This window comes from Silurus aristotelis (genome assembly GCF_946808225.1).
Source record: "Silurus aristotelis genome assembly, chromosome: 23".
In the NCBI taxonomy this organism is placed as follows: domain Eukaryota; kingdom Metazoa; phylum Chordata; class Actinopteri; order Siluriformes; family Siluridae; genus Silurus; species Silurus aristotelis.
The window spans coordinates 4762407-4834495 of NC_139596.1; the positions used below are offsets into that span (position 1 = coordinate 4762407).

General features: G+C 36.6%; 1 long non-coding RNA gene and 1 pseudogene across 2 annotated transcripts; both read left to right on the forward strand.

Moving 5' to 3' along the window:
- Positions 1–5974: 5974 nt before the first annotated feature.
- On the forward strand, positions 5975–8550 carry LOC310718322. Its single transcript, XR_014531099.1, has 3 exons — positions 5975–6047; positions 6892–7044; positions 8138–8550. It is a non-coding gene; the product is annotated as an uncharacterized lncRNA (long non-coding RNA).
- Positions 8551–15293: 6743 nt separating this feature from the next.
- LOC310718244 lies at positions 15294–51294 on the forward strand (annotated as a pseudogene). Its single transcript, XR_014538265.1, has 2 exons — positions 15294–17075; positions 51201–51294. The product of XR_014538265.1 is annotated as an uncharacterized misc_RNA (transcript).
- Positions 51295–72089: the final 20795 nt, after the last annotated feature.

A 72089-nucleotide genomic window follows, 5' to 3' on the forward strand; every position in this document is an offset into this window, starting at 1 on the left:
ATTTTCTAACCAGGATGCAATCACTTTCGCCAGCACTTTTACATTGGCATTCAGCAAATGCGAGGCCTGACTGAAAGTGGGTGTTAGCACGCCCTGATCCAGAAATTCATTGAACACACAAAGGAGCAGCGGTGCCAATTTATCGATAAACATTTTTAAAAACTCACCTGGAAAGCCATCTGGGCCTGGGGCTTTATTAGACTGCATCGCCTTTAATGAAGCTAAGTAAGGCATTTATAAAGAGCAGAGTAATATGACTTAAATGCTGCATTGATCTCTTTGGGATCGGTAACGGTAACATTTAAGTCATTATTAATCTGCGGTATTAGGCGTGATGCAGCCTGCCGTTTTAGCTGATGAGCTGACAATCTGCTCGGTTTGTGACCGTATTCATAATACGATGTTGGCTGATAGCCGATGTAATTTCCCTGAGTTTAGCTCTGTGCTCCCGATATATGAAAGCAGAGTACGAAACGATTTGCCCCCTGAGATAGGCTTTCAGAGTCTCTAATAATAATTAGCATGGAGTAGAGTCAAGATGATTAAACAACAAGAATTCCTCAATAGCTTTAGAAATAGACGCACAGAAATCCTTGTCTGCCAGGAGATGCGAATTAAACTGCCAAAGAGATTGTGTGGGTCTATGGGTTAAGAATTGGATATCCAATGCTAGAGGAGCATGATCAGAGTTCACAATGCCCAAATAATCTGTAGATACAACGGAGCGTTTAAGACGGCTATTAATAAAAAAAAAGGAATCAACTCTGTAATATGAATGATGCACCGGGGAGAAAAATGAGAATTTTTTTATCCCGGGATTGCGACATCGCCATGGGTCTACCAAGCCGTCTCGCAGATTGAGACACAGCACGAGAACTAGAACGATCCAAAACAGGGTTTAAAACACAATTCAAATCTCCACCAAAAATGATCAGATGGGTATTTATAAAGGGAAGACTGCTCAGTAACCTATTCGCAAAATCAGGACCATCAAAGTTTGGAGCGTAAATATTAACCAGCAGAACCTTGGTCTGTATCAGCGTACCAGCCACAATTACATATCTGCCACTCCTATCTGCAATTATATGGGTAGGTGAAAACCGTATGGTGGTGACCTTTCCACTCCAATTTCAATTCTAAGGCATGAGGGGTGGCCATCCAAGGACGGTGAAGCCTATGATGATCTCTGACTCAGAGGTGTGTTTCCTGTAAAAAATACTATGTCGGCGCGTAAGCGTTTCAGTTGTGTAAAAACCCTAGAACATTTAATACGATTACCCATACCCCTATTATTTCTATATAAGGAACCGGACAGGTGCACCACTGCCAGCTAAATGTGAGTCTGTATTAGTGTCAGCCATTCATCCAAAAACAAAGATTAAAACAGGACCTGTGAAGCCAGGGGGAACCCCACCCCCCCACTACTCTGCGCGCGCATCCGACACACAAACACATTTCCCAACACACAAGTAGAGTCCCCATTCTAACAGTTACCCCAGGGGACAGCAACATGAACTAACAAAAAAGAAACCTACCGCCCACACAAATAAATGTGCTAACGACACGGAGAACAAGCCTATCCTAAACAAATAGAAGGCTCCAGCAGATTCATTACAACATAAATCATGCGCAACTATATCTAGTTCACGGCTACTCACCCCCGGTCTACATAAACATATAAACAATGTTTCTAGAGGAAAATTAATTCCCAACATATATCGACCAAGCGCTTATGAAACAAACTCTAAGTTTTCCGGATCACTTACACTTTGATTCCTGTAAAAAAATAACACTTGAAGAAAAATAAATAAATAAATAAACAAAAAAACCCGAACACAACAACACAAAGTGCGTAAAGTTAAAGAAGCTGCCGCTGCACCTCGTTAAATGCAGCCCGTGCTTTTGCGGTTTTTACCGTATGGTGGGGAAAAAATTGTTTAGGCCCTTAAACTGAATTTGCTGTAATTCTCTGGTGTGCCGTCCCAGCCAACATGTCCATGTGGGCCCCACATGGGTTTTATCTGGGTTATATGGGCATCACGTGGGCATGGGGTCAGAGTGGGCACTTTGATGGGCTGAATGTGGGCCCAAGTTAGGTTGCCCATTTTGTTTATTCGATGGCCCTGTATTGCCCACATTTGGGCTATATTTAGCTATATTTGTCAAAAGAAATCTATCATTCAATTATTTAATTGATGATAAATTTAATTGATATGTTTTTTGCGTATTTTATAAGTTTAATAGATTAACAAAAATATTATCTATTAACAAATAACATAGTATGACCTTTAGTTAAAAAAAAATTAAGAATCGGTAGTGCAGCTCACAGAGGCTCCTGTGTTCCCGCCTTCTGATTCTGAAGAAACGGTCATCACTCACTACCACTGGAGCACCTGACCTGACCTGGATAACCTGACATCTCTGTCACGGTAAGAAATTAGGTTTTGTTTTAAATTAATCACATTTTACTGTTGTTTTTATTTAATGTATACTTCTGAAATATTTGTGGTAAATAAAGTTACAGGCACGAAATAACGAAGGTAAGATTGAACTGGTTTACCTCAGAGATAAACACCTGTGGAAAACTGAACATAAAAAATGTGGAAATAACGACTTTTTAAACCATTTTCACCCGTGTTTTCTCCATATAGTGTCCTCGTGATAACAGGAGGGTGAAACAGTAAAAGCACTGTGGAGTAATCTTTCTCTTTACCAGCTTTTATAACATGTGTTATAACCACCAGCTAACCCAGCCATTAGGGGGGCACAAGCCAGTGTACTCTTAGTGCCGGTCCCAAGCCCCGGTAAATGGGGAGGGTTGCGTTAGGAAGGGCATCCAGCGTAAAACATGTGCCAAATCAAATATGCGGATCACAAATGAGAATTTCATACCGGATCGGTCGAGGCCCGGGTTAACAACGACCGCCACAGGTATCGTTAGCCGACAGGGTACCGGTGGAAATTGGGCTACTGTTGGCCGAAGGAGGAGAAGGAGAGGAGGAAGGCGTCTACAGAGACGGCAGGAAAAGGAGCAGTGTAGGAGAGTAGAGGTTCGGGTTGGTACTTTAAATGTTGGTACTATGACGGGTAAAGGGAGAGAGATAGCTGATATGATGGAGAGGAGAAAGGTAGATGTGTTGTGTGTTCAGGAGACCAAGTGGAAAGGAAGTAAGGCCAGGAACATTGGAGGTGGGTTTAAACTGTTTTATCATGGTGTGGATGGGAAGAGAAATGGTGTAGGGGTGATTCTGAAGGAAGCGTACAGTAAGAGTGTAGTGGAGGTGAAGAGAGTTTCTGATAGGGTGATGATCGTGAAGGTGGAAGTTGAAGGGATGATGATAAATGTCATCAGTGCCTATGCTCCACAAGTTGGCTGTGAGATGGAGGAGAAAGAAAGATTCTGGAGTGAATTAGATGAAGTGGTAGATGGTGTACCTAGGAAAGAACGATTGGTGATTGGGGCAGACTTTAATGGGCATGTAGGTGAAGGGAACAGAGGTGATGAGGAGGTGATGGGTAGGTATGGTATTAAGGAGAGGAATGTGGAAGGGCAGATGGTGGTAGATTTTGCTAAAAGGATGGAAATGGCAGTGGTGAACACGTATTTTAAGAAGAAGGAGGATCATAGGGTGACGTATAAGAGTGGAGGAAGGTGCACACAGGTGGATTATCTTCTGTGTAGGAGATGCAACCTGAAGGAGATTGGAGACTGTAAGGTGTTGGCAGGGGACAGTGTAGCTAGACAGCATCGGATGGTGGTCTGTAGGATGGTTTTGGAGGCGAAGAAGAAGAGGAGGAAAGTAAGGTTTGAAAGAAGAATAAGATGGTGGAAACTGAAGGAGGAAGAGTGTAGTGTGAGGTTCAGGGAAGAAATCAGACAGGGACTTGGTGGTGGTGAAGAGGTGCCGGATGATTGGGCAACTACTGCAGGAGTGATGAGGGAGGCAGCTAGAAAAGTACTTGGTGTGACATCTGGAAATAGAAAGCAAGACAAGGAGACGTGGTGGTGGAATGAGGAAGTGCAGAAGAGCATTAGGGGAAAGAGGTTGGCAAAACAGAAGTGGGATCGACAGAGTGATGAGAAAAGTAGGCAGGAGTACAAGGAGATGCGGCAGCAGGTTAAAAGGGATGTGGCGAAAGCCAAGGAAAAGGCATATGAGGAACTGTATAAGAGGTTGGACACTAAGGAAGGAGAAAAGGATTTATACCGATTGGCCAAGCAGAGGGACCGAGCTGGGAAGGATGTACTGCAAGTTAGAGCAATAAAGGATGGAGAGGGAAATGTGTTGACTAGTGAGGAGAGTGTGTTGAGAAGATGGAGGGAGTATTTTGAGCAGCTGATGAATGAGGAAAATCAGAGAGAGAGAAGGTTGGAGGATGTGGAGTTGGTGAAGCAGGATGTAGATAGGATTAGTAAGGAGGAAGTGAGAGCAGCGATTAAGAGGATGAAGAATGGAAAGTCGGTTGGACCAGATGACATACCGGTAGAAGCGTGGAGATGTTTAGGAGAGATGGCAGTGGAGTTTTTAACCAGATTGTTTAACAGGATTCTGGAAGGGGAGAGGATGCCTGAGGAATGGAGAAGGAGTGTGCTGGTACCGATCTTTAAGCATAAGGGAGATGTGCAGACCTGCAGTAACTTCAGGGGAATTAAGTTGATCAGTCACACCATGAAGTTATGGGAAAGAGTAGTGGAAGCCAGGCTGAGAGAAGAGGTGACCATCTGTAAGCAACAGTATGGTTTCATGCCGAGGAAGAGCACCACAGATGCCTTATTTGCTTTGAGGATGTTGATGGAGAAGTATAGAGAAGGACAGAAGGACCTGCATTGTGTATTTGTGGATTTAGAGAAAGCGTACGACAGGGTGCCGAGAGAGGAGTTGTGGTATTGTATGAGGAAGTCAGGTGTGTCAGAGAAGTATGTGAGGGTGGTGCAGGACATGTATGAGGACAGTGTGATGGCAGTAAAGTGTGCAGTAGGTACGACAGACTGGTTCAGGGTGAAGGTTGGACTGCATCAAGGATCGGCCCTGAGCCCTTTCCTGTTTGCAGTGGTGATGGACAGGTTGACGGACGAGGTCAGACAGGAGTCTCCCTGGACTATGATGTTTGCAGATGATATTGTGATTTGTGGTGAGAGTAGAGAGCAGGTTGAGAAGAGCCTGGAGAGGTGGAGATATGCGCTGGAGAGAAGGGGAATGAAAGTCAGTAGGAGTAAGACAGAGTACATGTGTGTGAATGAGAGGGAGGGCAGTGGAGTGATGCGGTTGCAGGGAGAAGAGGTGGAGAAGGTGGAGGAGTTCAGGTACCTGGGGTCAACAGTGCAAAGTAATGGAGAGTGTGTTAGGGAAGTAAAGAAAAGAGTGCAGGCAGGGTGGAGTGGGTGGAGAAGAGTGACAGGAGTGATTTGTGATAGAAGAGTATCTGCAAGAATGAAAGGGAAAGTTTATAAGACTGTGGTGAGACCTGCGATGTTGTATGGATTAGAGACAGTGGCATTGAGTAAAAGACAGGAGGTGGAGCTGGAGGTAGCAGAGCTGAAGATGTTGAGGTTTTCGTTGGGAGTGACGAGGATGGACAAGATTAGAAATGAGTTTATTAGAGGGACAGCACATGTAGGATGTTTTGGTGACAAGGTGAGGGAGGCGAGATTGAGATGGTTTGGACATGTGCAGAGAAGGGACATGAATTTTATTGGTAGAAAAATGCTGAAGATGGAGCCACCAGGTAGGAGGAAAAGAGGAAGGCCAAGGAGGAGGTTCATGGATGTGGTGAGGGAAGACATGCAGGTAGTTGGTGTAAAAGAGGCAGATATAGAGGACAGGGTGGTATGGAGACGGATGATCCGCTGTGGCGACCCCTAATGGGAGCAGCCGAAAGAAGAAGAAGAAGAAGAAGAAGAAGTTATAACCACCAGCTCTCGGCTCCGAGACTTCACGCATGCGCATAGACACCACAAACTGAGATGAGTTTGACTTGAAGCTGTGCAGTGCAGACCGACAAATTCGAGAGCAGACAACTCCGTGTTCTTCCGAATCGCTTTCAGGGTATTTTTATGTCAAATAAAAATTGCTTCGGGTTTGTGCAGTCAAGTCGAACACTTGCTGTGTTAGCTCCAATAAGGCTTTTTAAAGACAAAACATCGTTATAAGTAAGTAACTTAAACTAATGTTACAGTGGTCAGTTCAAATTCACGGTCTAAAGCAGGGGTCACCAACATGGTGCCCGCAAGGACCACATGAGTAGCCCGCGGGCCTTTTCTAAAAAAATAGCTGTTTCCTACTTTGTTAAATCATTGTTGATAATTATTATGAGAAATCATTAACATGATCAGTGTCTTCACATAGATGAGTATAATTAATTATGAATAATAACATATAATTAAAGGTAAATTGAGCAAATGTGATATTTCAGATCAAACTGAAAACGGTGTGTATCAAACTGGTAGCCCTTCACATTAATCGGTACCCAAGAAGTAGCTCTCAGTTTCAAAAAGGTTGGTGACCCCTGGTCTAAAGTGTACCAGTATACCAGGTGTACCAGTACGAATTTAATAATCGATCTGTGTTCAAGGCCCCACTAATTATTCTAGACATTAATCACAAACAAAGCCTGAAATTCACCATATTAATGCATTTAACTTTTTGCATGGTATTGTGTAATTTTAACATCATTTACTCAAATCATTTAACAGTTTGGGCAAATGGTGGATTAGAAGGTGATTACAACCTTGTGATTTGTAGTCTTTTTTTTTTTTTTTTTTTTTTTTTTTTTTAGTTCTGATAGTCTTATGCTTATGTAACTTGCATGCTTTATACATACAAATAATGGGGTGTGCCCTGCTTGATACAGTAGCATGCTCTACTTTATATAAATTGTTTTGCTTTACAGGTAGCCTGAAGCATAACCTTTGCTGAAAACTGTAAGTAAGAAAGAGCTGGAGAAAGCGCTTGGTAAATGGTTCACAAATGCAAGAGACAGAGAAAACAACCGTTCTTTGAGAGCCCAGCAGGACCATGATCGGACGGCAGTACAGCCAGAAGTGTAAGTCATATAACCTATAGCTAGGGCTGCACAATTAATAATATTTTATCCCAATCACTGTTTTTGCCTCTGTTTAATTAAGGAGAATACTCCACCCTGAAATGAAAAAATATCTTAGAAATTTCTTATCCTCAAGGCATCCTATACGGTGGCTGAGAGAGCTCAAAATGCTGCAACTTAAGAAAACACCAGCAAATAAAAAAAACAAAAAAACTTTATCAGTTTGACAACACGTGCTGCAAACCCCCACAATGCAACCAAACACAGAAACATGCTGCAAATCCTCACAACACAACCAAATAGCACCGATCACAAAATAAATGTTTTTAGGGCATCACAACAAGTGACAAACCCGTCTGGGACTGCTTATTGTTTGTCAGTGGTGTTGTCGAAGACCTGAAATGTGAGTTGTTTGTTTATTTTATCATTGTTTATTTATGATTCCTTGGCTTTTGGAACAAAAAGCCATAAACAAAAAACTCACCTTTCAGATCATCGACAACACGACTGATGAATAGACATTGAACAAGCAATCCCGGGTTCGTCACTTGTTGGGGTCCCCATAAAACATTTATTTTGTGGTCTGTGCTATTTGCAGTGCAAATTAATTAGTTGTGTTGTAAGGATTTGCAGCATGTGTTGTTTAACTGATGATGTTTTTTCAATTTGCTGGTGTTTTTTCTAATTGCACATGTTTTCTTCAGTTACAGTGCATTAACCTTTCTGGGCCACCGTGATCCTAGGTGTGACAACTTTCAGCTGATCAGAATAAATATGAACAATGGTTCTAATCACTGGCTTTTGGCAATGGCCAAATATCCGTTTAAGAGTCAAGTTCAGACGAAAGGTTGATATTTTTATTGTTTCATTCATAAGTTTTGGATTCCATGACTGGTTTCCATGACTGGATTCCATGACTTAATAACATAAGTTATTAATGTGCGAGGCAGAGGTGGGAACAATTCACTGATGAGATTCTAGGATATGTCTTAATTATATTGATGCATGTTTTTTTAGATGCTTCTGTGAATGGTAGTATTTTAAAATGTACTAAATTGCCTTTTTTGTCTTTTCTTTCTTTACTGTTTTGTAGGTGTGCAGCTGAGGAATCTGCATAGACCCACCAGTGAACTATTTTACTCAATAATTCTGTTATTCCTGTTTCTGTTTTTAATTTAAATTAATTTAAATTAAATGTGATTTACACATTCTGAGTTAAAGTCATTTATTTTTCACAGTTCAAATACTCAACCATGTAATTTTAAACATAGAGCAGCACATAAAATCAACTAATATTAGTTTTATGTTTGATCAGGCACAGTTTTACATTGTAACTGAGGTTTAAAATGGTTTGACAGTGGATTTTCCATAGTAGCACATTAAGTTCACCCACAGAAATCAATGATAAAATTAACAAATGGGACTCAAATCTCACCCACTGTGGTCCCACAACAACCCTATAAAGGGGCCATTTGTGGGTTGACCCATGATTAAGTCATGTGGGCCCCATAAGGGTCCTTTTTGTAGCCCACTGTTTTTCTCCATTTTTAACACCTATTTGGGACCCAAATAGGCCCATATAAAGAACACCTATACGGGTCCCACTTAGAGCCCACCATGGACCCATCAATGGCCCCTCTGGGCAAACACACATGGGGCCCATGTGGAGCCGATGGACAAAGTTCTCTGAGCCCTATTTCGGTTGCCAATGCAGGGCCCAATTGACAGCCTTACAAAAACCCGCATGGGGCCCACATGAAAATGTTGTCTGGTGTAAAACATCCAGACATTCGCTGTGATAGTGAAATTTGGCCACAATGGCTCATGGTCGTTCACCGGGCTTTGGTATAGGCTGTAGAGTGCGATGTGACCTGTCCAGAACTGGCTTCTACTCCAGGCTCAGTGCCTCCTTCAACAGCATGGCAACACTCGCGACAGTGGAGCTATTGGGACCCTCAGGAACACCAATGATCCGGACATTATTGCGTCGTGATCTAGCTTCCAGATCATCGTATTTGGTCTCCAGCTTATTGAACTCAGCAGTAAGACGGTGTCTGTCTCGTTTCATTACAGCGATATCATCAGTGCAAACAGAAAGTGAGCGCTCTATCTCAACTACGGTGCCCTTTCGTTCCCGCACCGCAGCCTCATTCGCAGCTCTATCGCTGGACAGCTGCGCCTTCACCGCCTGCAGCTCCGACTTTATTGTCAGTAAATCGTTTCCCAAAGTGCGTTCCAATGCACGTAGCTGGGCCCTGAATACCTCGATGATTTCGGACTTCAGAGAGGACAGCAGCTCCGACTTTAATGAGTCAATATCCTCCTTAGAAGCTGCCTGTGAAACGATGGGCCCTTCACACGGAGGTGAATCACGAGAAGGCGAGGCCGCAACTGTTGCACCAGGCCGCAGCTGTGACTGAGTTGTGCTACGGGTCTTAGAAGTTTTACCAGACCATACCTACCTCTAGATTTAACTATACAAACAACGAGGGTAAACCGAGGGATTGAGAGCAAAAATAAAAGTGAAAAGCTCGAAATAATAACAATTATAACAATAATCCACCGGAGCCCTCTAACAACCACGTCCTACTCCATGACAAGATCGATTACGCCCTCAAACCATGGTTATAATGTACGTTTGTTGCTTACAAATTGCACTTTTTTACTGTTTTCCATTAAATGATGCTTATGAATATGACAATTCATATCTTGTCATACTATCTCTTTTTTTATGAAAATGTCATCTTTTTGTTAAAAACATGATTTGCATGGTCACTTTTTTGTTTTTGATTCAGTTATGGCTCTTTTTTAAAGGTTTTCCATGATCATATGATTTAAATTTTCACAATTACTTATAATTTTATGGTTAGGGTTAACGTTTTTATGAAATTATGATTATGAATAGGAAATTATATATTTTAATAAAAACAATCCATCTTTTATTAAAAAAAGGTAATTAATTTCAAACCATTGTTTTTCATATCACCTTTTGCGTAGAAATGTTGCACTTGTAATAGTGTTTAGTTAAATTATGCTAATGAATATGAAAAGTAATATTTTTCACAATACATTTCAAAAACTTGATTTGTCATATCACATTTCTTTATTAAATTATTCCTATGTATATCAAAACTTCATACTTCTTATTTTTGCCAAACATGACTATCATGAATTCTTTTCCAATCACTTATTGCACTTTTTTTTTACTGTTTTTCATGAAAATATGCTTCTGTATATGAAAATTAAAATTTTATTAATTAATTGCATATTTATGTAAAATGTCATAATTTTGTCAAACCATGGTTTGTCATGTGAAAGTTTTTAGTTTATGTTTTGCACTTTTTATTGGTTTTTAATTACATTATGCTTATGAATATAAAAATTTATATTTTCACAATAACATATTTTTATGAAAAAGTTAATATTTTTTATGAAATTATAGTTTTGAATATGAAATGTAATATTATTATTATTTTTTTTTTTTTAAAGAAAGTCAGATTTGTTTCAATTCATTGTTTGTCACAACAGTTGTTGTGATGAACATTTGCATATTTGTTAGATTTTTATCATGCCCAAACGAAACTTAATTATCTAAAGCTGTTTCCTGTTTGGTAAATAAATTCCTAATCTTCTCAAAAAACTTTGTCAGCAGTTATTTCATGTTCTCTAAGACATCATGAGACAATTGTTTCTCAGTGCTTTTCAATATGTCTATAAGCAGTATTATCAGGTGTACATAGCAGTTTCTTCTCTCTGAATGATGTGTTCAAAGAGAATAAGGAAAATTCAAAATGTAATTACAACTATGCACATATTGTTGTAGAATTATAAAAGCTATTGTTATAATTGTTATAGAAGCTAAACATAGCAGTCGAGTGAGTCAGATCACTGACTCACTCAGTGGCCCCCTTTCTACTTTAAAGAAAGGATCTATTTATGGGCTCTCAACTATTTCAGTCCTGAATACTCACTTAGGTAGGTTTCATAGGCCAACAGACCAATTAGTGCACAGATTAAGGGGGTGCTGTTTTGATCCTGCTTGCGTGTATCCACTGTGGGTGATAATCAGTTAGATAATTACAGCTAGAACAGTTTCTGTGGGCGGAGGAAGAGTTAGTGAGACATCAGCAATAATAGAATTCAAATTTTCAACTAGGGCAGAAACGTAGTCGTCCACAATCACTTCCAGGTTACCTAAGACAGAAATGCCTGTGCGTCCCCTGACCCATGGGGTTGGGAAAGGCCGGCCAATTAGAATTTTAAAAGGTGACAGTTTAGTAGTTGAAGATGGGGTCATTCTCATTTCTGTGAGTACTGCCAGGAGAACAACAGTCTAATTTCAGCCTGTTTCAATGCAGGCTTCACCAACACTATTAAAGCTAGTTTAGGCAGAGCAGTCATATACATCTCTAATGATACCAGCAGAATCTGATTTACATTGTTTTTATTATTATAAATTATATTATTATAAATATATTTATTATTATTTTATGCCCATTACTTTATGTCCTTATGGCTGACTCTGAAGTATTTTTTAGGTCAATATCTGGTATATTGGAGATATGTGTCATCATTGGGATCTCAGGATTTGTATGTACTGTGTCCAAATTTACTGGTTGTTTGCTGCTTCACCCAAATGAGGATGGGTTCCCCTTTTGAGTCTGGTTCCTCTCAAGGTTTCTTACTCATAACATCTATGGGAGTTTTTCCTTGCCACAGTCTCAATCAGGAAAAAATGCACACCATTCACCTTGACTGTTGATTTCTGTAAAGCTGCTTTGAGACAATGTCTGTTGTGAAAAGCGCTATACAAATAAACTTGACTTGACTTGACTTCCTTGGCTACTTTATCCGCTAACAAATTTCCTCCGAATCACCTGCGGCATGTCCTTTAAACTTAACTATGGCCACTTTGGCAGGGAGTTGAACAGCATTTAAGAGGTCGCCTATGAGATTAAAATGTGCTATAGGCTTTCCATCAGCTCTTTTAAAGTGTCTTTGCTTCCGTGTTTAGGCAAAATCATGCACAACACCATAAGCATACTTAGAATCAGTGTATATAGTCACTACTTTACCTTCAGACATCTGACATGCACTTGTAAGGGCCACCAACTCTGCAGCTTGTGCAGATGTGTATGGTAATGATTTAGCTTTTACTATTTCATCAGGTAATCTTACAACCGCATATCCACATAAATACACATCAGAGGGTTTAAACATGATCTATCTACATATAGGAAATTCCCCTCTTCCAGGGCCGTATCTAAAAGATCAGGCCTACAAGAGGTCTCTTGTTCAATGTGTTTAAGGCAACCGTGTGTGTCAACAAAACCATCTAAGTCAATAAAGTCTAGCAGATCACGCAGCGCTACTACAGCTGAATACAGCTGAGAAGAAGGCTTAATGGTTTAGTTTTCTGTCACCAAGAGCGCAATTTCATAACCAGATCTACGTCGTGCTGTCATATCTAGTGTGTTGAGGTTATGTAAAATAGCTGTTACCTGATGTGAGGTGTACAGTATTAAAGGATGTGACAGCACCATTTTCTCAGCATCGCAGTCAGGTCCATCAGAGCCGCAGACACTGTATTCGGTCCTGCGATATCTTACGTTGGCCTTCTGAGATCACATAGCCCAGATATAAGACCTTTCGCATCACCCACTGTTCGCTTCACCCAAAAGCCGTTAAAAAGTGCAAAAGTTCAATGCAAAACGTGATGACAAAGAATGGTTTAAAAAAAATATTTATTTTAATTTAAATGTGATTGTTTTTATTAAAATATTACATTTCATGTTCATAATCATAATTTCATGAAAATATATTAAAGTATTGTAAGACTTTAGCTTGATCCTGACCAAAAGGTCGGCCCTCCCCGAGAACACAGCATGGATGCCCGAGAGTGCAGGGTCTGTGCCGTGTAGGTGCCCGAGGCAACAAGAACATCAAAGGAACTCTTTACGACACAACACGTTTCCTCCAGGACTCACGGCAGGGGACCAAGACCCCACAACACCCCTCTCGAGAACCAGAACTTTATCTGGAATACAGTAGGCTCCCCGGAGAGCTACCCTTGGTCTTCAAACACCACATCTCCATACAAATGGTAGATTTGAGAGAGCGGCCGCTTAAGCGTATAGTCCAACCTCTGGCAGCGACCAATACTGATTCACTTATGACCGTTGACCAGTATATTAATTATAGGGCCCATACTAGGATCATGTGCGACTATGAGAACCGAATGAACGAGTGTAATGCCAGAGTTTAATCAGAATAACTAAACAAACATCCATCAAAATTATACTATTAGTAAAATAACAACCTATGCAAATATTTATTATGTTTTATCTAATTGGAGTCAGATAAGAGGTCAATAACCAAAATGAAGAAATACATTAATCCAAATCTTATTATCTAATGTGAAAGGAAAGACTAGAACGCACGAGAATCCTTTGCCACGCTTCTGGAAACCTCAGTTGGACCAGTGGGTGGTTCCCCACCTTACAAAGTTGGTGACCCCGACGTGATCTCTCTACCTGCACAGGCGAGTGACGTCTTTTCGACGCAACTATTCAGTTTGAATTCCCACAGAAGATATGAGGTTTGATCTTCTCCTTCCCTGTTTACAGCTGCTGTGGTAAGTTCGTTCCTTTTTGCCTATTAGAAGTGTTGAGAGAAAGTTTTGCACACCCAATATAGACACATAAATTAGAACGGGCCGGTACGCCCATTGTTAGACCGGAGACCGTAGAAATCCGGTGGGGCATAAGAATTTAGAGGAAACATGGATTCTTAGGGACATTATAGAAGCAGTATAGAGGCGGAAATCATGAAAACAGCCACGTTAAAGCTAAAAAAGACCCTTGGTCTGTTAAAAGAGAAGGGACTAAATCTCACATGGAGCAATAATGAAATCGTATCCTAGTATTCTGCCAAGGGCCGTAAACTGGAAATGAAATACATCATTCCAGAGGCCCTCCAGAAACCAGTGATTAAATTATACCATGATTATGCACATGTATCAGCTCTCAAAACACAACAGCTGAAACAAAAAAACTTCTGGTGGCCAAAAATGGCATCAGACATTGAGAGATGGTGCGACACGTCTCGTATGTGCCACCATCAACCAGGGTAGAACTGGACGTACAAACTTGTGTCGCCCAGAACCACCCAAAGGACCATGGGAATTCTTACAGCTAGATTTAATTGGTCCATTACCCACTGCCAAGGGGGGATATCGCTATTGTCTCGTCATAATTGATAAATTCTGTAAATGGGTAGACGCAATTCCAACTCGCCCAGAAATCACCCCAGCAGATCTGGGACCCCTTGTGCTTGCAAAACAACAGACTGTGCTAACACAATTACAACAAAGACTGGCAGTGTTACAAACACAAACCACCTTAAAACTGCGACAGTCGGACCTAATGAATGATGCACAATTTATCCCAACCTCTGAGATCAAATTTACCGAGGGTGATATGATCATGATACGGGTGTTTATAAAACAGGGTCCATTCACACCCAGATGGCATGGACCACATGAGATAAAAGCTTTATGCAATAGCTGTGTGGCCATAATTGTCAAGGGGAAGTTGAAATGGTACCACATGTCCCAGTGCAAAATCTTCAAAGGTTCTGCTAATCAATAATTATTAAAGTTTCTCTCTGTTTCATCTCCTAGGTTGACTGCAGCAATTCCATGGAGACCAGACAAGAGGAAAGTTTCTGGACCCACTTGCATCAAGCTGGGTCAAAGGGTTTCACTCACACACACACACTGGAATGTGGGAGATGGGTATGGAAATACACTAAGAGGTCATCCACATTTTTCAGTACACTTTCAACCAGAGAACTAGTCACGTGGCCTCCCGGAGTAGTACCGGAACCAAATTGCGCAACTAAAATTTGCTGTAAAGTAGGCTCCAACCATCTCCCTATAGAAAACATTTCAGGTGACACACCGGCACGCACATCTTTTCACAACATAACGGCCTGGTATTAACTTAAAGCAGAACCAGGAGCAAAAATTGGGAGCATGCGCACTCTCTACGAAAAAATCAACAATGGATTAGATCCAAAAATCTGTTATTTAATCAAAGATTTAGAGCCCGCAATATATAGGTGTACACACACTGAGACAATCAACACTACGCATATGAGTTATACCGAAAATAAATTCGATTCGAACTTCATATGTACTTGATAACAATCACCCTGAAGTCTTTGTCTGGACTAGCTGGAGAGAAGGCATGTATTGCGTGGGAAAATGTGTCAATGACCCAGATAATTACACCGGGCCACAGAATTGCTCATGGATAATGAAACATTGTTTTAATTTAACACCTTGTGGATATAGCAAACCAAAGGAATGTCCAAAACTATATCCTATTCCTCCTGGTGGACTGATTAAAGGGAATATCAACAAGACATTATTTCATGATGTGAATCTAGTGATGACACATGTATCATACAATATTTCCAACATCCTATCTGCTTATATTAATCACTGTAATAACAATGATAAGACCTATGCATGGCTACAGTCACGAATCAATGATTTAATTTATGACTACAAAAACAGACTTGCCGTGCAAATCTCACCTGCACGCTCAAAACGAGACCTGTTCGGAAACATAGCAGGTCTCTTCGGCTCAGTTAATTCCATTGCTAACAACTACAAAATAACCAAACAATCACAATTCTCAACATGGTTTGCGAACCAGGTGGCCACTGGTTTTCAGCATATCACAAATAGCAATGAAAATATTATAAAAGCGGTTCGATCCGAAGCGCAGGCGCTTCTTGCGATCAGCCACACATTATTCAATCAAACCCATACCATTGAACGTGACTTAGCCTGTAGGACAACTGCACAAGATCTATACACTGCTGCTAGACAAGAAATCCTAGATCTTCGCCTGTACAAAACGCCTAGACATGTTTTGAATGACTTCATAGACATCTTAGATCTACATAGGTGGTATTAATCAGAAAAAATTAAAAATTTAAGATATTCTGAGTTACTATCCACCATAATGATGTGTACAGGAAATGAATGTAATGGATGTATTGGGTTTTTCCTCAGTTTTCCTTTGATACACCCAGATCAGGTTTTTCCAAATTCCACTACCATACGCTAGATGGGCATGGTAGTGAAGGATCAGGTAATTAAATGGGATCACCTCACTGGATACATGACACAAAAGGGTACTGAGACCTTGTTTACCAGTCACACATGTTGCCATGAAACACACAATTATGTTATCTGTACATGTAACACTTTGCAACCTTTCTCTCCCAACAACACCAAACTTATTAACGTTCAGTCACTGCATGGTTATTCTAACGTTGTCCAGGTGTCTCACACACAGTGGTGCATTGCCAGTGAAATGAATTCCTTTACCTATGGAGAACTGACCTGCTCTGCTAATCACTCATTCTGCTTGAAAGTGACAGAGGACTTTTCAATGGGCCAAGTCAACATTTTAGGAAAAATGCCACTGGACACAGAGACCTCACCATGGTGGGATGACACTTTCTATGAGCAAGGTACCCAAGCTGTGGTTGACGCGATGGACCTGACACAAAGGCTGATCCTGCAAACTGAGTACCACCTCAACCAACCAGGTTGAAACCAACCTGGCACGAAAGACTGCACAACTCTTATCCAGTTCATCCACTCGGTCAGCACAGTACACCTACACCTGGTGGGACTGGATGTTCTGGGGGTGTGCCATTGGCAGTGCCCTGATCTTCACCTTCACCATGTTCCAGTGCTGTTACTTCAGGCACCTCATCCGATCTACACAAGAATTGCTGCCCTTGCCCTCAGCCCACTGCAGAAACCCGTGTTCCAAAGACTCTAAAAACAAAAAATAAATAAAAAATTGCTTTGTCTGACCCGCAGGTACCCTATTCAAATTTGCCCATGGGGCCAAGTGGGGAAATAACTGTAAGACTTTTGCTTGATCCTGACCAAAAGGTCGGCCCTCCCCGAGAACACAGCATGGATGCCCGACAGTGCAGGGTGTGTGCCGTGTAGGTGCCCAAAGCAACAAAAACATCAAAGGAACTCTTTACGACACAACACGTTTCCTCCAGGACTCACGGCAGGGGACCAAGACCCCACAACACCCCTCTCGAGAACCAGAACTTTATCTGGAATACAGTAGGCTCCCCGGAGAGCTACCCTTGGTCTTCAAACACCACATCTCCATACAAATGGTAGATCTGCAGACAAATGTCTGACCCCTCTACCCCTCCTTTTCTTTTTACATTCTCAAACACAGGACATTCTATAGCACACCAGATGATTATGTGTAAGAAAGGTCATATCACATGTAAATAACGCCGGAAAATTTTCATGTTTTATTTCTTTACAAAGGTTTATCGCGACTGGTACACAGGTCCCATTCCCACAGCAATAAAACAAATAATAAAAAAAGGTTTAAAAGATTTAAGAAAACATAACTCTATGCAAGGGGCGTGTGCTCCACTACAAATGTATACAGGCGAGGTGCCTCCCACAGGTCTGTAAGAACCAATCAAGGCAAACTTCCATTGCTAAATAATGTTTACATAATGCTTACTCTATCTGGGTATTTAAGGAGAACTGACCAACAATTCAGGAAATCTGTAAACAGATCAATTACTGTGTCGTCTTTTACCAGGTATGAAAGGTTTTATATTTCCTGTTTAAATGTAAATACTATTGGTTTGTATTTGTGTTATATTTTAATTGAACTATGAATTGGCTTTGAATTGTGATTTTCTTACCTGGTTAATAAATTGTTTTGTTTGATTTTATTCTGTGTTGCTCGGTAAATGTTGACACTGCAAGTAATAACGTTGCATCCGTAGTTACCGTAAGGAATAAAATCAGGCTAGGTTCGGCCTAAATCCCAGTTAGATAGTGAATAATACATCAGCTGAGGATTTGAGAGATACTACTAGCACTTAGCGTTAGTTTAGGTGTACTTAGAAGCATGGATGCTAACAATATGTATTTCTGTTTAGAGTAACATTTCTGATCACTCTAAATAGGGTCAGCCTCAACCTCTGATTATTTCAATATTATTCTTTTCATTACCTGTGGTTAGAAATAATTATGGTAATAATTAAGTGTCACCTCTAAGGGGACTAAATAAAGTATGTTTAAAGTTGAGCACGCAGAGAGCGGCTGCTTAAGCGTATAGTCCAACCTCTGGCAGCGACCAATACTGATTCACTTATGACCGTTGACCAGTATATTAATTATAGGGCCCATACTAGGATCATGTGCGACTATGAGAACCGAATGAACGAGTGTAATGCCAGAGTTTAATCAGAATAACTAAACAAACATCCATCAAAATTATACTATTAGTAAAATAACAACCTATGCAAATATTTGTTATGTTTTATCTAATTGGAGTTAGATAAGAGGTCAATAACCAAAATTAAGAAATACATTAATCCAATCTTATCTAATGTGAAAGGAAAGACTAGAACCACGAGAATCCTTTGCCACGCCTCTGGAAACCGTCGTTGGACCAGTGGGTGGTTTCCCACCTTACAGTATCATTAAAATGTTATTGTTAAAATATGAATTTTTATATACATTAGCATCATTTCATTAAAAACTATTTTTAAAAGTGCAATAAGTGCATGAAAAGGTGACATGACAAAATAAATTTAGACAGAAATAATACATTTTTCATAAAAAATAGTTATTGTAAAATATGAATATTTATATTCATTAGTGCAAAATTTCAATGAAAAACATGAAATGACAAATCAAGTTTTTACAAGTAAATGTGAAAATATAAATGGTCATATTCATAAGCATTATTTCACTAAAAAGTCTTTCACAGCCATTAGGGAGGCACAAGCACATCCAGAGTAAAACATGTGCCAAATCGAAAATGCGGGTCACGATTAAGAATTTCATGCCGGATCCGTCGAGGCCCGGGTTAACAACGACCGCCACAGGCATCGTTAGCCAACAAGGTACCAGTGGAAATTGGGCTACTGTTGGCCAAAGGAGGAGAAGCAAAGGAGAAAGACGTCTACAGAGATGACAGGAAAAGGAGAAGTGTAGGAGAGTGGAGATTCGGGTTGGTGCTTTAAATGTTGGTACTATAACTGGTAAAGGGAGAGAGGTAGCTGATATGATGGCGAGGAGAAAGGTAGATATGTTGTGTGTTCAGAAGACCAAGTGGAATGGGAGTAATGCCAGGAACATGGGAGTTGGGTTTAAACTGTTCTGTTATGGCATGGATGGAAAGAGAAATGGTGTAGGGGTGATTCTGAAAGAAGAGTACAGTAAGAGTGTAGTGGAGGTGTGGAGGAGAGTGAGGACTGAAAGAAGAGTAAGATGGTGGAAACTGAATAAGGAAGAGTGTAGAGTGAGGTTCAGGGAAGAGGTCAGACAGAGGCTCGGTGGTGGTGAAGAGGTGCTGGATGATTGGGAAACTACCGCAGGAGTGATAAGAGAGGCAGCTAGAAACAAACTTGGTGTGACATCTGGAAATAGAAAGGAAGACAAAGAGACGTGGTGGTGAAATAAGGAATTGCAGGAGAGCATTAGGGGAATGAGGTTAACAAAACAGAAGTGGGATCGACAGGGTGATGAGAAAAGTAGTCAGGAGTACAAGGAGATGCAGCAGCAGGTGAAGAGGGATGTGGTGAAAGCCAAGGAAAAGGCATATGAGGAGTTGTATGAGAGGTTTTACACTAACGAAGGAGAAAAGGATTTGTTGATTGGCCAGGCAAAGGGACCGAGGTGGGAAGGATGTGTTGCAAGTTAGAGCATTAAAGGATGTAGATGGAAATGTGTTGACTAGTGAGGAAAGTGTGTTGAGAAGGTGGAGGGAGTATTTTGAGCAGCTGATAAACGAGGAAAATGAGAGAGAGAGAGAGAGAGAGAGAGAGAGAGAGAGAGAGAGAGAGAGAGAGAGAGAGAGAGAGAGAGAGGTTGGATGATGTGGAGTTAGTGAAGCAGGAAGTGGATAGGATTAGTAGAGAGGAAGTGAGAGCAGCGTTTAAGATAATGAAGAATGGAAAGTCGGTTGGACCAGATGACACACCGGTAGAAGCATGGAGATGTTTAGGAGAGATGGCAGTGGAGTTTTCAACCAGATTGTTTAACAAGATTCTGGAAGGTGAGAGGATGCCTGAGGAGGGTGCTGGTACCGATCTTTAAACATAAGGGAGATGTGCAGACCTGCAGTAACTACAGGGGAATTAAGTTGATCAGTCACACCATGAAGTTATGGGAAAGAGTAGTGGAAGCCAGGCTGAGAGAAGAGGTGACCATCTGTGAGCAAGTATATTCATTAGTGCAAAATTTCAATGAAAAACATGAAATAACAAATCAGGTAAATACCTGATTTGTTATTTCATGTTTTTCATTGAAATTTTATTGTGAAAATATAAATGGTCATATTCATAAGCATTATTTAGCTAAAAATCAATAATTGTGCAATAAGTAAACAAAAAAGATATCATAATAAATCATGTTTTGACATGCATATGACTTTTCTCATATAAATATGAAATTTATTGGTAAAATATAAATTTTCATATTGAAAGCCATTATTTCATGAAAAACTGTAAAAAATGCAAAAATTCTATTATAAAAAGTTTCATATTGATAAGCATCGTTTAACTAAAAACCGTTAAAAGTGCAAAAATTTAAGACAAAACGTGATGACACGTTTGGTTTGAAAAAAATCACTTTTTTATCAAGTTTTTTTAATTAAAATATTACATTTCATATTCATAACCATAATTTCATTAAAGAAATTGTTAACTTTTTCATAAAAATATGAATTATAGTGAAAATATGAATTCTTATATTCATAAGCATAATTTAACTGAAATCCGTTAAAAGTGCAAAAAATCTACGCAAAACATGATGACAAACAATGGTTTGAAAAAAATTTTTTTTTTTATACAAACTTTGTTACGAGAAAAGCAAGATACTTTCCAGCAATATCCGAAGGTAAATCATGCATCAAGGTAAGTTTTAGGATACTTCCTTGCTTGCGGGGATTGTCCCATTTGCCAGCCAATAAGGCTGCATGTGTGTTCGTGTCTTGGTTATGCATTAATTGTTTAAGTAATGATAACAATTTCCTATGGTGGGATGAATCCGTCACGACAATGTTTTCCTCACCTTGGACATTAAGATGCAAGATTAGAAGACGTTTCTTTATGGTCTGGCTTATATAGGTGATTTTGTCTGAAGTATCTAAAAGAATCCACGATAATTTGTTTATGCTCGAATAAAATAGTTAAATAAATAAATTATACAATGATAAAAATAAAAGATTTGTACCTTTTAGGAAGAGATATGATGCATATAATGGGAATGGTGTTTCTGTTTCATTTTATTCCAATGTTTTACTTTCTTTTCCTTCTGTCCTCATGCTCTCAAATGAGCCACAGCCACAGCCGAAATATTTCTTCCGTGGTAGTACAGACAACCTGCCTGATGAGCCAAATTTAGGTGAAGTTAACCCTAAATTATGGGCCTCTCACAAACATGGGGCAGGTTTAATCTAGGTAAAGCCGTATGTATCATGCACTCATGAAAACACACCATCCAGTTTTTGTCAAACAATATCCATTGTCATAAGAGAAGAATGTTGGCATTGCTCCAGTTATTCACAATTTATTGTCACAAAGTGTTTTGATTGAGACACATTCACTTTATAACACACCGATTAATCCAGATTTGAATGCGGATAAAAAATGCCGGAGGCTAACTCAAGATTTACAAGAAATTACTAAAATAGTTTTTCCGTTAGCTCCATCGGTGCCCGATGTAGCTACCATTGTTAACTCTATACCAGCAACTCACAGATTTTTTACTGTTATTGAACTTTGTTCTGCCTTTTTCAGTGGCACTTTGGCCTCAGAAATGCAGCCGCTTTTAGCGTTTACCTATAGGGGACGTCAATTCACCTGGACCTGTCTTCCTCAGGGTTTTGTTGACTCGCTAACCGTATTCTCCGCTTTAGTGCACAGAACTTTGGCCGATATACACTTTCCAGAAACAACCTGCATCCTTCAATACGCAGATGTCATCCTTGTCACAGGACTGACTGAGCAAGACTGCCAAAAAGCATCAGTGTTTGTTTGCAATGTTTTGGCACAGGCTGGGGGCTGCAGGGATTATAGCCCAGGAACATGGTGACAGATATAGCACAAGGGTTGCCCTCATGCTTGCAGTGCAGTGGCTGCTGCGGCTCAAGATACAAGATATGACTGCACGACGTAGATCTGGTTATGAAATCACGCTCTTGGCGACAGAAATCTTAACCATTTAGCCTTTTTCTCAGCCGCATTTAGCTGTAGTAGCGCGTGTAGTAGTGCGTGATCTGCTAGACTTTATTGACTTAGATGGTTTTGATGACGCATACGACTGCATTAAGCACATTGAACAAGAGACCTCTTGTAGGCCCGATCTTTTAGATACGACCCTGGAAGAGGGGGATTTCCTATATGTAGATAGATCATGTTCAAAACCCTCTGATGTGTATTTATGTGGATATGCGGTTGTAAGATTACCTAATGAAATAGTTGAAGCTAAATCATTACCATACACATCTGCACAAGCTGCAGAGTTGGTGGCACTTACAAGTGCATGTCAGATGTCTGAAGGTAATCCACCCTATATGCCACCTGTAGGAAATTTGAGATACCTATAGTTATAGTTGACAGATTCAGTAAGTGGCCAGAATCATTTGCATGCGCGACAGAGAACGCTAAAGCAGTTGTAAAAATATTAATGAAAGAGATCATCTCTAGATTTTGGATTCCTAGTGTGATTGAAAGTGATAACAGCACACATTTTGCTTCTAAAGTAACACAACTTTTGGCTAAAAGCTTAGCAATTGATTGCCATTTTAATATTCCCTATCACCCACAGTCAGCTGGACTGGTCGAAAGAATGAACAGCACCATTAAGGAATGTGTTTTCTAAAGCCTGCATTGAAACAGGCCGAAATTAGACTGTTGTTCTCCTGGCAGTACTCACAGAAATAAGAATGACCCCATCTTCAACTACTAAACTGTCATCTTTTGAAATTGTAATGGGCCGGCCTTTCCCGACCCCATGGGTCAGGGGACGCACTGGCATTTCTTTCTTAGATAACCTGGAAGTGATTGTGGATGACTACGTTTCTGCCCTGGTTAAAACATTTAATTCTATTAATGCTGATGTCTCACTAAAATAAAACAAAGGAAATGAAGACAGATAAATAAAGTATAAAATCTATATAATTTAAGAATATCTAAAGATATATGTGGTATATATGTGAGAAAAAAGATGTATATACAAAAGATACTTATGGCAGTAAGCTGTAAAACAGTAAACAATTTGAGGTGGTTTATGTAATTGTCCATAAAGTGTCCATGTGCGGTATGGTGTGGTATAAAGTGCACTGTTCTGTGCGAGTCCAGAGTTTCTTTCAGGGAGCGGAAGCGTTTGCCTGAACGCAACAAGAAAAAGAGTCCATTGTTGGGATGGCTGAGGTCCTTCACAATCTTCCTGGCTCTGGTCCTGCACCGCGTGCTGTGGATGTCCTGCAGGTTAGGAAGCTCAGTGTGGATGGTACGTTCAGCTGAACGCACCACCCTCTGGAGGGCTCGCCTGTCCTGCATGGTGCTGTTCCCGAACCAGGAAGTGATGCTACCCGTCAGAACGCTCTCAATGGTGCAGGTGTAGAAAGTCTTTAGCACTTGAGAGGGTAGTTTAAAGTCCGTTAAGCGTCTCAGATGGTATAGACGCTGCCGGGCCTTCTTCACCAATTAATTAGTAAATTATAAATTTTCATATACAGAAGGCTATTTTCCTGAAAAACAGTTGAACAAAGTGCAATAAGTGAATGAAAAAGCTTTCACGATAATCATGTTTGGGAAAAATATAACTTTTTTTTCATATTAATATGAAATTAATTGATAAAATATGAATTTTTTTTAAACAAAGGAATAATTTAATGAAAAACTGTTAAAAAAAAGTGAAATAATTTAATAAAGAAATGTGATATGACAAATCAATTTTTTTTTTATTTATTATAATATGAAATATGACTTCATATTCATTAGCATCATTTAACTAAAAACCATTAAAAGTGAAAAAATTCTATGCAAAATGTGATGACAAACAATGGTTTGAAAATAATTACTTTTTTTTATAAAAGATTGATTGTTTTTATTAAAATATATAATTTCCTATTCATAATCATAATTTCATAAAAACATGTTAACCTTTACCATAAAAATATGAGTAATTGTGAAAATAGAAATCATATGAAAACCATTAGTGGGCCATAAGTGAATCACAAACAAAAAAGTGACCATGCAAATCATGTTTTTGACAAAAAGATGACAAAAAGATGATAAAAAATGTGATAATGTGAAAATGTAAATTTTCCTATTCATAATCATTTAATGGAAAACAGTAAAAAGTGCAGTTTATAAGCAAAAAACTTTTACATTAAAACCATGGTTTGTTCCAAAAATGTTTTATTTTTAAATAAAAAGATTAAATTAATTGGTAAAATATAAATTCTCATATTCGCAGAATAATGACATTAAAAATAACTGGTAAAAAGTGCAAAAAATCAGTGAAAACCGTGAAATGACAAATAAAATTTTTACAAGTTATTGTAAAAATATGAATGTTCACATTCACATTCATAATTTTACAAAAAAAATCTTTAAAAGTGCAATAAGTTAACTAAATTTTTTTTAATATAAATTAAATGATAAATTTAAATGATATTTGAAAATTAATATGACTTTTCTTTTATAAATATGAAATTAATTGGTAAAATATAAATTTTCATATTGAAAGGAATAATTTCAGGAAGAAATAAAAAAAATTTGCAAAAGTTAATTGGAAAAATGTGTATGACAAAGTTTTTACAAGATAATGTGAAATTATGACTTTTTATATTCATAGGCATCATTTATCTAAAAACCATATAAATGCAAAAAATTTACAGAAAACATGATAAACAATGGTTTGAAAAAAAATATGACTTTCTTTTATAAAATATTATTTTTATTTTTTTTCATATTCATAATCATAATTGCATTAAAATATCAACCCAGCCATTATGGATGCACAAGCCAGTGTACTCTTAGTGCAGGTCCCAAGCCCGGGTAAATGGGAGGGTTGCGTTAGGAAGGGCATCCAGCGTAAAATATGTGACCAAGTGAAAAGGGAGTAAGGCCAGGAACATTGGAGGTGGATTTTAACTGTTCTATCATGGTGTGGATGGAAAGAGAAATGGTGTTGGGGTGATTCTGAAGGAAGAGTACAGTAAGAGTGTAGTGGAGGTGAAGAGAGTTTCTGATAGGGTGATGATCGTGAAGGTGGAAGTTGAAGGGATGATGATAAATGTCATCAGTGCCTATGCTCCACAAGTTGCCTGTGAGATGGAGGAGAAGAAAAGATTCTGGAGTGAATTAGATGAAGTGGTAGATGGTGTACCTAGAAAAGAAAGATTGGTGATTGGGGCAGACCTTAATGGGCATGTAGGTGAAAGGAACAGAGGTGATGAGGAGGTGATGGGTAGGTATGGTTTTAAGGAGAGGAATGTGGAAGGGCAGATGGTGGTAGATTTTGCTAAAAGGATGGAAATGGCAGTGGTGAACACTCATTTTAAGAAGAAGGAGGATCATAGGGTGATGTATAAGAGTGGAGGAAGGTGCACACAGGTGGACTATGTGCTATGCAGGAGATGGAACCTAAAGGAGATTGGAGACTGTAAGGTGTTGGCAGGGGACAGTGTAGCTAGACAGCATTGGATGGTGGTCTGTAGGACGGTTTTGGAGGTGAAGAAGAAGAGGAGGAGAGTGAGGACTGAAATAAGAATAAGATGGTGGAAACTGAAGGAGGAAGAGTGTAGTGTGAGGTTCAGGGAAGAGGTCAGAGAGAGGCTCAGTGGTGTTAAGGAGGTTTTGGATTATTGGGCAACTACTGCAGGAGTGATGAGGGAGGCAGCTAGAAAAGGACTTGGTGTAACATCTGGAAATAGAAAGCAAGACAAGGAGACGTGTCGGTGGAATGAGGAAGTGCAGGAGAGCATAAGGAGAAAGAGGTTGGCAAAACAGAAGTGGGATAGACAGAGTGATGAAAAAAGGTAGGCAGGAGTACAAGGAGATGTTGCAGCAGGTTAAGAGGGATGTGGCGAAAGCCAAGGAAAAGGCATAGGAGGAGCTGTATGAGAGGTTGAACACTAAAGAAGGAGAAAAGGATTTGTACCGATTGGCCAGGCAGAGGGACCAAGCTGAGAAGGATGTACTGCAAGTTAGAGCAGTAAAGGACGGAGAGGGAAATGTGTTGAGAAGGTGGAGGGAGTATTTTGAGCAGCTGATAAATGAGGAAAATCATAGAGCGAAAAGGTTGGATGATGTGAGAGTTGGTGAAGCAGGAAGAGGATAGGATTAGTAAGGAGGAAGTGAGAGCAGCAATTAAGAGGATGAAGAGTGGAAAGTCGGTTGGACCAGATGACATACCGGTAGAAGCGTGGAGATGTCTAAGAGAGATGGCAGTGGAGTTTTTGACCAGATTGTTTAACACGATTTTGGAAGGTGAGAAGATGCCTGAGGAATGGAGAAGAAGTGCGCTGGTACCGATCTTTAAGCATAACAGAGATGTGCAGTCTTGCAGTAACTACAGGGGAATTAAGTTGATCAGTCACACCATGAATTTATGGGAAAGAGTAGTGGAAGCCAGGCTGAGAGAAGAGGTGACCATCTGTGAGCAACAGTATGGTTTCATGCCGAGGAAGAGCACCACAGATGCCTTATTTGCTTTAAAAATGTTGATGGAGAAGTATAGAGAAGGACAGAAGGAATTGCATTGTGTTTTTGTGGATTTAGAGAATGCGTACGACAGGGTGCCAAGAGAGGAGTTGTGGTATTGTATGAGGAAGTCAGGTGTGTCAGAGAAGTATGTAAAGGTGGTGCAGGACATGTGACAGCAGTGAAGTGTGCAGTAGGAATGACAGACTGGTTCAAGGTGAAGGTTGGACTGCATCAAGGATCGGCCCTGAGCCCTTTCCTGTTTGCAGTGGTGATGGACGAAGTCAGACAGGAGTCTCCCTGGACTATAATGTTTGCGGATGATATTGTGATTTGTGGTGAGAGTAGTGAGCAGGTTGAGATGAACCTGGAGAGGTGGAGGTATGCGCTGGAGAGAAGGGGAATGAAAGTTAGTAGGAGTAAGACAGAGTACATGTGCGTAAATGAAAACGAATGCAGTGAAGTGGTGCGGTTGCAGGAAGAAGAGGTGGAGGAGGTGGAGAAGGTGGAGGAGTTCAAGTACCTGGGGTCAACAGTGCAAAGTAATGAAGAGTGTGTTAGAGAAGTGAAGAAAAGAGTGGACACTGGGTGGAGTAGTTGGAGAAGAGTGACAGGAGTGATTTGTGATAGTAGGGCAAGAATAAGAGGAAAAGTTTATAGGGGTGTGGTGAGACCTGCGATGTTGTATGGAATAGAGACAGTGGCATTAAGTAAAAGACAAGAGGTGGAGCTGGAGGTAGCAAAGCTGAAGTTGTTAAGGTTTTCGTTGGGAGTGACAAGTTTAAAAATGAGTTTATTAGAGGGACAGCCCATGTAGGATGTTTTGGTGAAAAGAAGAACGCTGAGGATGGAGCCACCAGGAAGGAGGAAAAGAGGAAGACCAAGGAGGAGGTTCATGGATATGGTGAGGGAAGACATGCAGGTAGTTGGTGTGAAAGAGGCCGACGTAGAGGACAGGGTGGTATTTAGACTGATGATCCGCTGTAGCGACCCCTATGGGAGCAGCCCAAAGAAGAAGAAGCTATACATTAGCATCATTTCATTAAAAACTATTTTAAAAAAGTGCAATAAGTGCATGAAAAGGTGAAATGACAAATTAAGTTTATATATATATATATATATATATATATATCATGATAGTTATAGTTTCATAACTATCATATGTTTTATGAAAGAACTCTTTTATTTTTTTTTGTCAAAACTTGGTCATGTCACTTTTTTCTGTTCACATAAGATTTTTTTTTATTTTTTATTTTTTTATGAAATTATGTTTCTGCATATGAAATTTCAACAATAACTTTCAGACTTTTATGTAAAAGTCATATTTTTACCAAAACGATTTTTCATATCAACTTTTTCATTTAATTATTGATCTTTTTCAATGGTTTTACATGAAATTATGCTTATTATGCGTATGAAAATGTACTTATTTGTAGCATAAATTTTTTTTAATAAAAATGTCATTTTTTGGTCAGAATATAATTTCTGTCAATTTTTTGTTCACTTACAGCACTTTTTAACAAATATTTTTATGAAAATCTCATATTATTGACAAAACATGATTTGTCATGTTAAGTTTTCAGTTTAATTATTGGACTTTTTAATGGGTTGAAATGAAAAAAAATTATATTTTTGTCAGACCATGGGTGACATTTTTGTTTTTCGTTCACTTTTAAGAACTTTTTGTTTTAATGAAAATTAATATTTTCCTTTATCAGGTCCCCTGGTGGTCTAGTGGTTATGATGCAGCATATTTTTTATGATAAAATGGCATAAATGGCATGTCACCTTTCCTTCACTTATTGCACTTTTTAATGGTTGGTTTTGATATTATGATTATTGTTATTTAAATTCATATTTTCATATTAACAATCAAATTTATTTATAAAATAATTTATATTGTTTGTCAAACCATGTCATGTCACCTGTTCATTCACGTTTTCCACTTTTTAACAGTTTGTAATGAATTTATGCTTATGAATATAATATTTTCCCAATAAAATCTTTTTATGAAAAAGTTTTATAATGAAATTATGGTTATCAATTTGAAATCTAATATTAAAAAAACCCAAAAAAAATTTTATCAAAGAAAGTCAGATTTGTTTCAATCTATTGTTTGTCATGGCTTTTGCGATTAACATTTTCAATTTTTCATGCTTTTTATATTTATATATATTAATATATTTTATATTTATATTAAAAGTTAACTAAAGTTAAATGATGCTTATGAATATAAAAAAGTCATAATTTCACAATATTTCGTAAAAACCTGATTTGTCAAAGCACGTTTTTCATAGCCTTTTGCACTGTTTTAAGTTTTTCATGAAATTATCCCTTTCATTATGAAAATTTATATTTTACCAATTAATTTCATATTTATATGAGAAAAGTCATATTTATGTCAAAACATGGTTTATCATGATATCGTTTTGCACTTACACTTATTGCACATTATTTGATTTTTAGTGAAATAATGATTATGAATATGACCATTTAAATTTTCACAATAACTTGTAAAAACTTGATTTGTCATTTCATGTTTTTCATTGAAATATTGCACTTAAAAAAAAAATTTTATAATTTTGATGAATGTAAGAATTTATAATGTTACCAATTGATTTTATCTTTTAATTTGTATCTTTTAAAAATTTATATTTTTCTCAGATTATGGTTTTTAATGGGTTTTTTTTTTGCATATTGCACTTTTTAATGTTTTTTTATTAAACGATGCTTATAAATAAGAAAATTAATATTTTCAGAATATCACATTTTCAATAAAAATGTCATATGTATTTGTCAAAATATGATTTGTATTGTCACTTTTTTGTTTTTTGTTTCTTAAAGGCAGTTTTTTTAAACGTTTTCCATGAACATATGCTTCTGAATATAAAAATTCGTATTTTCATAGTGACTACATTATTTTATGTAAAAAAAATCATATATCAAATATGTCAAACCATGAATTTGTCATTGTTAAAGTTTTTCGTTCACGGATTGCACTTTTTAAAGTGTTTTCATTTAATTGTGCTTAGCATTTTTCATTGGCAAGTTCATGCTGTTTTGCTTATTCGCTTGGTTTGAAAAACGGCTTTCTCTTCGTCCTAGAAGCCTGAGACTTGCGGAATCGCATTTTCAGACCATATGAAAGCTTATTCTTAAAAGCACATAAAAGGCTGTGCCAAATATGTGTTGTTCTATCGTTTTTCTTCAATTATGTTTTTCTAACCCATTTTTATTCTCTTTTTGAAGTTTTCATGAAATTATGATTATGACTATGAAAATTAATAATTTTTAAATAATTGATATTTTTATGAAAAATGTCATGTTTTTGTCAGAAAATGTTTTGTAGTATCATATCTCATCATAAACATGTAAAAAAATCATGATGAAATGCATGCTGTTTATGCATATACGCTTGGTACGAAAAACCGCTTTCTCTTCGTCCTAGAAGCCTGAGACTTGCGGAATCGCGTTTTCAGCCCGTTAGAAACTCATTCCTGACAGCACATAAAAAGCTTTGGAAAATATGTGTTGGTGAATCTTTTTTCATCAATTATGACTTTCTAACCCATTTTCATTCGATTTTTGCAGTTTTCAACAGTTTTTATGAAATTATGATTATGAATATGAAAATGTATATTTTTGGAATAAATATATGATTTATATGAAAAATCTCATATTTTGGCCAGAAAATGTTTTGTAATATATTATCTCATAAAAAAGCATGTGCATTTTTCATTGGCAAGTTCATGCTGTTTTGCTTATTCGCTTGGTTTGAAAAACCACTTTCTCTTCGTCCTAGAAGCCTGAGACTTGCGGAATCGCGTTTTCAGACCATATGAAAGCTTATTCTTGAAAGCACATAAAAGGTTTTGGGAAATATGTGTTGTTCTATCGTTTTTCTTCAATTATGTTTTTCTACCCCATTTTTATTCTCTTTTTGAAGTTTTCATGAAATTATGATTATTCATTCATTCATTCATTGTCTCCCGCTTATCCGTAATTTGGGTCGCGGGGGCAGCAGTCTAAGCAGGCCCCCGCCTCCGACTGCTGCCCAATCCTCACAGCACCGTCTCTTACGTTCCCTCCTGCAGGTGGTGAGCCCACGGGAAGTGGTGTTGTATCGTTTTACATTAATTATGACTTCCTCACCCATTTTCCCTCTTTTATTGCAGTTTTTAACAGTTTTTATAAAATCATGATTTTGAACATAAATTATTATATTTTTAAAATAACTATATGAAAAATGTCATGTTTTTGTCAGAAAATGTTTTGTAGTATCATATCTCATCATTAACATGTAAAATAATCATGAGGAAATGTATGCTGTTTATGCATATACGCGTGTTACGAAAAAGCGCTTTCTCTTTGTCCTAGAAGCCTGAGACTTGCGGAATCGCGTTTTTAGCCCGTTAGAAACTCATTCCTGACAGCACATAAAAGGCTTTGCCAAATATGTGTTGGTGAATCTTTTTACATTAATTATGAAATTCTAACCCATTATATTCTTTTTTTGCAGTTTTTAACATTTTTTCTTTTTTTATTATGATTTTAAATATGAAAATTAAAATTTTTGAAATAACTATATTATTTATATGAAAAATCTCATATTTTGGCCAGAAAATGTTTTGTAATATATTATCTCATAAAAAACCGTGCATTTTTCATTGGCAAAAGTTTTTGCTTATTCGCTTGGTTCGAAAAACCGCTTTTCTCTTCGTCCTAGAAGCCTGAGACTTGCGGGATCGCGTTTTCAGCCCGTTAGAAAATCATTCCTGACAGCACATAAAAGGCTTTGCCAAATATGTGGTGTTCTATCTTTTTCATCAATTATGACTTTCTAACCCATTTTCATTCGATTTTTGCAGTTTCCAACAGTTTTTATGAAATTATGATTATGAATATGAAAATTTATATTTTTGAAATAAATATATGATTTATATGAACAATCTCATATTTTGGCCAGAAAATGTTTTGTAATATATTATCTCATAAAAAAGCATGTGCATTTTTTATTGGCAAGTTCATGCTGTTTTTGCTTATTCGCTTGTTTTGAAAAACCGCTTTCTCTTCGTCCTAGAAGCCTGAGACTTGCGGGATCGCGTTTTCAGCCCGTTAGAAACTCATTCCTGACAGCACATGAAAAGCATTGCCAAATATGTGTTGGTGAATCTTTTTACATTAATTATGAAATTCTAACCCATTTCATTATTTTTTTGCAGTTTTTAACAGTTTTTTTTTTTATTATGATTTTAAATATGAAAATTAATATTTTTGAAATAACTATATTATTTATATGAAAAATCTCATATTTTGGCCAGAAAATGTTTTGTAATAAATTATCTCATAAAAAAAAAAAAACCTGTGCATTTTTCATTGGCAAGTTTTTGCTTATTCGCTTGGTTCGAAAAACCGCTTTCTCTTTGTCCTAGAAGCCTGAGACTTGCGGAATCGCGTTTTCAGCTCGTAAGAAACTCATTCCTGACAGCACATAAAAGGCTTTACAAATATGTGGTTTTCTATCTTTTTCATCAATTATGACTTTCTAACCCATTTTCATTCGATTTTTGAAGTTTTCAACAGTTTTTATGAAATTATGATTATGAATATGAAAATTTATATTTTTGAAATAAATATATGATTTATTTGAAAAATGTCATATTTTGGCCAGAAAATGTTTTGTAATATATTATCTCATAAAAAAGCATGTGCATTTTTCATTGGCAAGTTCATGCTGTTTTGCTTATTCGCTTGGTTTGAAAAACCGCTTTCTCTTCGTCCTAGAAGCCTGAGACTTGCGGAATCGCGTTTTCAGACCATTAGAAAACTCATTCTTGAGAGCACATAAAAGGCTTTGCCAAATATGTGGTGTTCTATCTTTTTTCATCAATTATGAATTTCTAACCCATTTTCATTCGATTTTTGCAGTTTTTAACAGTTTTTTTTTTATTATGATTTTAAATATGAAAATTAATATTTCTGAAATAACTATATTATTTATTTGAAAATGTCATATTTTGGTCAGAAAATGTTTTGTAATATATTATCTCATAAAAATCATATGCATTTTTCATTGGCAAGTTTTTGCTTATTCGCTTGGTTCGAAAAACCGCTTTCTCTTTGTCCTAGAAGCCTGAGACTTGCGGAATTGCATTTTCAGACCATATGAAAGCTCATTCTTGACAGCACATAAAAGGTTTGTGTTGTTCTTTTGTTTTTCAGCAATTATGTTTTTCTAACACATTTTCATTCTCTTTTTGAAGTTATTATGAAATTATGATTATGACTATAAAAATTTATAATTTTTAAATAAATATTTTTTTGACAAATGTTTTTGTCAGAAAATGTTTTGTAATATCATATCCCATCATAAACACGTAAAATAATCATGAGGAAATGTATGCTGTTTATGTGATTTGCGGAATCACGTTTTCAACCCGTTAGAAACTCATTCCTGACAGCACATAAAAAGCTTTGCCAAAAATGTGGTGTTGTATCGTTTTACATTAATTATGACTTCCTCACCCATTTTCCCTCTTTTTTTGCAGTTTTTAACAGTTTTTATAAAATCATGATTTTGAACATAAATAATTATATTTTTAAAATAACTATATGAAAAATGTCATGTTTTTGTCAGAAAATGTTTTGTAGTATCATAATCTCATCATAAACATGTAAAATAATCATGAGGAAATGTATGCTGTTTATGCATATACGCGTGTTACGAAAAAGCGCTTTCTCTTTGTCCTAGAAGCCTGAGACTTGCGGAATCGCGTTTTCAGCCCGTTAGAAACTCATTCCTGACAGCACATAAAAAGCTTTGCCAAATATGTGGTGTTCTATCTTTTTTCATCAATTATGAATTTCTAACCCATTTTCATTCGCTAGTTGCAGTTTTTAACAGTTTTGATGATATTATGATTATGAATATGAAAATTATTAATTTTTAAATAACTTTAATAATTTTATGAAAAATGTCATATTTTGGTCAGATAATGTTTTGTAATATAATATCTCATCATAAACATGGAAAAAAATCATGGGGAAATGCATGCTGTTTTTGCATATTTGCTTAGTTCGAAAAACCGCTTTCTCTTTGTCCTAGAAGCCTGAGACTTGCGAAATCGCATTTTCAAGAAGCTCATTCTTGACAGCACACAAAAAAACTAACCAACTTTCTATCGGCTTCTTCCATTAGGGGTCGCCACAGCTCTTTGCAAAAAACGGGTTTTGAGTTCGTTTTTGATTAATCATGACTTTCTAACGCATTTCATTCTCTTTTTATACTTTGCAATAGTCAATAGTATTTGAAATATATAATATTTTATACATATAATATTTTTAAGTCGTCAAATTTTTTTCAAACTATTGTTTGTCAACACGCTTTGCATAGAATTTTTTATTTTTGCACTTTTTTTCTATAGATTTTTCATGAAATTATTTCTTTAAATATTAAAATGTAGATTTTACCTATTAATTTCATATTTATATGAGAAAAGTCATATTTATGTCAAAACATGGTTTATCATGAAACCTTTTTCATTCACTTATAGCACTTTTTTAACGATTTATTGTGAAATAATGCTTACGAATATGACCATTGATATTTTTACAATTACTTTGTAAAAACGTGATTTGTCACGTTTTTCATTGAATTTATGTACTTTTTACCATTTTTTTCATGAATTTATTTTTATTTTTTTAAGTTATATTGTTCTAAGACTATTGTTGTTAATGTACATTTTTTGGTTTGCATATTGCACTCTTTAATGGTTTTTCAATAAACGATGCTTTTAAATATAAAATTTAATATTTTCACAATAACTATCATTTTAATTGTAGATTTCATATGTATTTGTCAAAATAGGATTTGTATGGGCACACTTTTTAGTTTTTTGTTTCTTAATGGCAATTTTTTTAAAGGTCTTCCATGAACATATGCTTCTGAATATGAAAATTCATATTTTCATAATGACTATTATATTTTATGTAAAACAAATCATATTTTTGTCAACCCATGGTTTGTCATGTAAAAGTTTTTCGTTCATGGATTAAACTTTTTAACGTTTTTTCATTTAATTGTGCTTATGAATTTGAATATTCATATTTTTTACAATAACTCTTTTTATGAAAAACGTTATATTTCTGTCTAAACATATTTTGTCATGTCACCATTTCGTGCACTTATTGCACTTATTAATAGTTTTTAATGAAAATATGCTAATGTATATGAAAATTCATATTTTCACAACAATTTTTTATGATAAAGGTTAACATATTTTTTGATTAAATTATGGTTATGGATAAGAAATTTAATATTTAAAAAAAAAATTTTTATAAAAGAAAGTCAGATTTTGTTCAAACCATTGTCATCACGTTTTGCGTTGAATTGTTGCACTTTCAACGGTTTTTAGTTAAATGAAGCTTATGAATATGAAAAGTCATAATTTCACAATGACTTGTAAAAACTTTGTCATATCACGTTCTTCATTGAATTTTTGCACTTTTTATTATTTGGATGAATATAAAAATGTAAATTTTATCCATTTATATTATATTTTTATTTTTTAAAAAGTTATATTTTTCTCAGCCCATGGTTTTAATGTTTTTGCTTACACATTGCACTTTTTTAAAGTTTCTAAAAACTTGATTTGTATAGCCACTTTATTGTTTTGCGCTCACTTATAGCACTTTTTTAAAGGTTTTTCATAAACATATGATGTATATTTTACAATAACTCGTATCTTTATGATGAGGGATAATTGATCATTTTATGCAATTATGATTTTGAATATGGAATTAAAAATTTTAATAAAAACAATAAATGTTTTATTTAAGAAAGTTTTTTTTTAAACCATTATCATTTTTTGCTTAGATTTTTTGCACTTTCATTGTTTTTATAGTTAAATGATGCCTATGAATATGAAAAGTCCCAATTTCACATTATCTTGCAAAAACTTGATCTGTCATACACATTTTTCAATGAAATTTTGCACTTTTTTTTTTCAGTTTTTCCTGAAACTCCTTTCAATATGAAAATTTATATTTTACCAATTAATTTCATATTTATAAAAGAAAAGTCAAATTTACATCAAAACATGGTTTATCATGAAATCTTTTTCGTTTACTTATTGCATTGATTTTCTTTTTTTGTAAAATTATGAATGTGAATTTATATTTTCACAATAAATTGTAAAAACTTGATTTGTCATTTCACGGTTTTCATTAAATTTTTGCACTTTTCAACAGTTTTTTTTTTATGAAAATTATTCTGATATGAGAATATGAGATAATATGAGAATTTATATTTTACCAGTTAATTTAATCTTTTTATTTAAAAAAATAATATTTTTTTTAGCAAACCATGGGTTTATCTTTTTATTGAAGAATCAACAATCACAGATACAAAAATGTAAACAGAAATTTTCCTTTTTTCTTTTTTGTACAACAAAGAGCAAACATTCCCACCCCACCACACAAAACACTAACAAACCCCCAGACAAAGACGAGCACACACACACACCCCACATCCCCCTGTTAAAACAACTGAAGAAACAAAAGAAAGGTTATGTATACAGTCTAATTTCAACGGATTTAGATCTTTAATCAGGTAACACCCATAGTCTCCTAAAATAAGAAACAACACGTTGCCACTTGCAAAAACAGTAGAACCCTTCAGTGTATATTTTATTTTCTCCAACTTAAGAAAAAACATCAAATCTGTAAACCACCGCGAGATGGAGGGACATCCTATTGCTTTCCAGTGCAGAAGTGTGCAACGTCTGGCCAACAAACACGAGAAGGCTAAAACATCTTTGTGTACAGAACTCAGTGATACCGACTCATTGGTAACCTCAAATATAGCGATCAGTGGGCATGGCGTCAATTGCACCTCAAATATGGAGGACATAATGCCGAAAAAAACCTGTCCAGAATGTATGTAATTTTGGGCACAGAAAAAACATATGACTTAAATGACAGGGGGAAGCATGACATCTGTCCTCAACCCCGGGATAGATTTTTGCCTGTTTCGATTTGGAAAGATGAATTCTGTACAAAACCTTTAACTGAATTAGACTGAGGCGGGCACAGGAAGTGGAAGACCGTTTCCTATTTACGGCCTTCTCCCACCGTTCGTCGCCAAACTGCAGCCCTAACTCCTCCTCCCAAGCGGTCCTGGTTTAATCTGTATTACAGCTATTGAGAGATAAAATGAAACTGTATATCCGGGAAAACAAACTACGCTGGTGTGGAGTAAACATGACTAAACTCTCCCAAGGTTGCTTTGGGGGTACAGAGGAAAAATTGGGAAGGCATTTAGATACAAAGCTGCGGACTTGGAGATATCGAAAAAAATTAGCTGTTGGCAGCCCATACTCCAAGGACATGCTGGTGAAACTTCTAAAGACGCCATCTTTGTACAAATTATAAAGTTGCTTGATGCGTTTTTCGTGCCATAGTGAGAAAGCTGAATCTAAAAGTGACGGGGAAAACAAATGATTTTTATTCAAGGAACCTCCTGCTGATAGAGCCCTAAATTTAAAGTGACGTCTAAACTGAAACCAAATCTTAAGTGTGTTCAGTACGACTGGATTGTCAGTATATCGGGATGGTTTGCTTGGAAAAGGTGAGAAAAGCAGAGCAGATACAGAGGATGATCTACAGAATTTCAGAAGTTCAGTTTTTGGATATGTGCAGCCCAGTAGTATATTTGAAAATTGGGCAAAGCAACGCCACCACTGAGCCTACATCTCTGCAATAAAGTCTTATGGATTCTGGGCGGTTTTCCACCCCAAAGAAAAGAATTAGCGATTTATCTAAAGAATAAAAGTTGTAGAGCGGTATTGTTTACCGGATAACACTCACTCTTATGGAAATTCAGTTTATATCCTGAGAAAGAGCCAAAATCATCCAAGATAGATAAAATGACAGGAACAGAGTCTGCAGGATCAGTCACATATAGCAACAAATCATCAGCATATAAGGATACCTGTTATTCCACCCACTTGCGAGTTATACCCTTAAAGGCTAATGAGGATTTTAGTTTAATGGATAATGGCTCAATGGCAAGGGCGAATAGCAGTGGCAACAGTGGGCACCCCTGCCGGGTTCCACGCCCGAGACTGAAATAATCAGAGCTAATATAATTTGTACGAACACTGGCTTGCGGAGATTTGGAAAAGGAGACAAATGTATCACCAGACCCAAATTTCTTTAATATTGCAAACAGGTATTCCCACTCGACTCTATGAAACGCTTTCTTAGCATCCAATGAGACTACAACCTCAGGGAAAGGAGATGACTGTTTAGAGTAAATTATATTGAAAAATGTATGAGTGTTGAAAAAATTAATGTCGCCCTTTTATGAATCCAGTCTGCTCCATAGATATGATACGTGGTAGTACATTTTCTAACCAGGATGCAATCACTTTCGCCAGCACTTTTACATTGGCATTCAGCAAATGCGAGGCCTGACTGAAAGTGGGTGTTAGCACGCCCTGATCCAGAGATTCATTGAACACACAAAGGAGCAGCGGTGCCAATTTATCGATAAACATTTTTAAAAACTCACCTGGAAGCGATCTGGGCCTGGGGCTTTATTAGACTGCATCGCCTTTAATGAAGCTAAGTAAGGCATTTATAAAGAGCAGAGTAATATGACTTAAATGCTGCATTGATCTCTTTGGGATCGGTAACGGTAACATTTAAGTCATTATTAATCTGCGGTATTAGGCGTGATGCAGCCTGCCGTTTTAGCTGATGAGCTGACAATCTGCTCGGTTTGTGACCGTATTCATAATACGATGTTGGCTGATAGCCGATGTAATTTCCCTGCGTTTAGCTCTGTGCTCCCGATATATGAAAGCAGAGTACGAAACGATTTGCCCCCTGAGATAGGCTTTCAGAGTCTCTAATAATAATTAGCATGGGGTAGATTCAAGATGATTAAACAACAAGAATTTCTCAATAGCTTTAGAAATAGACGCACAGAAATCCTTGTCTGCCAGGAGATGCGAATTAAACTGCCAAAGAGATTGTGTGGGTCTATGGGTTAAGAATTGGATATCCAATGCTAGAGGAGCATGATCAGAGTTCACAGTGCCCAAATAATCTGTAGATACAACGGAGCGTTTAAGACGGCTATTAATAAAAAAAAAAAAGAATCAACTCTGTAATATGAATGATGCACCGGGGAGAAAAATGAGAATTTTTTTTATCCCGGGATTGCGACATCGCCATGGGTCTACCAAGCCGTTCTGTGACACGAAATAGGAGAACGTTTTAGACATCGCAGATTGAGACACAGCACGAGAACTAGAACGATCCAAAACAGGGTTCAAAACACAATTCAAATCTCCACCAAAAATGATCAGATGGGTATTTATAAAGGGAAGACTGCTCAGTAACCTATTCGCAAAATCAGGACCATCAAAGTTTGGAGCGTAAATATTAACCAGCAGAACCTTGGTCTGTATCAGCGTACCAGCCACAATTACATATCTGCCACTCCTATCTGCAATTATATGGGTAGGTGAAAACCGTATGGTGGTGACCTTTCCACTCCAATTTCAATTCTAAGGCATGAGGGGTGGCCATCCAAGGACGGTGAAGCCTATGATGATCTCTGACTCAGAGGTGTGTTTCCTGTAAAAATACTATGTCGGCGCGTAAGCGTTTCAGTTGTGTAAAAACCCTAGAACATTTAATACGATTACCCATACCCCTATTATTTCTATATAAGGAACCGGACAGGTGCACCACTGCCAGCTAAATGTGAGTCTGTATTAGTGTCAGCCATTCATCCAAAAACAAAGATTAAAACAGGACCTGTGAAGCCAGGGGGAACCCCACCCCCCCACTACTCTGCGCGCGCATCCGACACACAAACACATACCCAAAACACAAGTAGAGTCCCCATTCTAACAGTTACCCCAGGGGACAGCAACATGAACTAACAAAAAAGAAACCTACCGCCCACACAAATAAATGTGCTAATGACACGAAGAACAAGCCTATCCTAAACAAAGAGAAGGCTCCAGCAGATTCATTACAACATAAATCATGCGCAACTATATCTAGTTCACGGCTTCTCACCCCCGGTCTACATAAACATATAAACAATGTTTCTAGAGGAAAATTAATTCCCAACATATATCGACCAAGCGCTTATGAAACAAACATTAAGTTTTCCGGATCACTTACACTTTGATTCCTGTAAAAAAATAACACTTGAAGAAAAATAAATAAATAAATAAACAAAAAAAACCCGAACACAACAACACAAAGTGCGTAAAGTTAAAGAAGCTGCCGCTGCACCTCGTTAAATGCAGCCCGTGCTTTTGCGGTTTTTACCGTATGGTGGGGAAAAAATTGTTTAGGCCCTTAAACTGAATTTGCTGTAATTCTCTGGTGTGCCGTCCCAGCCAACATGTCCATGTGGGCCCCACATGGGTTTTATATGGGTTATATGGGCATCACGTGGGCATGGGGTCAGAGTGGGCACTTTGATGGGCTGAATGTGGGCCCAAGTTAGGTTGCCCATTTTGTTTATTCGATGGCCCTGTATTGCCCACATTTGGGCTATATTTAGCTATATTTGTCAAAAGAAATATATCATTCAATTATTTAATTGATGATAAATTTAATTGATATGTTTTTTGCGTGTTTTATAAGTTTAATAGATTAACAAAAATATTATCTATTAACAAATAACATAGTATGACCTTTAGTTAAAAAAAAATTAAGAATCGGTAGTGCAGCTCACAGAGGCTCCTGTGTTCCCGCCTTCTGATTCTGAAGAAACGGTCATCACTCACTACCACTGGAGCACCTGACCTGACCTGGATAACCTGACATCTCTGTCACGGTAAGAAATTAGGTTTTGTTTTAAATTAATCACATTTTACTGTTGTTTTTATTTAATGTATACTTCTGAAATATTAAACCCAGCCATTAGGGGGGCACAAGCCAGTGTATTCTCTTAGTGCCGGTCCCAAGCCCGGGTAAATGGGGAGGGTTGCGTTAGGAAGGGCATCCAGCGTAAAACATGTGCCAAATCAAATATGCGGATCACAAATGAGAATTTCATACCGGATCGGTCGAGGCCCGGGTTAACAACGACCGCCACAGGTATCGTTAGCCGACAGGGTACCGGTGGAAATTGGGCTACTGTTGGCCGAAGGAGGAGAAGGAGAGGAGGAAGGCGTCTACAGAGACAGCAGGAAAAGGAGCAGTGTAGGAGAGTAGATGGTTCGGGTTGGTACTTCAAATGTTGGTACTATGACGGAGTGAGGGAGAGAGATAGCTGATATGATGGAGAGGAGAAAGGTAGATATGTTGTGTGTTCAGGAGACCAAGTGGAAAGGGAGTAAGGCCAGGAACATTGGAGGTGGGTTTAAACTGTTTTATCATGGTGTGGATGGGAAGAGAAATGGTGTAGGGGTGATTCTGAAGGAAGAGTACAGTAAGAGTGTAGTGGAGGTGAAGAGAGTTTCTGATAGGGTGATGATCGTGAAGTTGGAAGTTGAAGGGATAATGATAAATGTCATCAGTGCCTATGCTCCACAAGTTGGCTGTGAGATGGAGGAGAAAGAAAGATTCTGGAGTGAATAAGATGAAGTGGTAGATGGTGTACCTAGGAAAGAACGATTGGTGATTGGGGCAGACTTTAATTGGCATGTAGGTGAAGGGAACAGAGGTGATAAGGAGGTGATGGGTAGGTATGGTTTTAAGGAGAGGAATGTGCAAGGGCAGATGGTGGTAGATTTTGCTAAAAGGATGGAAATGGCAGTGGTGAACACGTATTTTAAATAGAAGGAGGATCATAGGGTGACGTATAAGAGTGGAGGAAGGTGCACACAGGTGGATTATCTTCTGTGTAGGAGATGCAACCTGAAGGAGATTGGAGACTGTAAGGTGTTGGCGGGGGACAGTGTAGCTAGACAGCATCGGATGGTGGTCTGTAGGATGGTTTTGGAGGCGAAGAAGAAGAGGAGGAATGTAAGGTTTAAAAGAAGAATAAGATGGTGGAAACTGAAGGAGGAAGAGTGTAGTGTGAGGTTCAGGGAAGAGGTCAGACAGGGGCTTGGTGGTGGTGAAGAGGTGCCGGATGATTGGGCAACTACTGCAGGAGTGATGAGGGAGGCAGCTAGAAAAGTACTTGGTGTGACATCTGGAAATAGAAAGCAAGACAAGGAGACGTGGTGGTGGAATGAGGAAGTGCAGGAGAGCATTAGGGGAAAGAGGTTGGCAAAACAGAAGTGGGATCGACAGAGTGATGAGAAAAGTAGGCAGGAGTACAAGGAGATGCGGCAGCAGGTTAAAAGGGATGTGGCGAAAGCCAAGGAAAAGGCATATGAGGAACTGTATAAGAGGTTGGACACTAAGGAAGGAGAAAAGGATTTATACCGATTGGCCAAGCAGAGGGACCGAGCTGGGAAGGATGTACTGCAACTTAGAGCAATAAAGGATGGAGAGGGAAATGTGTTGACTAGTGAGGAGAGTGTGTTGAGAAGATGGAGGGAGTATTTTGAGCAGCTGATGAATGAGGAAAATCAGAGAGAGAGAAGGTTGGAGGATGTGGAGTTGGTGAAGCAGCATGTAGATAGGATTAGTAAGGAGGAAGTGAGAGTAGCGATTAAGAGGATGAAGAATGGAAAGTCGGTTGGACCAGATGACATACCGGTAGAAGCGTGGAGATGTTTAGGAGAGATGGCAGTGGAGTTTTTAACCAGATTGTTTAACAGGATTCTGGAAGGGGAGAGGATGCCTGAGGAATGGAGAAGGAGTGTGCTGGTACCGATCTTTAAGCATAAGGGAGATGTGCAGACCTGCAGTAACTACAGGGGAATTAAGTTGATTAGTCACACCATGAAGTTATGGGAAAGAGTAGTGGAATCCAGGCTGAGAGAAGAGGTGACCATCTGTGAGCAACAGTATGGTTTCATGCCGAGAAAGAGCACCACAGATGCTTTATTTGCTTTGAGGATGTTGATGGAGAAGTATAGAGAAGGACAGAAGGAGCTGCATTGTGTATTTGTGGATTTAGAAAAAGTGTACGACAGGGTGCCGAGAGAGGAGTTGTATTGCATGAGGAAGTCAGGTGTGTCAGAGAAGTATGTGAGGGTGGTGCAGGACATGTATGAGGACAGTGTGACGGCAGTAAAGTGTGCAGTAGGTACGACAGACTGGTTCAGGGTGAAGGTTGGACTGCATCAAGGATCGGCCCTGAGCCCTTTCCTGTTTGCAGTGGTGATGGACAGGTTGACGGACGAGGTCAGACAGGAGTCTCCCTGGACTATGATGTTTGCAGATGATATTGTGATTTGTGGTGAGAGTAGAGAGCAGGTTGAGAAGAGCCTGGAGAGGTGGAGATATGCGCTGGAGAGAAGGGGAATGAAAGTCAGTAGGAGTAAGACAGAGTACATGTGTGTGAATGAGAGGGAGGGCAGTGGAGTGATGCGGTTGCAGGGAAAAGAGGTGGAGAAGGTGGAGGAGTTCAGGTACCTGGGGTCAACAGTGCAAAGTAATGGAGAGTGTGTTAGGGAAGTAAAGAAAAGAGTGCAGGCAGGGTGGAGTGGGTGGAGAAGAGTGACAGGAGTGATTTGTGATAGAAGAGTATCTGCAAGAATGAAAGGGAAAGTTTATAGGACTGTGGTGAGACCTGCGATGTTGTATGGATTAGAGACAGTGGCATTGAGTAAAAGACAGGAGGTGGAGCTGGAGGTAGCAGAGCTGAAGATGTTGAGGTTTTCGTTGGGAGTGACGAGGATGGACAAGATTAGAAATGAGTTTATTAGAGGGACAGCCCATGTAGGATGTTTTGGTGACAAGGTGAGGGAGGCGAGATTGAGATGGTTTGGACATGTGCAGAGAAGGGACATGAATTATATTGGTAGAAAAATGCTGAAGATGGAGCCACCAGGTAGGAGGAAAAGAGGAAGGCCAAGGAGGAGGTTCATGGATGTGGTGAGGGAAGACATGCAGGTAGTTGGTGTAAAAGAGGCAGATATAGAGGACAGGGTGGTATGGAGACGGATGATCCGCTGTGGCGACCCCTAATGGGAGCAGCCGAAAGAAGAAGAAGAAGAAGAAGTATACTTCTGAAATATTTGTGGTAAATAAAGTTACAGGCACGATATAACGAAGGTAAGATTGAACTGGTTTACCTCAGAGATAAACACCTGTGGAAAACTGAACATAAAAAATGTGGAAATAACGACTTTTTAAACCATTTTCACCCGTGTTTTCTCCATATAGTGTCCTCGTGATAACAGGAGGGTGAAACAGTAAAAGCACTGTGGAGTAATCTTTCTCTTTACCAGCTTTTATAACATGTGTTATAACCACCAGCTTTTGGCTCCGAGACTTCACGCATGCGCATAGACACCACAAACTGAGATGAGTTTGACTTGAAGCTGTGCAGTGCAGACCGACAAATTCGAGAGCAGACAACTCCGTGTTCTTCCGAATCGCTTTCAGGGTATTTTTATGTCAAATAAAAATTGCTTCGGGTTTGTGCAGTCAAGTCGAACACTTGCTGTGTTAGCTCCAATAAGGCTTTTTAAAGACAAAACATCGTTATAAGTAAGTCACTTAAACTAATGTTACAGTGGTCAGTTCAAATTCACGGTCTAAAGCAGGGGTCACCAACATGGTGCCCGCAAGGACCACATGAGTAGCCCGCGGGCCTTTTCTAAAAAAATAGCTGTTTCCTACTTTGTTAAATCATTGTTGATAATTATTATGAGAAATTATTAACATGATCAGTGTCTTCACATAGATGAGTATCATTAATTATAAATAATAACATATAATTAAAGGTAAATTGAGCAAATGTGATATTTCAGATCAAACTGAAAACGGTGTGTATCAAACTGGTAGCCCTTCACATTAATCGGTACCCAAGAAGTAGCTCTCAGTTTCAAAAAGGTTGGTGACCCCTGGTCTAAAGTGTACCAGTATACCAGGTGTACCAGTACGAATTTAATAATCGATCTGTGTTCAAGGCCCCACTAGTTATTCTAGACATTAATCACAAACAAAGCCTGAAATTCACCATATTAATGCATTTAACTTTTTGCATGGTATTGTGTAATTTTAACATCATTTACTCAAATCATTTAACAGTTTGGGCAAATGGTGGATTAGAAGGTGATTACAACCTTGTGATTTTTAGTCTTTTTTTTTTTTTTTTTTTTTTTTTTTAGTTCTGATAGTCTTATGCTTATGTAACTTGCATGCTTTATACATACAAATAATGGGTTTGTGCCCTGCTTGATACAGTAGCATGCTCTACTTTATATACATTGTTTTGCTTTACAGGTAGCCTGAAGCATAACCTTTGCTGAAAACTGTAAGTAAGAAAGAGCTGGAGAAAGCGCTTGGTAAATGGTTCACAAATGTTCTTTGAGAGCCCAGCAGGACCATGATCGGACGGCAGTACAGCCAGAAGTGTAAGTCATATAACCTATAGCTAGGGCTGCACAATTAATAATATTTTATCCCAATCACTGTTTTTGCCTCTGTTTAATTAAGGAGAATACTCCACCCTGAAATGAAAAAATATCTTAGAAATTTCTTATCCTCAAGGCATCCTATACGGTGGCTGAGAGAGCTCAAAATGCTGCAACTTAAGAAAACACCAGCAAATAAAAAAAACAAAAAAACTTTATCAGTTTGACAACACGTGCTGCAAACCCCCACAATGCAACCAAACACAGAAACATGCTGCAAATCCTCACAACACAACCAAATAGCACCGATCACAAAATAAATGTTTTTAGGGCATCACAACAAGTGACAAACCCGTCTGGGACTGCTTATTGTTTGTCAGTGGTGTTGTCGAAGACCTGAAAGGTGAGTTGTTTGTTTATTTTATCATTGTTTATTTATGATTCCTTGGCTTTTGGAACAAAAAGCCATAAACAAAAAACTCACCTTTCAGATCATCGACAACACGACTGATGAATAGACATTGAACAAGCAGTCCCGGGTTCGTCACTTGTTGGGGTCCCCATAAAACATTTATTTTGTGGTCTGTGCTATTTGCAGTGCAAATTAATTAGTTGTGTTGTAAGGATTTGCAGCACGTGTTGTTTAACTGATGAAGATGTTTTTTCAATTTGCTGGCGTTTTTTCTAATTGCACATGTTTTCTTCAGTTACAGTGCATTAACCTTTCTTGGGCCACCGTGATCCTAGGTGTGACAACTTTCAGCTGATCAGAATAAATATGAACAATGGTTCTAATCACTGGCTTTTGGCAATGGCCAAATATCCGTTTAAGAGTCAAGTTCAGACGAAAGGTTGATATTTTTATTGTTTCATTCATAAGTTTTGGATTCCATGACTGGTTTCCATGACTGGATTCCATGACTTAATAACATAAGTTATTAATGTGCGAGGCAGAGGTGGGAACAATTCACTGATGAGATTCTAGGATATGTCTTAATTATATTGATGCATGTTTTTTTAGATGCTTCTGTGAATGGTAGTATTTTAAAATGTACTAAATTGCCTTTTTTGTCTTTTCTTTCTTTACTGTTTTGTAGGTGTGCAGCTGAGGAATCTGCATAGACCCACCAGTGAACTATTTTACTCAATAATTCTGTTATTCCTGTTTCTGTTTTTAATTTAAATTAATTTAAATTAAATGTGATTTACACATTCTGAGTTAAAGTCATTTATTTTTCACAGTTCAAATACTCAACCATGTAATTTTAAACATAGAGCAGCACATAAAATCAACTAATATTAGTTTTATGTTTGATCAGGCACAGTTTTACATTGTAACTGAGGTTTAAAATGGTTTGACAGTGGATTTTCCATAGTAGCACATTAAGTTCACCCACAGAAATCAATGATAAAATTAACAAATGGGACTCAAATCTCACCCACTGTGGTCCCACAACAACCCTATAAAGGGGCCATTTGTGGGTTGACCCATGATTAAGTCATGTGGGCCCCATAAGGGTCCTTTTTGTAGCCCACTGTTTTTCTCCATTTTTAACACCTATTTGGGACCCAAATAGGCCCATATAAAGAACACCTATACGGGTCCCACTTAGAGCCCACCATGGACCCATCAATGGCCCCTCTGGGCAAACACACATGGGGCCCATGTGGAGCCGATGGACAAAGTTCTCTGAGCCCTATTTGGATTGCCCATGCAGGGCCCAAGTGACAGCCTATCAAAAACCCGCATGGGGCCCACATGAAAATGTTGTCTGGGGTAAAACATCCAGACATTCGCTGTGATAGTGAAATTTGGCCACAATGGCTCATGATCGTTCACCGGGCTTTGGTATAGGCTGTAGAGTGCGATGTGACCTGTCCAGAACTGGCTTCTACTCCAGGCTCAGTGCCTCCTTCAACAGCATGGCAACACTCGCGACAGTGGAGCTATTGGGACCCTCAGGAACACCAATGATCCGGACATTATTGCGTCGTGATCTAGCTTCCAGATCATCGTATTTGGTCTCCAGCTTATTGAACTCAGCAGTAAGACGGTGTATGTCTCGTTTCATTACAGCGATATCATCAGTGCAAACAGAAAGTGAGCGCTCTATCTCAACTACGGTGCCCTTTCGTTCCCGCACCGCAGCCTCATTCGCAGCTCTATCGCTGGACAGCTGCGCCTTCACCGCCTGCAGCTCCGACTTTATTGTCAGTAAATCGTTTCCCAAAGTGCGTTCCAATGCACGTAGCTGGGCCCTGAATACCTTGATGATTTCGGACTTCAGAGAGGACAGCAGCTCCGACTTTAATGAGTCAATATCCTCCTTAGAAGCTGCCTGTGAAACGATGGGCCCTTCACACGGAGGTGAATCACGAGAAGGCGAGGCCGCAACTGTTGCACCAGGCCGCAGCTGTGACTGAGTTGTGCTACGGGTCTTAGAAGTTTTACCAGACCATACCTACCTCTAGATTTAAATATACAAACAACGAGGGTAAACCGAGGGATTGAGAGCAAAAGTAAAAGTGAAAAGCTCGAAATTATAACAATTATAACAATAATCCACCGGAGCCCTCTAACAACCACGTCCTACTCCATGACAAGATCGATTACGCCCTCAAACCATGGTTATAATGTACGTTTTTTGCTTACAAATTGCACTTTTTTACTGTTTTCCATTAAATGATGCTTATGAATATGACAATTCATATCTTGTCATACTATCTCTTTTTTTATGAAAATGTCATCTTTTTGTTAAAAACATGATTTGCATGGTCACTTTTTTGTTTTTGATTCAGTTATGGCTCTTTTTTAAAGGTTTTCCATGATCATATGATTTAAATTTTCACAATTACTTATAATTTTATGGTTAGGGTTAACGTTTTTATGAAATTATGATTATGAATAGGAAATTATATATTTTAATAAAAACAATCCATCTTTTATTAAAAAAAGGTAATTAATTTCAAACCATTGTTTTTCATATCAACTTTTGCGTAGAAATGTTGCACTTGTAATAGTGTTTAGTTTAATTATGCTAATGAATATGAAAAGTAATATTTTTCACAATACATTTCAAAAACTTGATTTGTCATATCACATTTCTTTATTAAATTATTCCTATGTATATCAAAACTTCATACTTCTTATTTTTGCCAAACATGACTATCATGAATTCTTTTCCAATCACTTATTGCACTTTTTTTTTACTGTTTTTCATGAAAATATGCTTCTGTATATGAAAATTAAAATTTTATTAATTAATTGCATATTTATGTAAAATGTCATAATTTTGTCAAACCATGGTTTGTCATGTGAAAGTTTTTAGTTTATGTTTTGCACTTTTTATTGGTTTTTAATTACATTATGCTTATGAATATAAAAATTTATATTTTCACAATAACATATTTTTATGAAAAAGTTAATATTTTTTATGAAATTATGGTTTTGAATATGAAATGTAATATTTTTATTTTTATTTTTTTTTTAAAGAAAGTCAGATTTGTTTCAATCCATTGTTTGTCACAACAGTTGTTGTGATGAACATTTGCATATTTGTTAGATTTTTATCATGCCCAAACGAAACTTAATTATCTAAAGCTGTTTCCTATTTGGTAAATAAATTCCTAATCTTCTCAAAAAACTTTGTCAGCAGTTATTTCATGTTCTCTAAGACATCATGAGACAATTGTTTCTCAGTGCTTTTCAATATGTCTATAAGCAGTATTATCAGGTGTACATAGCAGTTTCTTCTCTCTGAATGATGTGTTCAAAGAGAATAAGGAAAATTCAAAATGTAATTACAACTATGCACATATTGTTGTAGAATTATAAAAGCTATTGTTATAATTGTTATAGAAGCTAAACATAGCAGTCGAGTGAGTCAGATCACTGACTCACTCAGTGGCCCCCTTTCTACTTTAAAGAAAGGATCTATTTATGGGCTCTCAACTATTTCAGTCCTGAATACTCACTTAGGTAGGTTTCATAGGCCAACAGACCAATTAGTGCACAGATTAAGGGGGTGCTGTTTTGATCCTGCTTGCGTGTATCCACTGTGGGTGATAATCAGTTAGATAATTACAGCTAGAACAGTTTCTGTGGGCGGAGGAAGAGTTAGTGAGACATCAGCAATAATAGAATTCAAATTTTCAACTAGGGCAGAAACGTAGTCGTCCACAATCACTTCCATGTTACCTAAGACAGAAATGCCTGTGCGTCCCCTGACCCATGGGGTCGGGAAAGGCCGGCCAATTAGAATTTTAAAAGGTGACAGTTTAGTAGTTGAAGATGGGGTCATTCTCATTTCTGTGAGTACTGCCAGGAGAACAACAGTCCAATTTCAGCCTGTTTCAATGCAGGCTTCACCAACACTATTAAAGCTAGTTTAGGCAGAGCAGTCATATCTCTAATGATACCAGCAGAATCTGATTTACATTGTTTTTATTATTATAAATTATATTATTATAAATATATTTATTATTATTTTATGCCCATTACTTTATGTCCTTATGGCTGACTCTGAAGTATTTTTTAGGTCAATATCTGGTATATTGGAGATATGTGTCATCATTGGGATCTCAGGATTTGTATGTACTGTGTCCAAATTTACTGGTTGTTTGCTGCTTCACCCAAATGAGGATGGCTTCCCCTTTTGAGTCTGGTTCCTCTCAAGGTTTCTTACTCATAACATCTATGGGAGTTTTTCCTTGCCACAGTCTCAATCAGGAAAAAATGCACACCATTCACCTTGACTGTTGATTTCTGTAAAGCTGCTTCGAGACAATGTCTGTTGTGAAAAGCGCTATACAAATAAACTTGACTTGACTTGACTTCCTTGGCTACTTTATCCGCTAACAAATTTCCTCCGAATCACCTGCGGCATGTCCTTTAAACTTAACTATGGCCACTTTGGCAGGGAGTTGAACAGCATTTAAGAGGTCGCCTATGAGATTAAAATGTGCTATAGGCTTTCCATCAGCTGTTTTAAAGTGTCTTTGCTTCCGTGTTTAGGCAAAATCATGCACAACACCATAAGCATACTTAGAATCAGTGTATATAGTCACTACTTTACCTTCAGACATCTGACATGCACTTGTAAGGGCCACCAACTCTGCAGCTTGTGCAGATGTGTATGGTAATGATTTAGCTTTTACTATTTCATCAGGTAATCTTACAACCGCATATCCACATAAATACACATCAGAGGGTTTGAACATGATCTATCTACATATAGGAAATTCCCCTCTTCCAGGGCCGTATCTAAAAGATCAGGCCTACAAGAGGTCTCTTGTTCAATGTGTTTAAGGCAACCGTGTGTGTCAACAAAACCATCTAAGTCAATAAAGTCTAGCAGATCACGCAGCGCTACTACAGCTGAATACGGCTGAGAAGAAGGCCTAGTGGTTTAGTTTTCTGTCACCAAGAGCGCAATTTCATAACCAGATCTACGTCGTGCTGTCATATCTAGTGTGTTGAGGTTATGTAAAATAGCTGTTACCTGATGTGAGGTGTACAGTATTAAAGGATGTGACAGCACCATTTTCTCAGCATCGCAGTCAGGTCCATCAGAGCCGCAGCCACTGTATTCGGTCCTGCGATATCTTACGTTGGCCTTCTGAGATCACATAGCCCAGATATAAGACCTTTCGCATCACCCACTGTTCGCTTCACCCAAAAGCCGTTAAAAAGTGCAAAAGTTCAATGCAAAACGTGATGACAAAGAATGGTTTAAAAAAAATATTTATTTTAATTTAAATGTGATTGTTTTTATTAAAATATTACATTTCATGTTCATAATCATAATTTCATGAAAATATATTAAAGTATTGTAAGACTTTAGCTTGATCCTGACCAAAAGGTCGGCCCTCCCCGAGAACACAGCATGGATGCCCGAGAGTGCAGGGTCTGTGCCGTGTAGGTGCCCGAGGCAACAAGAACATCAAAGGAACTCTTTACGACACAACACGTTTCCTCCAGGACTCACGGCAGGGGACCCTACACATAACACACATCACACACATCACATCACAACCTTGTGCTCCAGAACATCTGATCACATGCACATTATCAACTTGTGCTGTTAATATCATGAACAGCAGCTACGCTAATTCCTCTCCACTGCTTCTCTTTCTCTCCCCATCCCGAGGCATCCTGAGGTTTGGCCAGCTCCAGTCACGTCCCACCTCGTGAAGATTATGGACCTATGGATGATCATGGAGAAGTAGATGCCGAGTGTTTAAAGGCCCTGGCATGGAGAAGCTGATGCTGGATCTATGATGATCACAAATTGTTCTGTATTGTTGAAAGATTTATGACCAAACTTTTGATGTCACCCATATGAGGATGGGTTCCCCTTTGAGTCTGGTTCCTCTCAAGGTTTCTTCCTCATATCATCTAAGGGAGTTTTTCCTTGCCACTGTCGCCACGGCTGCTCATCAGGGACAAACGCACACCATTCACCTTCACTGTTGTTTTCTGTAAAGCTGCTTTGAGACAATGTCTGTTGTGAAAAGCGCTATACAAATAAACTTGACTTGACTTGACTTGACCAAGACCCCACAACACCCCTCTCGAGAACCAGAACTTTATCTGGAATACAGTAGGCTCCCCGGAGAGCTACCCTTGGTCTTCAAACACCACATCTCCATACAAATGGTAGATCTGCAGACAAATGTCTGACCCCTCTACCCCTCCTTTTCTTTTTACATTCTCAAACACAGGACATTCTATAGCACACCAGATGATTATGTGTAAGAAAGGTCATATCACATGTAAATAACGACGGAAAATTTTCATGTTTTATTTCTTTACAAAGGTTTATCGCGACTGGTACACAGGTCCCATTCCCACAGCAATAAAACAAATAATAAAAAAGGTTTAAAAGATTTAAGAAAACATAACTCTATGCAAGGGGCGTGTGCTCCACTACAAATGTATACAGGCGAGGTGCCTCCCACAGGTCTGTAAGAACCAATCAAGGCAAACTTCCATTGCTAAATAATGTTTACATAATGCTTACTCTATCTGGGTATTTAAGGAGAACTGACCAACAATTCAGGGAATCTGTAAACAGATCAATTACTGTGTCGTCTTTTACCAGGTATGAAAGGTTTTATATTTCCTGTTTAAATGTAAATACTATTGGTTTGTATTTGTGTTATATTTTAATTGAACTATGAATTGGCTTTGAATTGTGATTTTCTTACCTGGTTAATAAATTGTTTTTTTTTATATTATTCTGTGTTGCTCGGTAAATGTTGACACTGCAAGTAATAACGTTGTATCCGTAGTTACCGTAAGGAATAAAATCAGGCTAGGTTCGGCCTAAATCCCAGTTAGATAGTGAATAATACATCAGCTGAGGATTTGAGAGATACTACTAGCACTTGGCGTTAGTTTAAGTGTACTTAGAAGCGTGGATGCTAACAATATGTATTTCTGTTTAGAGTAACATTTCTGATCACTCTAAATAGGGTCAGCCTCAACCTCTGATTATTTCAATATTATTCTTTTCATTACCTGTGGTTAGAAATAATTATGGTAATAATTAAGTGTCACCTCTAAGGGGACTAAATAAAGTATGTTTAAAGTTGAGCACGCAGAGAGCGGCCGCTTAAGCGTATAGTCCAACCTCTGGCAGCGACCAATACTGATTCACTTAGGACCGTTGACCAGTATATTAATTATAGGGCCCATACTAGGATCATGTGCGACTATGAGAACCGAATGAACGAGTGTAATGCCAGAGTTTAATCAGAATAACTAAACAAACATCCATCAAAATTATACTATTAGTAAAATAACAACCTATGCAAATATTTATTATGTTTTATCTAATTGGAGTTAGATAAGAGGTCAATAACCAAAATTAAGAAATACATTAATCCAATCTTATCTAATGTGAAAGGAAAGACTAGAACCACGAGAATCCTTCGCCACGCCTCTGGAAACCGTCGTTGGACCAGTGGGTGGTTTCCCACCTTACAGTATCATTAAAATGTTATTGTTAAAATATGAATTTTTATATACATTAGCATCATTTCATTAAAAACTATTTTTAAAAGTGCAATAAGTGCATGAAAAGGTGACATGACAAAATAAATTTAGACAGAATAATAAATTTTTCATCAAAATAGTTATTGTAAAATATGAATATTTATATTCATTAGTGCAAAATTTCAATGAAAAACATGAAATGACAAATCAAGTTTTTACAAGTAAATGTGAAAATATAAATGGTCATATTCATAAGCATTATTTCACTAAAAAGTCTTTCATAGCCATTAGGGAGGCACAAGCACATCCAGAGTAAAACATGTGCCAAATCGAAAATGCGGGTCACGATTAAGAATTTCATGCCGGATCCGTCGAGGCCCGGATTAACAACGACCGCCACTGGCATCGTTAGCCAACAAGGTACCAGTGGAAATTGGGCTACTGTTGGCCAAAGGAGGAGAAGCAAAGGAGAAAGACGTCTACAGAGATGACAGGAAAAGGAGAAGTGTAGGAGAGTGGAGATTCGGGTTGGTGCTTTAAATGTTGGTACTATAACTGGTAAAGGGAGAGAGGTAGCTGATATGATGGCGAGGAGAAAGGTAGATATGTTGTGTGTTCAGGAGACCAAGTGGAATGGGAGTAATGCCAGGAACATGGGAGTTGGGTTTAAACTGTTCTATTATGGCATGGATGGAAAGAGAAATGGTGTAGGGGTGATTCTGAAAGAAGAGTACAGTAAGAGTGTAGTGGAGGTGTGGAGGAGAGTGAGGACTGAAAGAAGAGTAAGATGGTGAAAACTGAATAAGGAAGAGTGTAGAGTGAGGTTCAGGGAAGAGGTCAGACAGAGGCTCGGTGGTGGTGAAGAGGTGCTGGATGATTGGGAAACTACCGCAGGAGTGATAAGAGAGGCAGCTAGAAACAAACTTGGTGTGACATCTGGAAATAGAAAGGAAGACAAAGAGACGTGGTGGTGGAATAAGGAAGTGCAGGAGAGCATTAGGGGAATGAGGTTAACAAAACAGAAGTGGGATCGACAGGGTGATGAGAAAAGTAGGCAGGAGTACAAGGAGATGCAGCAGCAGGTGAAGAGGGATGTGGTGAAAGCCAAGGAAAAGGCATATGAGGAGTTGTATGAGAGGTTTTACACTTACGAAGGAGAAAAGGATTTGTTGATTGGCCAGGCAAAGGGACCGAGGTGGGAAGGATGTGTTGCAAGTTAGAGCATTAAAGGATGTAGATGGAAATGTGTTGACTAGTGAGGAAAGTGTGTTGAGAAGGTGGAGGGAGTATTTTGAGAGAGAGAGAGAGAGAGAGAGAGAGAGAGAGAGAGAGAGAGAGAGAGAGAGAGAGAGAGAGAGAGAGAGAGAGAGAGGTTGGATGATGTGGAGTTAGTGAAGCAGGAAGTGGATAGGATTAGTAGAGAGGAAGTGGAAAGTCGGTTGGACCAGATGACACACCGGTAGAAGAATGGAGATGTTTAGGAGAGATGGCAGTGGAGTTTTCAACCAGATTGTTTAACAAGATTCTGGAAGGTGAGAGGATGCCTGTTATCTTTAAACATAAGGGAGATGTGCAGACCTGCAGTAACTACAGGGGAATTAAGTTGATCAGTCACACCATGAAGTTATGGGAAAGAGTAGTGGAAGCCAGGCTGAGAGAAGAGGTGACCATCTGTGAGCAAGTATATTCATTAGTGCAAAATTTCAATGAAAAACATGAAATAACAAATCAGGTAAATACCTGATTTGTTATTTCATGTTTTTCATTGAAATTTTATTGTGAAAATATAAATGGTCATATTCATGAGCATTATTTAGCTAAAAATCAATAATTGTGCAATAAGTAAACAAAAAAGATATCATAATAAATCATGTTTTGACATGCATATGACTTTTCTCATATAAATATGAAATTTATTGGTAAAATATAAATTTTCATATTGAAAGCCATTATTTCATGAAAAACTGTAAAAAATGCAAAAATTCAATTATAAAAAGTTTCATATTGATAAGCATCGTTTAACTAAAAACCGTTAAAAGTGCATCAAGTTTTTTTAATTAAAATATTACATTTCATATTCATAACCATAATTTCATTAAAGAAATTGTTAACTTTTTCATAAAAATATGAATTATAGTGAAAATATGAATTCTTATATTCATAAGCATAATTTAACTGAAATCCGTTAAAAGTGCAAAAAATCTACGCAAAACATGATGACAAACAATGGTTTGAAAAAATTATTTTTTTTTATACAAACTTTGTTGCGAGAAAAGCGAGATACTTTCCAGCAATATCCGAAGGTAAATCATGCATCAAGGTAAGTTTTAGGATACTTCCTTGCTTGCGGGGATTGTCCCATTTGCCAGCCAATAAGGCTGCATGTGTGTTCGTGTCTTGGTTATGCATTAATTGTTTAAGTAATGATAACAATTTCCTATGGTGGGATGAATCCGTCACGACAATGTTTTCCTCACCTTGGACATTAAGATGCAAGATTAGAAGACGTTTCTTTATGGTCTGGCTTATATAGGTGATTTTGTCTGAAGTATCTAAAAGAATCCACGATAATTTGTTTATGCTCGAATAAAATAGTTAAATAAATAAATTATACAATGATAAAAATAAAAGATTTGTACCTTTTAGGAAGAGATATGATGCATAAAATGGGAATGGTGTTTCTGTTTCATTTTATTCCAATGTTTTACTTTCTTTTCCTTCTGTCCTCATGCTCTCAAATGAGCCACAGCCACAGCCGAAATATTTCTTCCGTGGTAGTACAGACAACCTGCCTGATGAGCCAAATTTAGGTGAAGTTAACCCTAAATTATGGGCCTCTCACAAACATGGGGCAGGTTTAATCTAGGTAAAGCCGTATGTATCATGCACTCATGAAAACACACCATCCAGTTTTTGTCAAACAATATCCATTGTCATAAGAGAAGAATGTTGGCATTGCTCCAGTTATTCACAATTTATTGTCACAAAGTGTTTTGATTGAGACACATTCACTTTATAACACACCGATTAATCCAGATTTGAATGCGGATAAAAAATGTCGGAGGCTAACTCAAGATTTACAAGAAATTACTAAAATAGTTATTCCGTTAGCTCCATCGGTGCCCGATGTAGCTACCATTGTTAACTCTATACCAGCAACTCACAGATTTTTTACTGTTATTGAACTTTGTTCAGTGGCCCTTTTTCAGTGGCCCTTTGGCCTCAGAAATGCAGCCGCTTTTAGCGTTTACCTATAGGGGACGTCAATTCACCTGGACCTGTCTTCCTCAGGGTTTTGTTGACTCGCTAACCGTATTCTCCGCTTTAGTGCACAGAACTTTGGCCGATATACACTTTCCAGAAACAACCTGCATCCTTCAATACGCAGATGTCATCCTTTGTCACAGGACTGACTGAGCAAGACTGCCACAAAGCATCAGTGTTTGTTTGCAATGTTTTGGCACAGGCTGGGGGCTGCAGGGATTCTAGCCCAGGAACATGGTGACAGATATAGCACAAGGGTTGCCCTCATGCTTGCAGTGCAGTGGCTGCTGTGGCTCAAGATACAAGATATGACTGCACGACGTAGATCTGGTTATGAAATCACGCTCTTGGCGAAAGAAATCTTAACCATTTAGCCTTTTTCTCAGCCGCATTTAGCTGTAGTAGCGCGTGTAGTAGTGCGTGATCTGCTAGACTTTATTGACTTAGATGGTTTTGATGACGCATACGACTGCATTAAGCACATTGAACAAGAGACCTCTTGTAGGCCCAATCTTTTAGATACGACCCTGGAAGAGGGGGATTTCCTATATGTAGATAGAGCATGTTCAAAACCCTCTGATGTGTATTTATGTGGATATGCGGTTGTAAGATTACCTAATGAAATAGTTGAAGCTAAATCATTACCATACACATCTGCACAAGCTGCAGAGTTGGTGGCACTTACAAGTGCATGTCAGATGTCTGAAGGTAATCCACCCTATATGCCACCTGTAGGAAATTTGAGATACCTATAGTTATAGTTGACAGATTCAGTAAGTGGCCAGAATCATTTGCATGCGCGACAGAGAACGCTAAAGCAGTTGTAAAAATATTAATGAAAGAGATCATCTCTAGATTTTGGATTCCTAGTGTGATTGAAAGTGATAACAGCACACATTTTGCTTCTAAAGTAACACAACTTTTGGCTAAAAGCTTAGCAATTGATTGGCATTTTAATATTCCCTATCACCCACAGTCAGCTGGACTGGTAGAAAGAATGAACAGCACCATTAAGGAATGTGTTTTCTAAAGCCTGCATTGAAACAGGCCGAAATTAGACTGTTGTTCTCCTGGCAGTACTCACAGAAATAAGAATGACCCCATCTTCAACTACTAAACTGTCATCTTTTGAAATTGTAATGGGCCGGCCTTTCCCGACCCCATGGGTCAGGGGACGCACTGGCATTTCTTTCTTAGATAACCTGGAAGTGATTGTGGATGACTACGTTTCTGCCCTGGTTAAAACATTTAATTCTATTAATGCTGATGTCTCACTAAAATAAAACAAAGGAAATGAAGACAGATAAATAAAGTATAAAATCTATATAATTTAAGAATATCTAAAGATATATGTGGTATATATGTGAGAAAAAAGATGTATATACAAAAGATACTTATGGCAGTAAGCTGTAAAACAGTAAACAATTTGAGGTGGTTTATGTAATTGTCCATAAAGTGTCCATGTGCGGTATGGTGTGGTATAAAGTGCACTGTTCTGTGCGAGTCCAGAGTTTCTTTCAGGGAGCGGAAGCGTTTGCCTGAACGCAACAAGAAAAAGAGTCCATTGTTGGGATGGCTGAGGTCCTTCACAATCTTCCTGGCTCTGGTCCTGCACCGCGTGCTGTGGATGTCCTGCAGGTTAGGAAGCTCAGTGTGGATGGTACGTTCAGCTGAACGCACCACCCTCTGGAGGGCTCGCCTGTCCTGCATGGTGCTGTTCCCGAACCAGGAAGTGATGCTACCCGTCAGAACGCTCTCAATGGTGCAGGTGTAGAAAGTCTTTAGCACTTGAGAGGGTAGTTTAAAGTCCGTTAAGCGTCTCAGATGGTATAGACGCTGCCGGGCCTTCTTCACCAATTAATTAGTAAATTATAAATTTTCATATACAGAAGGCTATTTTCCTGAAAAACAGTTGAACAAAGTGCAATAAGTGAATGAAAAAGCTTTCACGATAATCATGTTTGGGAAAAATATAACTTTTTTTTCATATTAATATGAAATTAATTGATAAAATATGAATTTTTTTTAAACAAAGGAATAATTTAATGAAAAACTGTTAAAAAAAAAGTGAAATAATTTAATAAAGAAATGTGATATGACAAATCAATTTTTTTTTTATTTATTATAATATGAAATATGACTTCATATTCATTAGCATCATTTAACTAAAAACCATTAAAAGTGAAAAAATTCTATGCAAAATGTGATGACAAACAATGGTTTGAAAATAATTACTTTTTTTTATAAAAGATTGATTGTTTTTATTAAAATATATAATTTCCTATTCATAATCATAATTTCATAAAAACATGTTAACCTTTACCATAAAAATATGAGTAATTGTGAAAATAGAAATCATATGAAAACCATTAGTGGGCCATAAGTGAATCACAAACAAAAAAGTGACCATGCAAATCATGTTTTTGACAAAAAGATGACAAAAAGATGATAAAAAATGTGATAATGTGAAAATGTAAATTTTCCTATTCATAATCATTTAATGGAAAACAGTAAAAAGTGCAGTTTATAAGCAAAAAACTTTTACATTAAAACCATGGTTTGTTCCAAAAATGTTTTATTTTTAAATAAAAAGATTAAATTAATTGGTAAAATATAAATTCTCATATTCGCAGAATAATGACATTAAAAATAACTGGTAAAAAGTGCAAAAAATCAGTGAAAACCGTGAAATGACAAATAAAATTTTTACAAGTTATTGTAAAAATATGAATGTTCACATTCACATTCATAATTTTACAAAAAAAATCTTTAAAAGTGCAATAAGTTAACTAAATTTTTTTTAATATAAATTAAATGATAAATTTAAATGATATTTGAAAATTAATATGACTTTTCTTTTATAAATATGAAATTAATTGGTAAAATATAAATTTTCATATTGAAAGGAATAATTTCAGGAAGAAATAAAAAAAATTTGCAAAAGTTAATTGGAAAAATGTGTATGACAAAGTTTTTACAAGATAATGTGAAATTATGACTTTTTATATTCATAGGCATCATTTATCTAAAAACCATATAAGTGCAAAAAATTAACAGAAAACATGATAAACAATGGTTTGAAAAAAAATATGACTTTCTTTTATAAAATATTATTTTTATTTTTTTTCATATTCATAATCATAATTGCATTAAAATATCAACCCAGCCATTATGGATGCACAAGCCAGTGTACTCTTAGTGCCGGTCCCAAGCCCGGGTAAAAATAGGAGGGTTTCGTTAGGAAGGGCATCCAGCGTAAAATATGTGACCAAGTGAAAAGGGAGTAAGGCCAGGAACATTGGAGGTGGATTTTAACTGTTCTATCATGGTGTGGATGGAAAGAGAAATGGTGTTGGGGTGATTCTGAAGGAAGAGTACAGTAAGAGTGTAGTGGAGGTGAAGAGAGTTTCTGATAGGGTGATGATCGTGAAGGTGGAAGTTGAAGGGATGATGATAAATGTCATCAGTGCCTATGCTCCACAAGTTGCCTGTGAGATGGAGGAGAAGAAAAGATTCTGGAGTGAATTAGATGAAGTGGTAGATGGTGTACCTAGAAAAGAAAGATTGGTGATTGGGGCAGACCTTAATGGGCATGTAGGTGAAAGGAACAGAGGTGATGAGGAGGTGATGGGTAGGTATGGTTTTAAGGAGAGGAATGTGGAAGGGCAGATGGTGGTAGATTTTGCTAAAAGGATGGAAATGGCAGTGGTGAACACTTATTTTAAGAAGAAGGAGGATCATAGGGTGATGTATAAGAGTGGAGAAGGGTGCACACAGGTGGACTATGTGCTATGCAGGAGATGGAACCTAAAGGAGATTGGAGACTGTAAGGTGTTGGCAGGGGACAGTGTAGCTAGACAGCATTGGATGGTGGTCTGTAGGACGGTTTTGGAGGTGAAGAAGAAGAGGAGGAGAGTGAGGACTGAAATAAGAATAAGATGGTGGAAACTGAAGGAGGAAGAGTGTAGTGTGAGGTTCAGGGAAGAGGTCAGACAGAGGCTCAGTGGTGTTAAGGAGGTTTTGGATTATTGGGCAACTACTGCAGGAGTGATGAGGGAGGCAGCTAGAAAAGGACTTGGTGTAACATCTGGAAATAGAAAGCAAGACAAGGAGACGTGTCGGTGGAATGAGGAAGTGCAGGAGAGCATAAGGAGAAAGAGGTTGGCAAAACAGAAGTGGGATAGACAGAGTGATGAAAAAAGGTAGGCAGGAGTACAAGGAGATGTTGCAGCAGGTTAAGAGGGATGTGGCGAAAGCCAAGGAAAAGGCATAGGAGGAGCTGTATGAGAGGTTGAACACTAAAGAAGGAGAAAAGGATTTGTACCGATTGGCCAGGCAGAGGGACCAAGCTGAGAAGGATGTACTGCAAGTTAGAGCAGTAAAGGACGGAGAGGGAAATGTGTTGAGAAGGTGGAGGGAGTATTTTGAGCAGCTGATAAATGAGGAAAATCATAGAGCGAAAAGGTTGGATGATGTGAGGGTTGGTGAAGCAGGAAGTGGATAGGATTAGTAAGGAGGAAGTGAGAGCAGCGATTAAGAGGATGAAGAGTGGAAAGTCGGTTGGACCAGATGACATACCGGTAGAAGCGTGGAGATGTCTAAGAGAGATGGCAGTGGAGTTTTTGACCAGATTGTTTAACACGATTTTGGAAGGTGAGAAGATGCCTGAGGAATGGAGAAGAAGTGCGCTGGTACCGATCTTTAAGCATAACGGAGATGTGCAGTCTTGCAGTAACTACAGGGGAATTAAGTTGATCAGTCACACCATGAATTTATGGGAAAGAGTAGTGGAAGCCAGGCTGAGAGAAGAGGTGACCATCTGTAAGCAACAGTATGGTTTCATGCCGAGGAAGAGCACCACAGATGCCTTATTTGCTTTAAAAATGTTGATGGAGAAGTATAGAGAAGGACAGAAGGAATTGCATTGTGTATTTGTGGATTTAGAGAATGCGTACGACAGGGTGCCAAGAGAGGAGTTGTGGTATTGTATGAGGAAGTCAGGTGTGTCAGAGAAGTATGTAAAGGTGGTGCAGGACATGTGACAGCAGTGAAGTGTGCAGTAGGAATGACAGACTGGTTCAAGGTGAAGGTTGGACTGCATCAAGGATCGGCCCTGAGCCCTTTCCTGTTTGCAGTGGTGATGGACGAAGTCAGACAGGAGTCTCCCTGGACTATAATGTTTGCGGATGATATTGTGATTTGTGGTGAGAATAGTGAGCAGGTTGAGATGAACCTGGAGAGGTGGAGGTATGCGCTGGAGAGAAGGGGAATGAAAGTTAGTAGGAGTAAGACAGAGTACATGTGCGTAAATGAAAACGAATGCAGTGAAGTGGTGCGGTTGCAGGAAGAAGAGGTGGAGGAGGTGGAGAAGGTGGAGGAGTTCAAGTACCTGGGGTCAACAGTGCAAAGTAATGAAGAGTGTGTTAGAGAAGTGAAGAAAAGAGTGGACACTGGGTGGAGTAGTTGGAGAAGAGTGACAGGAGTGATTTGTGATAGTAGGGCAAGAATAAGAGGAAAAGTTTATAGGGGTGTGGTGAGACCTGCGATGTTGTATGGAATAGAGACAGTGGCATTAAGTAAAAGACAAGAGGTGGAGCTGGAGGTAGCAAAGCTGAAGTTGTTAAGGTTTTCGTTGGGAGTGACAAGTTTAGAAATGAGTTTATTAGAGGGACAGCCCATGTAGGATGTTTTGGTGAAAAGAAGAACGCTGAGGATGGAGCCACCAGGAAAGAGGAAAAGAGGAAGACCAAGGAGGAGGTTCATGGATATGGTGAGGGAAGACATGCAGGTAGTTGGTGTGAAAGAGGCCGACGTAGAGGACAGGGTGGTATTTAGACTGATGATCCGCTGTAGCGACCCCTATGGGAGCAGCCCAAAGAAGAAGAAGCTATACATTAGCATCATTTCATTAAAAACTATTTTAAAAAAGTGCAATAAGTGCATGAAAAGGTGAAATGACATTAAGTTTATATATGATATATATATATATATATATATATATATATATATATATATATATATATATATATATATATATATATATATATATATATATATATATATATATCATGATAGTTATAGTTTCATAACTATCATATGTTTTATGAAAGAACTCTTTTATTTTTTTTTGTCAAAACTTGGTCGTCACTTTTTTCTGTTCACATAAGATTTTTTTTTATTTTTTATTTTTATGAAATTATGTTTCTGCATATGAAATTTCAACAATAACTTTCAGACTTTTATGTAAAAGTCATATTTTTACCAAAACACGATTTTTCATATCAACTTTTTCATTTAATTATTGATCTTTTTCAATGGTTTTACATGAAATTATGCTTATTATGCGTATGAAAATGTACTTATTTGTAGCATAAATTTTTTTAATAAAAATGTCATTTTTTGGTCAGAATATAATTTCTGTCAAATTTTTGTTCACTTACAGCACTTTTTAACAAATATTTTTATGAAAATCTCATATTATTGACAAAACATGTTTTGTCATAAGTTTTCAGTTTAATTATTGGACTTTTTAATGGGTTGAAATAAAAAAATTATATTTTTGTCAGAACATGGGTGACATTTTTGTTTTTCGTTCACTTTTAAGAACTTTTTGTTTTAATGAAAATTAATATTTTCCTTTATCAGGTCCCCTGGTGGTCTAGTGGTTATGATGCAGCATATTTTTTATGATAAAATGGCATAAATGGCATGTCACCTTTCCTTCACTTATTGCACTTTTTAATGGTTGGTTTTGATATTATGATTATTGTTATTTAAATTCATATTTTCATATTAACAATCAAATTTATTTATAAAATAATTTATATTGTTTTTCAAACCATGTCATGTCACCTGTTCATTAACTTTTTCCACTTTTTAACAGTTTGTAATGAATTTATGCTTATGAATATAATATTTTCCCAATAAAATCTTTTTATGAAAAAGTTTTATAATGAAATTATGGTTATCAATTTGAAATCTAATATTAAAAAAACCCAAAAAAAATTTTAGCAAAGAAAGTCAGATTTGTTTCAATCTATTGTTTGTCATGGCTTTTGCGATTAACATTTTCAATTTTTAATGCTTTTTATATTTATATATATTAATATATTTTATATTTATATTAAAAGTTAACTAAAGTTAAATGATGCTTATGAATATAAAAAGGTCATAATTTCACAATATCTTGTAAAAACCTGATTTGTCAAAGCACGTTTTTCATAGCCTTTTGCACTGTTTTAAGTTTTTCATGAAATTATCCCTTTCATTATGAAAATTTATATTTTACCAATTAATTTCATATTTATATGAGAAAAGTCATATTTATGTCAAAACATGGTTTATCATGATATCTTTTTGCACTTACACTTATTGCACATTATTTGGTGCAATAATACTATTTTTAGTGAAATAATGATTATGAATATGACCATTTAAATTTTCACAATAACTTGTAAAAACTTGATTTGTCATTTCATGTTTTTCATTGAAATATTGCACTTAAAAAAAAAAATTAATAATTTTGATGAATGTAAGAATTTATAATGTTACCAATTGATTTTATCTTTTAATTTGTATCTTTTAAAAATTTATATTTTTCTTAGATTATGGTTTTTAATGGGTTTTTTTTTGCATATTGCACTTTTTAATGTTTTTTTATTAAACGATGCTTATAAATAAGAAAATTAATATTTTCAGAATATCACATTTTCAATAAAAATGTCATATGTATTTGTCAAAATATGATTTGTATTGTCACTTTTTTGTTTTTTGTTTCTTAAAGGCAGTTTTTTTAAACGTTTTCCATGAACATATGCTTCTGAATATAAAAATTCGTATTTTCATAGTGACTATATTATTTTATGTAAAAAAAAATCATATATCAAATATGTCAAACCATGAATTTGTCATTGTTAAAGTTTTTCGTTCACGGATTGCACTTTTTAAAGTGTTTTCATTTAATTGTGCTTATCGATATGAATATTCATATTTTTTTCGAGAACTTTTTTTTAATGAAAAACGTTATATTTTTGTCAACATATTTTGTCATGTCACCTTTTTTGATGTTAACAGTTCTTTTTATGAAATTATTTTCATGCTATTATTGCCCTTTTTAGTAGTTTTTAATTACATTTGGCATAATTTAATTAAAAACTATTAAAAAGTGCAATAATGGCATGAAAATAATTTCATAAAAAGAATTGTTAACATTTCCATAAAAAGGAGTTTATATAAATTAACATTAACATATACATTGGCATATGTATATGTTAATGTTAATTTATAAAAACTCATTATAATGAAAATGTTAATTCTTTTTATGAAATTATGGTTATGAATATATGTAGTATTTTAATAAAAAAAATGTACACAAGAAAATCAGATTTTGTTCATACCATTGTTATCACGTTTTGCGTTGCACCTTTAACGGTTCTTGTGATGCACCTTCAACGGTTTTTAGTTAAATTATGCTTATGAATATGAAAAGTCATAATTTCGCAATGACTTGTAAAAACTTGATATCATATCACGTTTTCATTGAATTTTTGCACTTTTTAACAGTTTTTCATGAAATTATTTGGATATATAAGTAGCTCATTACTGACAGCACTGTGAAGGCTTTGCCAAACATGTGTTGGGTTGGTTTTGATTAATTATTACTTTCTAACCCAATTTCATTCTCTTTCTGCACTTATCAACTATTTTTCTGAAATTATAAAAATGAATAAGAAAATGATTTTTTTTTTAAAATAACTAATATTTATATAATAAATGTCATTTTTTTTTTGCCAGAAAAGGTTTTGTAATATCAAATCTAATTATAAACGTAAATGTATCATGGGTAATGATACACAGCGCATGCTGTTTGTGCAAATACGCTTGGATCGAAAAACCGCTTTGGCTTTGCCAAATATGTGCTGTTGTTTCGTTTTATGAGTTTCTAAGTAATTTTCATTGTTTGGCAGTTTTCAACAGTTTTTTTATGAAATTATGAATATAAAAATAATATTTTTAAAATAACTAATATTTATATGAAAAATATTATTTTTTGGTCAGAAATGTTTTGTAATATCATATCTCATTATAAACATGTAAAATAATCAAGAGGAAATGCATGCTGTTTCAGCATATACGCTTGGTTCGATACACCGCTTTCTCTTCGTTCTACACTGTAAACCCTAATTCTGTCATTACTTAAATAATCAAGTAATCTTGAGTTAACACTACCTGAAATTTTGTATTTTCTAACCATAACTCAAAACTATAAATTAGATTATCTTAATTAGCCGCAAAATACAGATTTTAAAGAATTTGACTTGTAAGATGTAAATTCTTTATTAGGAAGAAAAAAGTGTTCTTCAGCAGTCTTCTTCACATTTATCATCAATAATTAATTGTCTAGCTGTTTACCTATCCGTATTTGCTGGTTTAGGCTGGTTTTATTAATAACATTAATTTTGAAAATTATTCATTATAATAAAATATAATTTTCTTTATGATGTTTTGTCAATGACTGTAAATTTTTTTTTATATTTTCAATTGTTTTTATATTGCAGGTGAAACAAGAAAATTTGGAAATTCGACCTGAATTACCCCAAATTACTCGCAAAACACGTTTAATTTCATACAGCGTGTAATGATGTCAATGGGACAGAATTCCCCTTAAGTCTTTGGCATGTCTTTGCCCTTAATGCCCTCAGTCTTTTTGTAAAACCAGTTTTTTTGTTAATAAAAAATGTTTAGTTGTTAAGTTCTAGCAGTGTTGTTGTGCTGCAGTTAATGTGGGATATTGTTACCACCTGTACAGTGTTGTAGATTGTGGCCAAGGTGTTTTCTGATTCAGTATGTTTATGAAATTTAAACTGAAATGTAATTTATATCATTTATCTGTACATTTTTGTACAGTGTGGCTGTGACCAGTTCTGTTTCATTTATTGAAATGTAAATGTTTTAATGTTTAAACAATTTTACACAATAAATACATTTAATATGATGTTTAATGTGTTTTGTGGACTGAATAAAGCTTTTACAGTCAAAACAACAATAATATTTGTCAATTCAATTTATAATCATTTGGAATTTCAGTTTAATTTTTAAGTTGACTTAAATATGTAAGTAAGTGAACTTAATAGTTTAAGTGCAAATTATAAAACCACCAAGTTAGATGAACTCAACAATTTAAGTACAGTCTACATGAGCACCAAGTTAAGTGAACTTAAAAAAACAACTTTTGGAAAATCCAAAAAATAGGTTGAGTTCATTGAACTTATTAGGGTTTTCAGTGTAGAAGCCTGAGACTTAGAAACTCATTCCTGACAGCACATAAAAGGCTTTGTGGTGTTCTATATTTTTTTTCATCAATTATGAATTTCTAACCCATTTTCATTCGGTTTTTGCAGTTTTTATAACATTTTGATTATGACTATGAAAATTAATAATTTTTTAATTATTAATATCTTTATGAAAAATGTCATGTTTTTGTCAGAAAATGTTTTGTAATATCATATTTCATCATTAACATGGAAAACAATCATGAGGAAATGTATGCTGTTTATGCATGTTAGCTTGGTTCGAAAAACGGCTTTCTCTTCGTCCTAGAAGCCTGAGACTTGCGGAATCGCGTTTTCAGACCATATGAAAGCTTATTTTTGACAGCACATAAAAGGTTTTGGCAAATATGTGTTGTTCTATCGTTTTTCTTCAATTATGTTTTTCTAACCCATTTTCATTCTCTTTTGAAGTTTCATGAAATTATGATTATGACTATGAAAATTAATAATTTTTAAATAATTGATATTTTTATGAAAAATGTCATGTTTTTGTCAAAAAATGTTTTGTAATATATTAACTCATCATAAACATGTAAAATTATCATGAGAAAATGCATGCTGTTTATGCATATACGCTTGTTACGAAAAAGCGCTTTCTCTTTGTCCTAGAAGCCTGAGACTTGCGGGATCGCGTTTTCAGCACGTTAGAAACTCATTCCTGACAGCACATGAAAAGCATTGCCAAATATGTGTTGGTGAATCTTTTTACATTAATTATAAATTTCTAACCCATTATATTCTTTTTTTGCAGTTTTTAACATTTTTTTTTTTATTATGATTTTAAATATGAAAATTAAAATTTTTGAAATAACTATATTATTTATATGAAAAAGCTCATATTTTGGCCAGAAAATGTTTTGTAATATATTATCTCATAAAAAACCGTGCATTTTTCATTGGCAAAAGTTTTTGCTTATTCGCTTGGTTCGAAAAACCGCTTTCTCTTCGTCCTAGAAGCCTGAGACTTGCGGAATCGCGTTTTCAGCTCGTTAGAAACTGATTACTGACAGCACATAAAAGGCTTTGCCAAATATGTGGTGTTCTATCTTTTTTTATCAATTATGACTTTCTAACCCATTTTCATTCGGTTTTTGCAGTTTTTATAACATTTTGATTATGACTATGAAAATTAATAATTTTTTAATTATTAATATCTTTATGAAAAATGTCATGTTTTTGACAGAAAATGTTTTGTAATATCATAATTTCATCATTAACATGGAAAACAATCATGAGGAAATGTATGCTGTTTATGCATATACGCGTGTTACGAAAAAGCGCTTTCTCTTTGTCCTAGAAGCCTGAGACTTGCGGAATCGCGTTTTTAGCCCGTTAGAAACTCATTCCTGACAGCACATAAAAGGCTTTGCCAAATATGTGTTGGTGAATCTTTTTACATTAATTATGAAATTTTAACCAATTATATTCTTTTTTTGCAGTTTTTAACATTTTTTCTTTTTTTATTATGATTTTAAATATGAAACTTAAAATTTTTGAAATAACTATATTATTTATATGAAAAATCTCATATTTTGGCCAGAAAATGTTTTGTAATAAATTATCTCATAAAAAAAAAAAAACCTGTGCATTTTTCATTGGCAAGTTTTTGCTTATTCGCTTGGTTCGAAAAACCGCTTTCTCTTCGTCCTAGAAGCCTAAGACTTGCGGAATCGCGTTTTCAGCTCGTTAGAAACTCATTACTGACAGCACATAAAAGGCTTTACAAATATGTGGTTTTCTATCTTTTTCATCAATTATGACTTTCTAACCCATTTTCATTCGATTTTTGAAGTTTTCAACAGTTTTTATGAAATTATGATTATGAATATGAAAATGTATATTTTTGGAATAAATATATGATTTATATGAAAAATCTCATATTTTGGCCAGAAAATGTTTTGTAATATATTATCTCATAAAAAAGCATGTGCATTTTTCATTGGCAAGTTCATGCTGTTTTGCTTATTCGCTTGGTTTGTTAAACGGCTTTCTCTTCGTCCTAGAAGCCGGAGACTTGCGGAATCGCGTTTTCAGACCATATGAAAGCTTATTCTTGGGAAATATGTGTTGTTCTATCGTTTTTCTTTAATTATGTTTTTCTAACCCATTTTTATTCTCTTTTTGAAGTTTTCATGAAATTATGATTATTCATTCATTCATTCATTGTCTCCCGCTTATCCGTAATTTGGGTCGCGGGGGCAGCAGTCTAAGCAGGCCCCCGCCTCCGACTGCTGCCCAATCCTCACAGCACCGTCTCTTACGGTCCCTCCTGCAGGTGGTGAGCCCACGGGAAGTGGTGTTGTATCGTTTTACATTAATTATGACTTCCTCACCCATTTTCCCTCTTTTATTGCAGTTTTTAACAGTTTTTATAAAATCATGATTTTGAACATAAATTATTATATTTTTAAAATAACTATATGAAAAATGTCATGTTTTTGTCAGAAAATGTTTTGTAGTATCATATCTCATCATTTTCATTCAATTTTTGCAGTTTTCAACAGTTTTTATGAAATTATGATTATGAATATGAAAATTTATATATTTGAAATAAATACATGATTTATATGAAAAATCTTATATTTTGGCCAGAAAATGTTTTGTAATATATTATCTCATATAAAAGCATGTGCATTTTTCATTGGCAAGTTCATGCTGTTTTTGCTTATTCGCTTGGTTTGAAAAACCACTTTCTCTTCGTCCTAGAAGCCTGAGACTTGCGGGATCGCGTTTTCAGCCCGTTAGAAACTCATTACTGACAGCACATAAAAGGCTTTACAAATATGTGGTGTTCTATCTTTTTTCATCAATTATGACTTTCTAACCCATTTTCATTCGATTTTTGCAGTTTTTATGAAATTATGATTATGAATATGAAAATTTATATTTTTGAAATAAATACATGATTTATATGAAAAATCTCATATTTTGGCCAGAAAATGTTTTGTAATATATTATCTCATAAAAAAGCATGTGCATTTTTCATTGGCAAGTTCATGCTGTTTTTGCTTATTCGCTTGGTTTGAAAAACCGCTTTCTCTTCATCCTAGAAGCCTGAGACTTGCGGGATCGCGTTTTCAGCCCGTTAGAAACTCATTCCTGACAGCACATAAAAAGCATTGCCAAATATGTGTTGGTGAATCTTTTTACATTAATTATGAAATTCTAACCCATTTCATTATTTTTTTGCAGTTTTTAACAGTTTTTTTTTTTATTATGATTTTAAATATGAAAATTAATATTTTTGAAATAACTATATTATTTATATGAAAAATCTCATATTTTGGCCAGAAAATGTTTTGTAATATATTATCTCATAAAAAAGCATGTGCATTTTTCATTGGCAAGTTCATGCTGTTTTTGCTTATTTGCTTGGTTTGAAAAACCGCTTTCTCTTCATCCTAGAAGCCTGAGACTTGCGGAATCGCATTTTCAGGCCGTTAGAAAATCATTCCTGACAGCACATAAAAGGCTTTGCCAAATATGTGTTGTTCTATCTTTTTCATCAATTATGACTTTCTAACCCATTTTCATTCGATTTTTGCAGTTTCCAACAGTTTTTATGAAATTATGATTATGAATATGAAAATTTATATTTTTGAAATAAATATATGATTTATATGAACAATCTCATATATTGGCCAGAAAATGTTTTGTAATATATTATCTCATAAAAAAGCATGTGCATTTTTTATTGGCAAGTTCATGCTGTTTTTGCTTATTCGCTTGTTTTGAAAAACCGCTTTCTCTTCGTCCTAGAAGCCTGAGACTTGCGGGATCGCGTTTTCAGCCCGTTAGAAACTCATTCCTGACAGCACATGAAAAGCATTGCCAAATATGTGTTGGTGAATCTTTTTACATTAATTATGAAATTCTAACCCATTTCATTATTTTTTTGCAGTTTTTAACAGTTTTTTTTTTTATTATGATTTTAAATATGAAAATTAATATTTTTGAAATAACTATATTATTTATATGAAAAATCTCATATTTTGGCCAGAAAATGTTTTGTAATAAATTATCTCATAAAAAAAAAAAAAAAACGTGCATTTTTCATTGGCAAGTTTTTGCTTATTCGCTTGGTTCGAAAAACCGCTTTCTCTTCGTCCTAGAAGCCTGAGACTTGCGGAATCGCGTTTTCAGCTCGTTAGAAACTCATTACTGACAGCACATAAAAGGCTTTACAAATATGTGGTTTTCTATCTTTTTCATCAATTATGACTTTCTAACCCATTTTCATTCGATTTTTGAAATTTTCAACAGTTTTTATGAAATTATGATTATGAATATGAAAATGTATATTTTTGGAATAAATACATGATTTATTTGAAAAATCTTATATTTTGGCCAGAAAATGTTTTGTAATATATTATCTCATAAAAAAGCATGTGCATTTTTCATTGGCAAGTTCATGCTGTTTTGCTTATTCGCTTGGTTTGAAAAACGGCTTTCTCTTCGTCCTAGATCCCTGAGACTTGCGGAATCGCGTTTTCAGCCCGTTAGAAACTCATTCCTGACAGCACATGAAAGGCTTTGCCAAATATGTGGTGTTCTATCTTTTTTTATCAATTATGACTTTCTAACCCATTTTCATTCAATTTTTGCAGTTTTCAACAGTTTTTATGAAATTATGATTATGAATATGAAAATTTATATTTTTGAAATAAATACATGATTTATATGAAAAATCTTATATTTTGGCCAGAAAATGTTTTGTAATATATTATCTCATAAAAAAGCATGTGCATTTTTCATTGGCAAGTTCATGCTGTTTTGCTTATTCGCTTGGTTTGAAAAACGGCTTTCTCTTCGTCCTAGATCCCTGAGACTTGCGGGATCGCATTTTCAGCACGTTAGAAACTCATTCCTGACAGCACATGAAAAGCATTGCCAAATATGTGTTGGTGAATCTTTTTACATTAATTATAAATTTCTAACCCATTATATTCTTTTTTTGCAGTTTTTAACAGTTTTTTTTTTTTATTATGATTTTAAATATGAAAATTAATATTTTTGAAATAACTATATTATTTATATGAAAAATCTCATATTTTGGCCAGAAAATGTTTTTTAATATATTATCTTATAAAAAAACGTGTATTTTTCATTGGCAAGTTTTTGCTTATTCGCTTGGTTCGAAAAACCGCTTTCTCTTCGTCCTAGAAGCCTGAGACTTGCGGAATCGCGTTTTCA